Raw genomic sequence first — 72,089 nt, forward strand, 5'->3', positions numbered from 1 at the left:
AGCTCCATAGCACCATAGCTCCATACCTCCAGAGCTCCAGGGCTCCAAAGCTCCATACCTCCAGAGCTCCATACCTCCAGAGCTCCATACCTCCAGAGCTCCATAGCTCCATAGCACCAGAGCTCCATAGCTCCATAGCACCAGAGCTCCATAGCACCAGAGCTCCATAGCACCAGAGCTCCATAGCTCCATAGCACCAGAGCTCCATAGCTCCATAGCTCCAGAGCTCCATAGCTCCATAGCACCAGAGCTCCATACTTCCAGAGCTCCATAGCTCCATAGCTCCATAGCACCAGAGCTCCATAGCTCCATAGCACCAGAGCTCCATAGCTCCATAGCACCAGAGCTCCATACTTCCATAGCTCCAGGGCTCCATAGCTCCAGGGCTCCATACCTCCAGAGCTCCATAGCTCCATACTTCCAGAGCTCCATAGCTCCATACTTCCATAGCTCCATACTTCCATACCTCCATAGCTCCATACTTCCATAGCACCAGAGCTCCATACTTCCATAGCACCAGAGCTCCATACCTCCAGAGCTCCAGAGCTCCAGCCTGGGTGGCTGGTGGCTCCATAGCTCCATACTTCCATAGCTCTAAGTCAGAGAGTTGGCGAAAATTGCACTAAGTGCGAAAGCCCATTTATTTACAACGGCGTGTCCACAAGGCGGCGACATTTCCCCGTTACCGGTGGCTGCGCGGCGGGTGAGTGACAGAGCTTATCCGAGCGGCTGGAACTCTGCGCCGGCGTGGTCGAGCGTGAGGCCTCGGCCCTTTGGCTGCCTGGTACCTAAAACACTTCCATTGATCCAGCCACGGAGGGTGCTGGCTGGTGGCTCCATACCTCCATAGCTCCATAGCACCAGAGCTCCATAGCTCCATAGCACCAGAGCTCCATGGCTTCAGAGCTCCATAGCACCATAGCTCCATACCTCCAGAGCTCCAGGGCTCCATAGCTCCATACCTCCAGAGCTCCATACCTCCAGAGCTCCATACCTCCAGAGCTCCATAGCACCAGAGCTCCATGGCTTCAGAGCTCCATAGCACCATAGCTCCATACCTCCAGAGCTCCAGGGCTCCATAGCTCCATACCTCCAGAGCTCCATACCTCCAGAGCTCCATACCTCCAGAGCTCCAGAGCTCCATAGCACCAGAGCTCCATGGCTTCAGAGCTCCATAGCACCATAGCTCCATACCTCCAGAGCTCCAGGGCTCCATAGCTCCATACCTCCAGAGCTCCATACCTCCAGAGCTCCAGAGCTCCATAGCACCAGAGCTCCATGGCTTCAGAGCTCCATAGCACCATAGCTCCATACCTCCAGAGCTCCAGGGCTCCATAGCTCCATACCTCCATAGCTCCATAGCCCCAGAGCTCCATAGCTCCATAGCACCAGAGCTCCATGGCTTCAGAGCTCCATAGCACCATAGCTCCATACCTCCAGAGCTCCAGGGCTCCAAAGCTCCATACCTCCAGAGCTCCATACCTCCAGAGCTCCATACCTCCAGAGCTCCATAGCTCCATAGCACCAGAGCTCCATAGCTCCATAGCACCAGAGCTCCATAGCACCATAGCTCCATAGCACCAGAGCTCCATAGCTCCATAGCACCAGAGCTCCATAGCTCCATAGCACCAGAGCTCCATAGCTCCATAGCACCAGAGCTCCATACTTCCAGAGCTCCATAGCTCCATAGCTCCATAGCACCAGAGCTCCATAGCTCCATAGCACCAGAGCTCCATAGCTCCATAGCACCAGAGCTCCATACTTCCATAGCTCCATAGCTCCATACCTCCAGAGCTCCATAGCTCCATACCTCCAGAGCTCCATAGCTCCAGAGCTCCATAGCTCCATAGCACCAGAGCTCCATAGCTCCATATCACCAGAGCTCCATACTTCCATAGCTCCAGGGCTCCATAGCTCCAGGGCTCCATAGCTCCATACCTCCAGAGCTCCATAGCTCCATACCTCCAGAGCTCCATAGCTCCATACTTCCAGAGCTCCATAGCTCCATAGCACCAGAGCTCCATAGCTCCATAGCACCAGAGCTCCATAGCTCCATAGCACCAGAGCTCCATAGCTCCATAGCACCAGAGCTCCATAGCTCCATAGCTCCAGGGCTCCATAGCTCCATAGCTCCAGGGCTCCATAGCTCCATAGCTCCAGGGCTCCATAGCTCCAGGGCTCCAGGGCTCCATAGCTCCATACCTCCAGAGCTCCATAGCTCCATACTTCCAGAGCTCCATAGCTCCATAGCTCCATACTTCCATAGCTCCATAGCTCCATACTTCCATAGCACCAGAGCTCCATACCTCCAGAGCTCCATAGCTCCAGCCTGGGTGGCTGGTGGCTCCATAGCTCCATACTTCCATAGCTCCAGTCAGAGAGTTGGCGAAAATTGCACTAAGTGCGAAAGCCCATTCATTTACAACGGCGTGTCCACAAGGCGGCGACATTTCCCCGTTACCGGTGGCTGCGCGGCGGGTGAGTGACAGAGCTTATCCGAGCGGCTGGAACTCTGCGCCGGCGTGGTCGAGCGTGAGGCCTCGGCCCTTTGGCTGCCTGGTACCTAAAACACTTCCATTGATCCAGCCACGGAGGGTGCTGGCTGGTGGCTCCATACCTCCATAGCTCCATAGCACCAGAGCTCCATAGCTCCATAGCACCAGAGCTCCATGGCTTCAGAGCTCCATAGCACCATAGCTCCATACCTCCAGAGCTCCAGGGCTCCATAGCTCCATACCTCCAGAGCTCCATACCTCCAGAGCTCCATACCTCCAGAGCTCCATAGCACCAGAGCTCCATGGCTTCAGAGCTCCATAGCACCATAGCTCCATACCTCCAGAGCTCCAGGGCTCCATAGCTCCATACCTCCAGAGCTCCATACCTCCAGAGCTCCATACCTCCAGAGCTCCATAGCACCAGAGCTCCATACCTCCAGAGCTCCAGAGCTCCATAGCACCAGAGCTCCATGGCTTCAGAGCTCCATAGCACCATAGCTCCATACCTCCAGAGCTCCAGGGCTCCAAAGCTCCATACCTCCAGAGCTCCATACCTCCAGAGCTCCATACCTCCAGAGCTCCATAGCTCCATAGCACCAGAGCTCCATAGCTCCATAGCACCAGAGCTCCATAGCACCAGAGCTCCATAGCACCAGAGCTCCATAGCTCCATAGCACCAGAGCTCCATAGCTCCATAGCTCCAGAGCTCCATAGCTCCATAGCACCAGAGCTCCATACTTCCAGAGCTCCATAGCTCCATAGCTCCATAGCACCAGAGCTCCATAGCTCCATAGCACCAGAGCTCCATAGCTCCATAGCACCAGAGCTCCATACTTCCATAGCTCCATAGCTCCATACCTCCAGAGCTCCATAGCTCCATAGCTCCATACCTCCAGAGCTCCATAGCTCCAGAGCTCCATAGCTCCATAGCACCAGAGCTCCATAGCTCCATAGCACCAGAGCTCCATACTTCCATAGCTCCAGGGCTCCATAGCTCCAGGGCTCCATAGCTCCATACCTCCAGAGCTCCATAGCTCCATACTTCCAGAGCTCCATAGCTCCATAGCACCAGAGCTCCATAGCTCCATAACACCAGAGCTCCATAGCTCCATAGCACCAGAGCTCCATAGCTCCATAGCACCAGAGCTCCATAGCTCCATAGCTCCAGGGCTCCATAGCTCCATAGCTCCAGGGCTCCATAGCTCCATAGCTCCAGGGCTCCATAGCTCCATAGCTCCATACCTCCAGAGCTCCATACCTCCAGAGCTCCATACCTCCATAGCACCAGAGCTCCATAGCTCCAGGGCTCCAGGGCTCCATAGCTCCATACCTCCAGAGCTCCATAGCTCCATACTTCCAGAGCTCCATAGCTCCATAGCTCCATACTTCCATAGCTCCATAGCTCCATACTTCCATAGCACCTGAGCTCCATACCTCCAGAGCTCCATAGCTCCAGCCTGGGTGGCTGGTGGCTCCATAGCTCCATACTTCCATAGCTCTAAGTCAGAGAGTTGGCGAAAATTGCACTAAGTGCGAAAGCCCATTCATTTACAACGGCGTGTCCGCCAGGCGGCGACATTTCCCCGTTACCGGTGGCTGCGCGGCGGGTGAGTGACAGAGCTTATCCGAGCGGCTGGAACTCTGCGCCGGCGTGGTCGAGCGTGAGGCCTCGGCCCTTTGGCTGCCTGGTACCTAAAACACTTCCATTGATCCAGCCACGGAGGGTGCTGGCTGGTGGCTCCATACCTCCATAACTCCATAGCACCAGAGCTCCATAGCTCCATAGCACCAGAGCTCCATACTTCCATAGCTCCATAGCTCCATACCTCCAGAGCTCCATAGCTCCATAGCTCCATACCTCCAGAGCTCCATAGCTCCAGAGCTCCATAGCTCCATAGCTCCATAGCACCAGAGCTCCATAGCTCCATAGCACCAGAGCTCCATACTTCCATAGCTCCAGGGCTCCATAGCTCCAGGGCTCCATACCTCCAGAGCTCCATAGCTCCATACTTCCAGAGCTCCATAGCTCCATACTTCCATAGCTCCATACTTCCATACCTCCATAGCTCCATACTTCCATAGCACCAGAGCTCCATACTTCCATAGCACCAGAGCTCCATACCTCCAGAGCTCCAGAGCTCCAGCCTGGGTGGCTGGTGGCTCCATAGCTCCATACTTCCATAGCTCTAAGTCAGAGAGTTGGCGAAAATTGCACTAAGTGCGAAAGCCCATTCATTTACAACGGCGTGTCCACAAGGCGGCGACATTTCCCCGTTACCGGTGGCTGCGCGGCGGGTGAGTGACAGAGCTTATCCGAGCGGCTGGAACTCTGCGCCGGCGTGGTCGAGCGTGAGGCCTCGGCCCTTTGGCTGCCTGGTACCTAAAACACTTCCATTGATCCAGCCACGGAGGGTGCTGGCTGGTGGCTCCATACCTCCATAGCTCCATAGCACCAGAGCTCCATAGCTCCATAGCACCAGAGCTCCATGGCTTCAGAGCTCCATAGCACCATAGCTCCATACCTCCAGAGCTCCAGGGCTCCAAAGCTCCATACCTCCAGAGCTCCATACCTCCAGAGCTCCATACCTCCAGAGCTCCATAGCTCCATAGCACCAGAGCTCCATAGCTCCATAGCACCAGAGCTCCATAGCACCATAGCTCCATAGCACCAGAGCTCCATAGCTCCATAGCACCAGAGCTCCATAGCTCCATAGCACCAGAGCTCCATAGCACCAGAGCTCCATACTTCCAGAGCTCCATAGCTCCATAGCTCCATAGCACCAGAGCTCCATAGCTCCATAGCACCAGAGCTCCATAGCTCCATAGCACCAGAGCTCCATACTTCCATAGCTCCATAGCTCCATACCTCCAGAGCTCCATAGCTCCATAGCTCCAGGGCTCCATAGCTCCAGGGCTCCAGGGCTCCATAGCTCCATACCTCCAGAGCTCCATAGCTCCATACTTCCAGAGCTCCATAGCTCCATAGCTCCATACTTCCATAGCTCCATAGCTCCATACTTCCATAGCACCAGAGCTCCATACCTCCAGAGCTCCATAGCTCCAGCCTGGGTGGCTGGTGGCTCCATAGCTCCATACTTCCATAGCTCCAGTCAGAGAGTTGGCGAAAATTGCACTAAGTGCGAAAGCCCATTCATTTACAACGGCGTGTCCACAAGGCGGCGACATTTCCCCGTTACCGGTGGCTGCGCGGCGGGTGAGTGACAGAGCTTATCCGAGCGGCTGGAACTCTGCGCCGGCGTGGTCGAGCGTGAGGCCTCGGCCCTTTGGCTGCCTGGTACCTAAAACACTTCCATTGATCCAGCCACGGAGGGTGCTGGCTGGTGGCTCCATACCTCCATAGCTCCATAGCACCAGAGCTCCATAGCTCCATAGCACCAGAGCTCCATGGCTTCAGAGCTCCATAGCACCATAGCTCCATACCTCCAGAGCTCCAGGGCTCCATAGCTCCATACCTCCAGAGCTCCATACCTCCAGAGCTCCATACCTCCAGAGCTCCATAGCACCAGAGCTCCATGGCTTCAGAGCTCCTTAGCACCATAGCTCCATACCTCCAGAGCTCCAGGGCTCCATAGCTCCATACCTCCAGAGCTCCATACCTCCAGAGCTCCATACCTCCAGAGCTCCATAGCACCAGAGCTCCATGGCTTCAGAGCTCCATAGCACCATAGCTCCATACCTCCAGAGCTCCAGGGCTCCATAGCTCCATACCTCCAGAGCTCCATACCTCCAGAGCTCCATACCTCCAGAGCTCCAGAGCTCCATAGCACCAGAGCTCCATGGCTTCAGAGCTCCATAGCACCATAGCTCCATACCTCCAGAGCTCCAGGGCTCCATAGCTCCATACCTCCAGAGCTCCATACCTCCAGAGCTCCAGAGCTCCATAGCACCAGAGCTCCATGGCTTCAGAGCTCCATAGCACCATAGCTCCATACCTCCAGGGCTCCATAGCTCCATACCTCCAGAGCTCCATACCTCCAGAGCTCCATACCTCCAGAGCTCCATAGCTCCATAGCACCAGAGCTCCATAGCTTCATAGCACCAGAGCTCCATAGCACCAGAGCTCCATAGCACCAGAGCTCCATAGCTCCATAGCACCAGAGCTCCATAGCTCCATAGCACCAGAGCTCCATAGCTCCATAGCACCAGAGCTCCATACTTCCAGAGCTCCATAGCTCCATAGCTCCATAGCACCAGAGCTCCATAGCTCCATAGCACCAGAGCTCCATGGCTTCAGAGCTCCATAGCACCATAGCTCCATACCTCCAGAGCTCCAGGGCTCCATAGCTCCATACCTCCAGAGCTCCATACCTCCAGAGCTCCATACCTCCAGAGCTCCATAGCACCAGAGCTCCATAGCTCCATAGCACCAGAGCTCCATAGCACCAGAGCTCCATAGCACCAGAGCTCCATAGCTCCATAGCACCAGAGCTCCATAGCTCCATAGCACCAGAGCTCCATACTTCCAGAGCTCCATAGCTCCATAGCTCCATAGCACCAAAGCTCCATAGCTCCATAGCACCAGAGCTCCATAGCTCCATAGCACCAGAGCTCCATACTTCCATAGCTCCATAGCTCCATACCTCCAGAGCTCCATAGCTCCATAGCTCCATACCTCCAGAGCTCCATAGCTCCAGAGCTCCAGGGCTCCATAGCTCCATACCTCCAGAGCTCCATACCTCCAGAGCTCCATACCTCCAGAGCTCCATAGCTCCATAGCACCAGAGCTCCATAGCTCCATAGCACCAGAGCTCCATAGCACCAGAGCTCCATAGCACCAGAGCTCCATAGCTCCATAGCACCAGAGCTCCATAGCTCCATAGCACCAGAGCTCCATAGCTCCATAGCACCAGAGCTCCATACTTCCAGAGCTCCATAGCTCCATAGCTCCATAGCACCAGAGCTCCATAGCTCCATAGCACCAGAGCTCCATGGCTTCAGAGCTCCATAGCACCATAGCTCCATACCTCCAGAGCTCCAGGGCTCCATAGCTCCATACCTCCAGAGCTCCATACCTCCAGAGCTCCATAGCACCAGAGCTCCATAGCTCCATAGCACCAGAGCTCCATAGCACCAGAGCTCCATAGCACCAGAGCTCCATAGCTCCATAGCACCAGAGCTCCATAGCTCCATAGCACCAGAGCTCCATACTTCCAGAGCTCCATAGCTCCATAGCTCCATAGCACCAGAGCTCCATAGCTCCATAGCACCAGAGCTCCATAGCTCCATAGCACCAGAGCTCCATACTTCCATAGCTCCATAGCTCCATACCTCCAGAGCTCCATAGCTCCATAGCTCCATACCTCCAGAGCTCCATAGCTCCAGAGCTCCATAGCTCCATAGCTCCATAGCACCAGAGCTCCATAGCTCCATAGCACCAGAGCTCCATACTTCCATAGCTCCAGGGCTCCATAGCTCCAGGGCTCCATACCTCCAGAGCTCCATAGCTCCATACTTCCAGAGCTCCATAGCTCCATACTTCCATAGCTCCATACTTCCATACCTCCATAGCTCCATACTTCCATAGCACCAGAGCTCCATACTTCCATAGCACCAGAGCTCCATACCTCCAGAGCTCCAGAGCTCCAGCCTGGGTGGCTGGTGGCTCCATAGCTCCATACTTCCATAGCTCTAAGTCAGAGAGTTGGCGAAAATTGCACTAAGTGCGAAAGCCCATTCATTTACAACGGCGTGTCCACAAGGCGGCGACATTTCCCCGTTACCGGTGGCTGCGCGGCGGGTGAGTGACAGAGCTTATCCGAGCGGCTGGAACTCTGCGCCGGCGTGGTCGAGCGTGAGGCCTCGGCCCTTTGGCTGCCTGGTACCTAAAACACTTCCATTGATCCAGCCACGGAGGGTGCTGGCTGGTGGCTCCATACCTCCATAGCTCCATAGCACCAGAGCTCCATAGCTCCATAGCACCAGAGCTCCATGGCTTCAGAGCTCCATAGCACCATAGCTCCATACCTCCAGAGCTCCAGGGCTCCATAGCTCCATACCTCCAGAGCTCCATACCTCCAGAGCTCCATACCTCCAGAGCTCCATAGCACCAGAGCTCCATGGCTTCAGAGCTCCATAGCACCATAGCTCCATACCTCCAGAGCTCCAGGGCTCCATAGCTCCATACCTCCAGAGCTCCATACCTCCAGAGCTCCATACCTCCAGAGCTCCAGAGCTCCATAGCACCAGAGCTCCATGGCTTCAGAGCTCCATAGCACCATAGCTCCATACCTCCAGAGCTCCAGGGCTCCATAGCTCCATACCTCCAGAGCTCCATACCTCCAGAGCTCCAGAGCTCCATAGCACCAGAGCTCCATGGCTTCAGAGCTCCATAGCACCATAGCTCCATACCTCCAGAGCTCCAGGGCTCCATAGCTCCATACCTCCAGAGCTCCATACCTCCAGAGCTCCAGAGCTCCATAGCACCAGAGCTCCATGGCTTCAGAGCTCCATAGCACCATAGCTCCATACCTCCAGAGCTCCAGGGCTCCAAAGCTCCATACCTCCAGAGCTCCATACCTCCAGAGCTCCATACCTCCAGAGCTCCATAGCTCCATAGCACCAGAGCTCCATAGCTCCATAGCACCAGAGCTCCATAGCACCAGAGCTCCATAGCACCAGAGCTCCATAGCTCCATAGCACCAGAGCTCCATAGCTCCATAGCTCCAGAGCTCCATAGCTCCATAGCACCAGAGCTCCATACTTCCAGAGCTCCATAGCTCCATAGCTCCATAGCACCAGAGCTCCATAGCTCCATAGCACCAGAGCTCCATAGCTCCATAGCACCAGAGCTCCATACTTCCATAGCTCCAGGGCTCCATAGCTCCAGGGCTCCATACCTCCAGAGCTCCATAGCTCCATACTTCCAGAGCTCCATAGCTCCATACTTCCATAGCTCCATACTTCCATACCTCCATAGCTCCATACTTCCATAGCACCAGAGCTCCATACTTCCATAGCACCAGAGCTCCATACCTCCAGAGCTCCAGAGCTCCAGCCTGGGTGGCTGGTGGCTCCATAGCTCCATACTTCCATAGCTCTAAGTCAGAGAGTTGGCGAAAATTGCACTAAGTGCGAAAGCCCATTTATTTACAACGGCGTGTCCACAAGGCGGCGACATTTCCCCGTTACCGGTGGCTGCGCGGCGGGTGAGTGACAGAGCTTATCCGAGCGGCTGGAACTCTGCGCCGGCGTGGTCGAGCGTGAGGCCTCGGCCCTTTGGCTGCCTGGTACCTAAAACACTTCCATTGATCCAGCCACGGAGGGTGCTGGCTGGTGGCTCCATACCTCCATAGCTCCATAGCACCAGAGCTCCATAGCTCCATAGCACCAGAGCTCCATGGCTTCAGAGCTCCATAGCACCATAGCTCCATACCTCCAGAGCTCCAGGGCTCCATAGCTCCATACCTCCAGAGCTCCATACCTCCAGAGCTCCATACCTCCAGAGCTCCATAGCACCAGAGCTCCATGGCTTCAGAGCTCCATAGCACCATAGCTCCATACCTCCAGAGCTCCAGGGCTCCATAGCTCCATACCTCCAGAGCTCCATACCTCCAGAGCTCCATACCTCCAGAGCTCCAGAGCTCCATAGCACCAGAGCTCCATGGCTTCAGAGCTCCATAGCACCATAGCTCCATACCTCCAGAGCTCCAGGGCTCCATAGCTCCATACCTCCAGAGCTCCATACCTCCAGAGCTCCAGAGCTCCATAGCACCAGAGCTCCATGGCTTCAGAGCTCCATAGCACCATAGCTCCATACCTCCAGAGCTCCAGGGCTCCATAGCTCCATACCTCCATAGCTCCATAGCCCCAGAGCTCCATAGCTCCATAGCACCAGAGCTCCATGGCTTCAGAGCTCCATAGCACCATAGCTCCATACCTCCAGAGCTCCAGGGCTCCAAAGCTCCATACCTCCAGAGCTCCATACCTCCAGAGCTCCATACCTCCAGAGCTCCATAGCTCCATAGCACCAGAGCTCCATAGCTCCATAGCACCAGAGCTCCATAGCACCATAGCTCCATAGCACCAGAGCTCCATAGCTCCATAGCACCAGAGCTCCATAGCTCCATAGCACCAGAGCTCCATAGCTCCATAGCACCAGAGCTCCATACTTCCAGAGCTCCATAGCTCCATAGCTCCATAGCACCAGAGCTCCATAGCTCCATAGCACCAGAGCTCCATAGCTCCATAGCACCAGAGCTCCATACTTCCATAGCTCCATAGCTCCATACCTCCAGAGCTCCATAGCTCCATACCTCCAGAGCTCCATAGCTCCAGAGCTCCATAGCTCCATAGCACCAGAGCTCCATAGCTCCATATCACCAGAGCTCCATACTTCCATAGCTCCAGGGCTCCATAGCTCCAGGGCTCCATAGCTCCATACCTCCAGAGCTCCATAGCTCCATACCTCCAGAGCTCCATAGCTCCATACTTCCAGAGCTCCATAGCTCCATAGCACCAGAGCTCCATAGCTCCATAGCACCAGAGCTCCATAGCTCCATAGCACCAGAGCTCCATAGCTCCATAGCACCAGAGCTCCATAGCTCCATAGCTCCAGGGCTCCATAGCTCCATAGCTCCAGGGCTCCATAGCTCCATAGCTCCAGGGCTCCATAGCTCCAGGGCTCCAGGGCTCCATAGCTCCATACCTCCAGAGCTCCATAGCTCCATACTTCCAGAGCTCCATAGCTCCATAGCTCCATACTTCCATAGCTCCATAGCTCCATACTTCCATAGCACCAGAGCTCCATACCTCCAGAGCTCCATAGCTCCAGCCTGGGTGGCTGGTGGCTCCATAGCTCCATACTTCCATAGCTCCAGTCAGAGAGTTGGCGAAAATTGCACTAAGTGCGAAAGCCCATTCATTTACAACGGCGTGTCCACAAGGCGGCGACATTTCCCCGTTACCGGTGGCTGCGCGGCGGGTGAGTGACAGAGCTTATCCGAGCGGCTGGAACTCTGCGCCGGCGTGGTCGAGCGTGAGGCCTCGGCCCTTTGGCTGCCTGGTACCTAAAACACTTCCATTGATCCAGCCACGGAGGGTGCTGGCTGGTGGCTCCATACCTCCATAGCTCCATAGCACCAGAGCTCCATAGCTCCATAGCACCAGAGCTCCATGGCTTCAGAGCTCCATAGCACCATAGCTCCATACCTCCAGAGCTCCAGGGCTCCATAGCTCCATACCTCCAGAGCTCCATACCTCCAGAGCTCCATACCTCCAGAGCTCCATAGCACCAGAGCTCCATGGCTTCAGAGCTCCTTAGCACCATAGCTCCATACCTCCAGAGCTCCAGGGCTCCATAGCTCCATACCTCCAGAGCTCCATACCTCCAGAGCTCCATACCTCCAGAGCTCCATAGCACCAGAGCTCCATGGCTTCAGAGCTCCATAGCACCATAGCTCCATACCTCCAGAGCTCCAGGGCTCCATAGCTCCATACCTCCAGAGCTCCATACCTCCAGAGCTCCATACCTCCAGAGCTCCATAGCACCAGAGCTCCATGGCTTCAGAGCTCCATAGCACCATAGCTCCATACCTCCAGAGCTCCAGGGCTCCATAGCTCCATACCTCCAGAGCTCCATACCTCCAGAGCTCCATACCTCCAGAGCTCCAGAGCTCCATAGCTCCATACCTCCAGAGCTCCATACCTCCAGAGCTCCATACCTCCAGAGCTCCATAGCACCAGAGCTCCATGGCTTCAGAGCTCCATAGCACGATAGCTCCATACCTCCAGAGCTCCAGGGCTCCATAGCTCCATACCTCCAGAGCTCCATACCTCCAGAGCTCCATACCTCCAGAGCTCCAGAGCTCCATAGCACCAGAGCTCCATGGCTTCAGAGCTCCATAGCACCATAGCTCCATACCTCCAGAGCTCCAGGGCTCCATAGCTCCATACCTCCAGAGCTCCATACCTCCAGAGCTCCAGAGCTCCATAGCACCAGAGCTCCATGGCTTCAGAGCTCCATAGCACCATAGCTCCATACCTCCAGGGCTCCATAGCTCCATACCTCCAGAGCTCCATACCTCCAGAGCTCCATACCTCCAGAGCTCCATAGCTCCATAGCACCAGAGCTCCATAGCTCCATAGCACCAGAGCTCCATAGCACCAGAGCTCCATAGCACCAGAGCTCCATAGCTCCATAGCACCAGAGCTCCATAGCTCCATAGCACCAGAGCTCCATAGCTCCATAGCACCAGAGCTCCATACTTCCAGAGCTCCATAGCTCCATAGCTCCATAGCACCAGAGCTCCATAGCTCCATAGCACCAGAGCTCCATGGCTTCAGAGCTCCATAGCACCATAGCTCCATACCTCCAGAGCTCCAGGGCTCCATAGCTCCATACCTCCAGAGCTCCATACCTCCAGAGCTCCATACCTCCAGAGCTCCATAGCACCAGAGCTCCATAGCTCCATAGCACCAGAGCTCCATAGCACCAGAGCTCCATAGCACCAGAGCTCCATAGCTCCATAGCACCAGAGCTCCATAGCTCCATAGCACCAGAGCTCCATACTTCCAGAGCTCCATAGCTCCATAGCTCCATAGCACCAGAGCTCCATAGCTCCATAGCACCAGAGCTCCATAGCTCCATAGCACCAGAGCTCCATACTTCCATAGCTCCATAGCTCCATACCTCCAGAGCTCCATAGCTCCATAGCTCCATACCTCCAGAGCTCCATAGCTCCAGAGCTCCATAGCTCCATAGCTCCATAGCACCAGAGCTCCATAGCTCCATAGCACCAGAGCTCCATACTTCCATAGCTCCAGGGCTCCATAGCTCCAGGGCTCCATACCTCCAGAGCTCCATAGCTCCATACTTCCAGAGCTCCATAGCTCCATACTTCCATAGCTCCATACTTCCATACCTCCATAGCTCCATACTTCCATAGCACCAGAGCTCCATACTTCCATAGCACCAGAGCTCCATACCTCCAGAGCTCCAGAGCTCCAGCCTGGGTGGCTGGTGGCTCCATAGCTCCATACTTCCATAGCTCTAAGTCAGAGAGTTGGCGAAAATTGCACTAAGTGCGAAAGCCCATTCATTTACAACGGCGTGTCCACAAGGCGGCGACATTTCCCCGTTACCGGTGGCTGCGCGGCGGGTGAGTGACAGAGCTTATCCGAGCGGCTGGAACTCTGCGCCGGCGTGGTCGAGCGTGAGGCCTCGGCCCTTTGGCTGCCTGGTACCTAAAACACTTCCATTGATCCAGCCACGGAGGGTGCTGGCTGGTGGCTCCATACCTCCATAGCTCCATAGCACCAGAGCTCCATAGCTCCATAGCACCAGAGCTCCATGGCTTCAGAGCTCCATAGCACCATAGCTCCATACCTCCAGAGCTCCAGGGCTCCATAGCTCCATACCTCCAGAGCTCCATACCTCCAGAGCTCCATACCTCCAGAGCTCCATAGCACCAGAGCTCCATGGCTTCAGAGCTCCATAGCACCATAGCTCCATACCTCCAGAGCTCCAGGGCTCCATAGCTCCATACCTCCAGAGCTCCATACCTCCAGAGCTCCATACCTCCAGAGCTCCATAGCACCAGAGCTCCATGGCTTCAGAGCTCCATAGCACCATAGCTCCATACCTCCAGAGCTCCAGGGCTCCATAGCTCCATACCTCCAGAGCTCCATACCTCCAGAGCTCCATACCTCCAGAGCTCCATAGCACCAGAGCTCCATGGCTTCAGAGCTCCATAGCACCATAGCTCCATACCTCCAGAGCTCCAGGGCTCCATAGCTCCATACCTCCAGAGCTCCATACCTCCAGAGCTCCATACCTCCAGAGCTCCAGAGCTCCATAGCACCAGAGCTCCATGGCTTCAGAGCTCCATAGCTCCATACCTCCAGAGCTCCAGGGCTCCATAGCTCCATACCTCCAGAGCTCCATACCTCCAGAGCTCCAGAGCTCCATAGCACCAGAGCTCCATGGCTTCAGAGCTCCATAGCACCATAGCTCCATACCTCCAGAGCTCCAGGGCTCCATAGCTCCATACCTCCAGAGCTCCATACCTCCAGAGCTCCATACCTCCAGAGCTCCATAGCTCCATAGCACCAGAGCTCCATAGCTCCATAGCACCAGAGCTCCATAGCACCAGAGCTCCATAGCACCAGAGCTCCATAGCTCCATAGCACCAGAGCTCCATAGCTCCATAGCACCAGAGCTCCATACTTCCAGAGCTCCATAGCTCCATAGCTCCATAGCACCAGAGCTCCATAGCTCCATAGCACCAGAGCTCCATAGCTCCATAGCACCAGAGCTCCATACTTCCATAGCTCCATAGCTCCATACCTCCAGAGCTCCATAGCTCCATAGCTCCATACCTCCAGAGCTCCATAGCTCCAGAGCTCCATAGCTCCATAGCTCCATAGCACCAGAGCTCCATAGCTCCATAGCACCAGAGCTCCATACTTCCATAGCTCCAGGGCTCCATAGCTCCAGGGCTCCATACCTCCAGAGCTCCATAGCTCCATACTTCCAGAGCTCCATAGCTCCATACTTCCATAGCTCCATACTTCCATACCTCCATAGCTCCATACTTCCATAGCACCAGAGCTCCATACTTCCATAGCACCAGAGCTCCATACCTCCAGAGCTCCAGAGCTCCAGCCTGGGTGGCTGGTGGCTCCATAGCTCCATACTTCCATAGCTCTAAGTCAGAGAGTTGGCGAAAATTGCACTAAGTGCGAAAGCCCATTCATTTACAACGGCGTGTCCACAAGGCGGCGACATTTCCCCGTTACCGGTGGCTGCGCGGCGGGTGAGTGACAGAGCTTATCCGAGCGGCTGGAACTCTGCGCCGGCGTGGTCGAGCGTGAGGCCTCGGCCCTTTGGCTGCCTGGTACCTAAAACACTTCCATTGATCCAGCCACGGAGGGTGCTGGCTGGTGGCTCCATACCTCCATAGCTCCATAGCACCAGAGCTCCATAGCTCCATAGCTCCATAGCACCAGAGCTCCATGGCTTCAGAGCTCCATAGCACCATAGCTCCATACCTCCAGAGCTCCAGGGCTCCAAAGCTCCATACCTCCAGAGCTCCATACCTCCAGAGCTCCATACCTCCAGAGCTCCATAGCTCCATAGCACCAGAGCTCCATAGCTCCATAGCACCAGAGCTCCATAGCACCATAGCTCCATAGCACCAGAGCTCCATAGCTCCATAGCACCAGAGCTCCATAGCTCCATAGCACCAGAGCTCCATAGCTCCATAGCACCAGAGCTCCATACTTCCAGAGCTCCATAGCTCCATAGCTCCATAGCACCAGAGCTCCATAGCTCCATAGCACCAGAGCTCCATAGCTCCATAGCACCAGAGCTCCATACTTCCATAGCTCCATAGCTCCATACCTCCAGAGCTCCATAGCTCCATACCTCCAGAGCTCCATAGCTCCAGAGCTCCATAGCTCCATAGCACCAGAGCTCCATAGCTCCATAGCACCAGAGCTCCATACTTCCATAGCTCCAGGGCTCCATAGCTCCAGGGCTCCATAGCTCCATACCTCCAGAGCTCCATAGCTCCATACCTCCAGAGCTCCATAGCTCCATACTTCCAGAGCTCCATAGCTCCATAGCACCAGAGCTCCATAGCTCCATAGCACCAGAGCTCCATAGCTCCATAGCACCAGAGCTCCATAGCTCCATAGCACCAGAGCTCCATAGCTCCATAGCTCCAGGGCTCCATAGCTCCATAGCTCCAGGGCTCCATAGCTCCATAGCTCCAGGGCTCCATAGCTCCAGGGCTCCAGGGCTCCATAGCTCCATACCTCCAGAGCTCCATAGCTCCATACTTCCAGAGCTCCATAGCTCCATAGCTCCATACTTCCATAGCTCCATAGCTCCATACTTCCATAGCACCAGAGCTCCATACCTCCAGAGCTCCATAGCTCCAGCCTGGGTGGCTGGTGGCTCCATAGCTCCATACTTCCATAGCTCCAGTCAGAGAGTTGGCGAAAATTGCACTAAGTGCGAAAGCCCATTCATTTACAACGGCGTGTCCACAAGGCGGCGACATTTCCCCGTTACCGGTGGCTGCGCGGCGGGTGAGTGACAGAGCTTATCCGAGCGGCTGGAACTCTGCGCCGGCGTGGTCGAGCGTGAGGCCTCGGCCCTTTGGCTGCCTGGTACCTAAAACACTTCCATTGATCCAGCCACGGAGGGTGCTGGCTGGTGGCTCCATACCTCCATAGCTCCATAGCACCAGAGCTCCATAGCTCCATAGCACCAGAGCTCCATGGCTTCAGAGCTCCATAGCACCATAGCTCCATACCTCCAGAGCTCCAGGGCTCCAAAGCTCCATACCTCCAGAGCTCCATACCTCCAGAGCTCCATACCTCCAGAGCTCCATAGCTCCATAGCACCAGAGCTCCATAGCTCCATAGCACCAGAGCTCCATAGCACCATAGCTCCATAGCACCAGAGCTCCATAGCTCCATAGCACCAGAGCTCCATAGCTCCATAGCACCAGAGCTCCATAGCTCCATAGCACCAGAGCTCCATACTTCCAGAGCTCCATAGCTCCATAGCTCCATAGCACCAGAGCTCCATAGCTCCATAGCACCAGAGCTCCATAGCTCCATAGCACCAGAGCTCCATACTTCCATAGCTCCATAGCTCCATACCTCCAGAGCTCCATAGCTCCATACCTCCAGAGCTCCATAGCTCCAGAGCTCCATAGCTCCATAGCACCAGAGCTCCATAGCTCCATAGCACCAGAGCTCCATACTTCCATAGCTCCAGGGCTCCATAGCTCCAGGGCTCCATAGCTCCATACCTCCAGAGCTCCATAGCTCCATACCTCCAGAGCTCCATAGCTCCATACTTCCAGAGCTCCATAGCTCCATAGCACCAGAGCTCCATAGCTCCATAGCACCAGAGCTCCATAGCTCCATAGCACCAGAGCTCCATAGCTCCATAGCACCAGAGCTCCATAGCTCCATAGCTCCAGGGCTCCATAGCTCCATAGCTCCAGGGCTCCATAGCTCCATAGCTCCAGGGCTCCATAGCTCCAGGGCTCCAGGGCTCCATAGCTCCATACCTCCAGAGCTCCATAGCTCCATACTTCCAGAGCTCCATAGCTCCATAGCTCCATACTTCCATAGCTCCATAGCTCCATACTTCCATAGCACCAGAGCTCCATACCTCCAGAGCTCCATAGCTCCAGCCTGGGTGGCTGGTGGCTCCATAGCTCCATACTTCCATAGCTCCAGTCAGAGAGTTGGCGAAAATTGCACTAAGTGCGAAAGCCCATTCATTTACAACGGCGTGTCCACAAGGCGGCGACATTTCCCCGTTACCGGTGGCTGCGCGGCGGGTGAGTGACAGAGCTTATCCGAGCGGCTGGAACTCTGCGCCGGCGTGGTCGAGCGTGAGGCCTCGGCCCTTTGGCTGCCTGGTACCTAAAACACTTCCATTGATCCAGCCACGGAGGGTGCTGGCTGGTGGCTCCATACCTCCATAGCTCCATAGCACCAGAGCTCCATAGCTCCATAGCACCAGAGCTCCATGGCTTCAGAGCTCCATAGCACCATAGCTCCATACCTCCAGAGCTCCAGGGCTCCATAGCTCCATACCTCCAGAGCTCCATACCTCCAGAGCTCCATACCTCCAGAGCTCCATAGCACCAGAGCTCCATGGCTTCAGAGCTCCATAGCACCATAGCTCCATACCTCCAGAGCTCCAGGGCTCCATAGCTCCATACCTCCAGAGCTCCATACCTCCAGAGCTCCATACCTCCAGAGCTCCATAGCACCAGAGCTCCATGGCTTCAGAGCTCCATAGCACCATAGCTCCATACCTCCAGAGCTCCAGGGCTCCATAGCTCCATACCTCCAGAGCTCCATACCTCCAGAGCTCCATACCTCCAGAGCTCCAGAGCTCCATAGCACCAGAGCTCCATGGCTTCAGAGCTCCATAGCACCATAGCTCCATACCTCCAGAGCTCCAGGGCTCCATAGCTCCATACCTCCAGAGCTCCATACCTCCAGAGCTCCAGAGCTCCATAGCACCAGAGCTCCATGGCTTCAGAGCTCCATAGCACCATAGCTCCATACCTCCAGAGCTCCAGGGCTCCATAGCTCCATACCTCCAGAGCTCCATACCTCCAGAGCTCCATACCTCCAGAGCTCCATAGCTCCATAGCACCAGAGCTCCATAGCTCCATAGCACCAGAGCTCCATAGCACCAGAGCTCCATAGCACCAGAGCTCCATAGCTCCATAGCACCAGAGCTCCATAGCTCCATAGCACCAGAGCTCCATAGCTCCATAGCACCAGAGCTCCATACTTCCAGAGCTCCATAGCTCCATAGCTCCATAGCACCAGAGCTCCATAGCTCCATAGCTCCATAGCACCAGAGCTCCATGGCTTCATAGCTCCATAGCACCATAGCTCCATACCTCCAGAGCTCCAGGGCTCCATAGCTCCATACCTCCAGAGCTCCATACCTCCAGAGCTCCATACCTCCAGAGCTCCATAGCACCAGAGCTCCATAGCTCCATAGCACCAGAGCTCCATAGCACCAGAGCTCCATAGCACCAGAGCTCCATAGCTCCATAGCACCAGAGCTCCATAGCTCCATAGCACCAGAGCTCCATACTTCCAGAGCTCCATAGCTCCATAGCTCCATAGCACCAGAGCTCCATAGCTCCATAGCACCAGAGCTCCATAGCTCCATAGCACCAGAGCTCCATACTTCCATAGCTCCATAGCTCCATACCTCCAGAGCTCCATAGCTCCATAGCTCCATACCTCCAGAGCTCCATAGCTCCAGAGCTCCATAGCTCCATAGCTCCATAGCACCAGAGCTCCATAGCTCCATAGCACCAGAGCTCCATACTTCCATACCTCCAGGGCTCCATAGCTCCAGGGCTCCATACCTCCAGAACTCCATAGCTCCATACTTCCAGAGCTCCATAGCTCCATACTTCCATAGCTCCATACTTCCATACCTCCATAGCTCCATACTTCCATAGCACCAGAGCTCCATACTTCCATAGCACCAGAGCTCCATACCTCCAGAGCTCCAGAGCTCCAGCCTGGGTGGCTGGTGGCTCCATAGCTCCATACTTCCATAGCTCTAAGTCAGAGAGTTGGCGAAAATTGCACTAAGTGCGAAAGCCCATTTATTTACAACGGCGTGTCCACAAGGCGGCGACATTTCCCCGTTACCGGTGGCTGCGCGGCGGGTGAGTGACAGAGCTTATCCGAGCGGCTGGAACTCTGCGCCGGCGTGGTCGAGCGTGAGGCCTCGGCCCTTTGGCTGCCTGGTACCTAAAACACTTCCATTGATCCAGCCACGGAGGGTGCTGGCTGGTGGCTCCATACCTCCATAGCTCCATAGCACCAGAGCTCCATAGCTCCATAGCACCAGAGCTCCATGGCTTCAGAGCTCCATAGCACCATAGCTCCATACCTCCAGAGCTCCAGGGCTCCATAGCTCCATACCTCCAGAGCTCCATACCTCCAGAGCTCCATACCTCCAGAGCTCCATAGCACCAGAGCTCCATGGCTTCAGAGCTCCATAGCACCATAGCTCCATACCTCCAGAGCTCCAGGGCTCCATAGCTCCATACCTCCAGAGCTCCATACCTCCAGAGCTCCATACCTCCAGAGCTCCAGAGCTCCATAGCACCAGAGCTCCATGGCTTCAGAGCTCCATAGCACCATAGCTCCATACCTCCAGAGCTCCAGGGCTCCATAGCTCCATACCTCCAGAGCTCCATACCTCCAGAGCTCCAGAGCTCCATAGCACCAGAGCTCCATGGCTTCAGAGCTCCATAGCACCATAGCTCCATACCTCCAGAGCTCCAGGGCTCCATAGCTCCATACCTCCATAGCTCCATAGCCCCAGAGCTCCATAGCTCCATAGCACCAGAGCTCCATGGCTTCAGAGCTCCATAGCACCATAGCTCCATACCTCCAGAGCTCCAGGGCTCCAAAGCTCCATACCTCCAGAGCTCCATACCTCCAGAGCTCCATACCTCCAGAGCTCCATAGCTCCATAGCACCAGAGCTCCATAGCTCCATAGCACCAGAGCTCCATAGCACCATAGCTCCATAGCACCAGAGCTCCATAGCTCCATAGCACCAGAGCTCCATAGCTCCATAGCTCCATAGCACCAGAGCTCCATAGCTCCATAGCACCAGAGCTCCATACTTCCAGAGCTCCATAGCTCCATAGCTCCATAGCACCAGAGCTCCATAGCTCCATAGCACCAGAGCTCCATAGCTCCATAGCACCAGAGCTCCATACTTCCATAGCTCCATAGCTCCATACCTCCAGAGCTCCATAGCTCCATACCTCCAGAGCTCCATAGCTCCAGAGCTCCATAGCTCCATAGCACCAGAGCTCCATAGCTCCATAGCACCAGAGCTCCATACTTCCATAGCTCCAGGGCTCCATAGCTCCAGGGCTCCATAGCTCCATACCTCCAGAGCTCCATAGCTCCATACCTCCAGAGCTCCATAGCTCCATACTTCCAGAGCTCCATAGCTCCATAGCACCAGAGCTCCATAGCTCCATAGCACCAGAGCTCCATAGCTCCATAGCTCCATAGCACCAGAGCTCCATAGCTCCATAGCACCAGAGCTCCATAGCTCCATAGCTCCAGGGCTCCATAGCTCCATAGCTCCAGGGCTCCATAGCTCCATAGCTCCAGGGCTCCATAGCTCCAGGGCTCCAGGGCTCCATAGCTCCATACCTCCAGAGCTCCATAGCTCCATACTTCCAGAGCTCCATAGCTCCATAGCTCCATACTTCCATAGCTCCATAGCTCCATACTTCCATAGCACCAGAGCTCCATACCTCCAGAGCTCCATAGCTCCAGCCTGGGTGGCTGGTGGCTCCATAGCTCCATACTTCCATAGCTCCAGTCAGAGAGTTGGCGAAAATTGCACTAAGTGCGAAAGCCCATTCATTTACAACGGCGTGTCCACAAGGCGGCGACATTTCCCCGTTACCGGTGGCTGCGCGGCGGGTGAGTGACAGAGCTTATCCGAGCGGCTGGAACTCTGCGCCGGCGTGGTCGAGCGTGAGGCCTCGGCCCTTTGGCTGCCTGGTACCTAAAACACTTCCATTGATCCAGCCACGGAGGGTGCTGGCTGGTGGCTCCATACCTCCATAGCTCCATAGCACCAGAGCTCCATAGCTCCATAGCACCAGAGCTCCATGGCTTCAGAGCTCCATAGCACCATAGCTCCATACCTCCAGAGCTCCAGGGCTCCATAGCTCCATACCTCCAGAGCTCCATACCTCCAGAGCTCCATACCTCCAGAGCTCCATAGCACCAGAGCTCCATGGCTTCAGAGCTCCTTAGCACCATAGCTCCATACCTCCAGAGCTCCAGGGCTCCATAGCTCCATACCTCCAGAGCTCCATACCTCCAGAGCTCCATACCTCCAGAGCTCCATAGCACCAGAGCTCCATGGCTTCAGAGCTCCATAGCACCATAGCTCCATACCTCCAGAGCTCCAGGGCTCCATAGCTCCATACCTCCAGAGCTCCATACCTCCAGAGCTCCATACCTCCAGAGCTCCAGAGCTCCATAGCACCAGAGCTCCATGGCTTCAGAGCTCCATAGCACCATAGCTCCATACCTCCAGAGCTCCAGGGCTCCATAGCTCCATACCTCCAGAGCTCCATACCTCCAGAGCTCCAGAGCTCCATAGCACCAGAGCTCCATGGCTTCAGAGCTCCATAGCACCATAGCTCCATACCTCCAGAGCTCCAGGGCTCCATAGCTCCATACCTCCAGAGCTTCATACCTCCAGAGCTCCATACCTCCAGAGCTCCATAGCTCCATAGCACCAGAGCTCCATAGCTCCATAGCACCAGAGCTCCATAGCACCAGAGCTCCATAGCACCAGAGCTCCATAGCTCCATAGCACCAGAGCTCCATAGCTCCATAGCACCAGAGCTCCATAGCTCCATAGCACCAGAGCTCCATACTTCCAGAGCTCCATAGCTCCATAGCTCCATAGCACCAGAGCTCCATAGCTCCATAGCACCAGAGCTCCATGGCTTCAGAGCTCCATAGCACCATAGCTCCATACCTCCAGAGCTCCATACCTCCAGAGCTCCATACCTCCAGAGCTCCATAGCACCAGAGCTCCATAGCTCCATAGCACCAGAGCTCCATAGCACCAGAGCTCCATAGCACCAGAGCTCCATAGCTCCATAGCACCAGAGCTCCATAGCTCCATAGCACCAGAGCTCCATACTTCCAGAGCTCCATAGCTCCATAGCTCCATAGCACCAGAGCTCCATAGCTCCATAGCACCAGAGCTCCATAGCTCCATAGCACCAGAGCTCCATACTTCCATAGCTCCATAGCTCCATACCTCCAGAGCTCCATAGCTCCATAGCTCCATACCTCCAGAGCTCCATAGCTCCAGAGCTCCAGGGCTCCATAGCTCCATACCTCCAGAGCTCCATACCTCCAGAGCTCCATACCTCCAGAGCTCCATAGCTCCATAGCACCAGAGCTCCATAGCTCCATAGCACCAGAGCTCCATAGCACCAGAGCTCCATAGCACCAGAGCTCCATAGCTCCATAGCACCAGAGCTCCATAGCTCCATAGCACCAGAGCTCCATAGCTCCATAGCACCAGAGCTCCATACTTCCAGAGCTCCATAGCTCCATAGCTCCATAGCACCAGAGCTCCATAGCTCCATAGCACCAGAGCTCCATGGCTTCAGAGCTCCATAGCACCATAGCTCCATACCTCCAGAGCTCCAGGGCTCCATAGCTCCATACCTCCAGAGCTCCATACCTCCAGAGCTCCATACCTCCAGAGCTTCATAGCACCAGAGCTCCATGGCTTCAGAGCTCCATAGCACCATAGCTCCATACCTCCAGAGCTCCAGGGCTCCATAGCTCCATACCTCCAGAGCTCCATACCTCCAGAGCTCCATACCTCCAGAGCTCCAGAGCTCCATAGCACCAGAGCTCCATGGCTTCAGAGCTCCATAGCACCATAGCTCCATACCTCCAGAGCTCCAGGGCTCCATAGCTCCATACCTCCAGAGCTCCATACCTCCAGAGCTCCAGAGCTCCATAGCACCAGAGCTCCATGGCTTCAGAGCTCCATAGCACCATAGCTCCATACCTCCAGAGCTCCAGGGCTCCATAGCTCCATACCTCCAGAGCTCCATACCTCCAGAGCTCCAGAGCTCCATAGCACCAGAGCTCCATGGCTTCAGAGCTCCATAGCACCATAGCTCCATACCTCCAGAGCTCCAGGGCTCCAAAGCTCCATACCTCCAGAGCTCCATACCTCCAGAGCTCCATACCTCCAGAGCTCCATAGCTCCATAGCACCAGAGCTCCATAGCTCCATAGCACCAGAGCTCCATAGCACCAGAGCTCCATAGCACCAGAGCTCCATAGCTCCATAGCACCAGAGCTCCATAGCTCCATAGCTCCAGAGCTCCATAGCTCCATAGCACCAGAGCTCCATACTTCCAGAGCTCCATAGCTCCATAGCTCCATAGCACCAGAGCTCCATAGCTCCATAGCACCAGAGCTCCATAGCTCCATAGCACCAGAGCTCCATACTTCCATAGCTCCATAGCTCCATACCTCCAGAGCTCCATAGCTCCATAGCTCCATACCTCCAGAGCTCCATAGCTCCAGAGCTCCATAGCTCCATAGCACCAGAGCTCCATAGCTCCATAGCACCAGAGCTCCATACTTCCATAGCTCCAGGGCTCCATAGCTCCAGGGCTCCATAGCTCCATACCTCCAGAGCTCCATAGCTCCATACTTCCAGAGCTCCATAGCTCCATAGCACCAGAGCTCCATAGCTCCATAGCACCAGAGCTCCATAGCTCCATAGCACCAGAGCTCCATAGCTCCATAGCACCAGAGCTCCATAGCTCCATAGCTCCAGGGCTCCATAGCTCCATAGCTCCAGGGCTCCATAGCTCCATAGCTCCAGGGCTCCATAGCTCCATAGCTCCATACCTCCAGAGCTCCATACCTCCAGAGCTCCATACCTCCATAGCACCAGAGCTCCATAGCTCCAGGGCTCCAGGGCTCCATAGCTCCATACCTCCAGAGCTCCATAGCTCCATACTTCCAGAGCTCCATAGCTCCATAGCTCCATACTTCCATAGCTCCATAGCTCCATACTTCCATAGCACCTGAGCTCCATACCTCCAGAGCTCCATAGCTCCAGCCTGGGTGGCTGGTGGCTCCATAGCTCCATACTTCCATAGCTCTAAGTCAGAGAGTTGGCGAAAATTGCACTAAGTGCGAAAGCCCATTCATTTACAACGGCGTGTCCGCCAGGCGGCGACATTTCCCCGTTACCGGTGGCTGCGCGGCGGGTGAGTGACAGAGCTTATCCGAGCGGCTGGAACTCTGCGCCGGCGTGGTCGAGCGTGAGGCCTCGGCCCTTTGGCTGCCTGGTACCTAAAACACTTCCATTGATCCAGCCACGGAGGGTGCTGGCTGGTGGCTCCATACCTCCATAGCTCCATAGCACCAGAGCTCCATAGCTCCATAGCACCAGAGCTCCATACTTCCATAGCTCCATAGCTCCATACCTCCAGAGCTCCATAGCTCCATAGCTCCATACCTCCAGAGCTCCATAGCTCCAGAGCTCCATAGCTCCATAGCTCCATAGCACCAGAGCTCCATAGCTCCATAGCACCAGAGCTCCATACTTCCATAGCTCCTTAGCACCATAGCTCCATACCTCCAGAGCTCCAGGGCTCCATAGCTCCATACCTCCAGAGCTCCATACCTCCAGAGCTCCATACCTCCAGAGCTCCATAGCACCAGAGCTCCATGGCTTCAGAGCTCCATAGCACCATAGCTCCATACCTCCAGAGCTCCAGGGCTCCATAGCTCCATACCTCCAGAGCTCCATACCTCCAGAGCTCCATACCTCCAGAGCTCCAGAGCTCCATAGCACCAGAGCTCCATGGCTTCAGAGCTCCATAGCACCATAGCTCCATACCTCCAGAGCTCCAGGGCTCCATAGCTCCATACCTCCAGAGCTCCATACCTCCAGAGCTCCAGAGCTCCATAGCACCAGAGCTCCATGGCTTCAGAGCTCCATAGCACCATAGCTCCATACCTCCAGAGCTCCAGGGCTCCATAGCTCCATACCTCCAGAGCTTCATACCTCCAGAGCTCCATACCTCCAGAGCTCCATAGCTCCATAGCACCAGAGCTCCATAGCTCCATAGCACCAGAGCTCCATAGCACCAGAGCTCCATAGCACCAGAGCTCCATAGCTCCATAGCACCAGAGCTCCATAGCTCCATAGCACCAGAGCTCCATAGCTCCATAGCACCAGAGCTCCATACTTCCAGAGCTCCATAGCTCCATAGCTCCATAGCACCAGAGCTCCATAGCTCCATAGCACCAGAGCTCCATGGCTTCAGAGCTCCATAGCACCATAGCTCCATACCTCCAGAGCTCCATACCTCCAGAGCTCCATACCTCCAGAGCTCCATAGCACCAGAGCTCCATAGCTCCATAGCACCAGAGCTCCATAGCACCAGAGCTCCATAGCACCAGAGCTCCATAGCTCCATAGCACCAGAGCTCCATAGCTCCATAGCACCAGAGCTCCATACTTCCAGAGCTCCATAGCTCCATAGCTCCATAGCACCAGAGCTCCATAGCTCCATAGCACCAGAGCTCCATAGCTCCATAGCACCAGAGCTCCATACTTCCATAGCTCCATAGCTCCATACCTCCAGAGCTCCATAGCTCCATAGCTCCATACCTCCAGAGCTCCATAGCTCCAGAGCTCCAGGGCTCCATAGCTCCATACCTCCAGAGCTCCATACCTCCAGAGCTCCATACCTCCAGAGCTCCATAGCTCCATAGCACCAGAGCTCCATAGCTCCATAGCACCAGAGCTCCATAGCACCAGAGCTCCATAGCACCAGAGCTCCATAGCTCCATAGCACCAGAGCTCCATAGCTCCATAGCACCAGAGCTCCATAGCTCCATAGCACCAGAGCTCCATACTTCCAGAGCTCCATAGCTCCATAGCTCCATAGCACCAGAGCTCCATAGCTCCATAGCACCAGAGCTCCATGGCTTCAGAGCTCCATAGCACCATAGCTCCATACCTCCAGAGCTCCAGGGCTCCATAGCTCCATACCTCCAGAGCTCCATACCTCCAGAGCTCCATACCTCCAGAGCTCCATAGCACCAGAGCTCCATGGCTTCAGAGCTCCATAGCACCATAGCTCCATACCTCCAGAGCTCCAGGGCTCCATAGCTCCATACCTCCAGAGCTCCATACCTCCAGAGCTCCATACCTCCAGAGCTCCAGAGCTCCATAGCACCAGAGCTCCATGGCTTCAGAGCTCCATAGCACCATAGCTCCATACCTCCAGAGCTCCAGGGCTCCATAGCTCCATACCTCCAGAGCTCCATACCTCCAGAGCTCCAGAGCTCCATAGCACCAGAGCTCCATGGCTTCAGAGCTCCATAGCACCATAGCTCCATACCTCCAGAGCTCCAGGGCTCCATAGCTCCATACCTCCAGAGCTCCATACCTCCAGAGCTCCAGAGCTCCATAGCACCAGAGCTCCATGGCTTCAGAGCTCCATAGCACCATAGCTCCATACCTCCAGAGCTCCAGGGCTCCAAAGCTCCATACCTCCAGAGCTCCATACCTCCAGAGCTCCATACCTCCAGAGCTCCATAGCTCCATAGCACCAGAGCTCCATAGCTCCATAGCACCAGAGCTCCATAGCACCAGAGCTCCATAGCACCAGAGCTCCATAGCTCCATAGCACCAGAGCTCCATAGCTCCATAGCTCCAGAGCTCCATAGCTCCATAGCACCAGAGCTCCATACTTCCAGAGCTCCATAGCTCCATAGCTCCATAGCACCAGAGCTCCATAGCTCCATAGCACCAGAGCTCCATAGCTCCATAGCACCAGAGCTCCATACTTCCATAGCTCCATACCTCCAGAGCTCCATAGCTCCATAGCTCCATACCTCCAGAGCTCCATAGCTCCAGAGCTCCATAGCTCCATAGCACCAGAGCTCCATAGCTCCATAGCACCAGAGCTCCATACTTCCATAGCTCCAGGGCTCCATAGCTCCAGGGCTCCATAGCTCCATACCTCCAGAGCTCCATAGCTCCATACTTCCAGAGCTCCATAGCTCCATAGCACCAGAGCTCCATAGCTCCATAGCACCAGAGCTCCATAGCTCCATAGCACCAGAGCTCCATAGCTCCATAGCTCCAGGGCTCCATAGCTCCATAGCTCCAGGGCTCCATAGCTCCATAGCTCCAGGGCTCCATAGCTCCATAGCTCCATACCTCCAGAGCTCCATACCTCCAGAGCTCCATACCTCCATAGCACCAGAGCTCCATAGCTCCAGGGCTCCAGGGCTCCATAGCTCCATACCTCCAGAGCTCCATAGCTCCATACTTCCAGAGCTCCATAGCTCCATAGCTCCATACTTCCATAGCTCCATAGCTCCATACTTCCATAGCACCTGAGCTCCATACCTCCAGAGCTCCATAGCTCCAGCCTGGGTGGCTGGTGGCTCCATAGCTCCATACTTCCATAGCTCTAAGTCAGAGAGTTGGCGAAAATTGCACTAAGTGCGAAAGCCCATTCATTTACAACGGCGTGTCCGCCAGGCGGCGACATTTCCCCGTTACCGGTGGCTGCGCGGCGGGTGAGTGACAGAGCTTATCCGAGCGGCTGGAACTCTGCGCCGGCGTGGTCGAGCGTGAGGCCTCGGCCCTTTGGCTGCCTGGTACCTAAAACACTTCCATTGATCCAGCCACGGAGGGTGCTGGCTGGTGGCTCCATACCTCCATAGCTCCATAGCACCAGAGCTCCATAGCTCCATAGCACCAGAGCTCCATACTTCCATAGCTCCATAGCTCCATACCTCCAGAGCTCCATAGCTCCATAGCTCCATACCTCCAGAGCTCCATAGCTCCAGAGCTCCATAGCTCCATAGCTCCATAGCACCAGAGCTCCATAGCTCCATAGCACCAGAGCTCCATACTTCCATAGCTCCAGGGCTCCATAGCTCCAGGGCTCCATACCTCCAGAGCTCCATAGCTCCATACTTCCAGAGCTCCATAGCTCCATACTTCCATAGCTCCATACTTCCATACCTCCATAGCTCCATACTTCCATAGCACCAGAGCTCCATACTTCCATAGCACCAGAGCTCCATACCTCCAGAGCTCCAGAGCTCCAGCCTGGGTGGCTGGTGGCTCCATAGCTCCATACTTCCATAGCTCTAAGTCAGAGAGTTGGCGAAAATTGCACTAAGTGCGAAAGCCCATTCATTTACAACGGCGTGTCCACAAGGCGGCGACATTTCCCCGTTACCGGTGGCTGCGCGGCGGGTGAGTGACAGAGCTTATCCGAGCGGCTGGAACTCTGCGCCGGCGTGGTCGAGCGTGAGGCCTCGGCCCTTTGGCTGCCTGGTACCTAAAACACTTCCATTGATCCAGCCACGGAGGGTGCTGGCTGGTGGCTCCATACCTCCATAGCTCCATAGCACCAGAGCTCCATAGCTCCATAGCACCAGAGCTCCATGGCTTCAGAGCTCCATAGCACCATAGCTCCATACCTCCAGAGCTCCAGGGCTCCAAAGCTCCATACCTCCAGAGCTCCATACCTCCAGAGCTCCATACCTCCAGAGCTCCATAGCTCCATAGCACCAGAGCTCCATAGCTCCATAGCACCAGAGCTCCATAGCACCATAGCTCCATAGCACCAGAGCTCCATAGCTCCATAGCACCAGAGCTCCATAGCTCCATAGCACCAGAGCTCCATAGCTCCATAGCACCAGAGCTCCATACTTCCAGAGCTCCATAGCTCCATAGCTCCATAGCACCAGAGCTCCATAGCTCCATAGCACCAGAGCTCCATAGCTCCATAGCACCAGAGCTCCATACTTCCATAGCTCCATAGCTCCATACCTCCAGAGCTCCATAGCTCCATACCTCCAGAGCTCCATAGCTCCAGAGCTCCATAGCTCCATAGCACCAGAGCTCCATAGCTCCATAGCACCAGAGCTCCATACTTCCATAGCTCCAGGGCTCCATAGCTCCAGGGCTCCATAGCTCCATACCTCCAGAGCTCCATAGCTCCATACCTCCAGAGCTCCATAGCTCCATACTTCCAGAGCTCCATAGCTCCATAGCACCAGAGCTCCATAGCTCCATAGCACCAGAGCTCCATAGCTCCATAGCACCAGAGCTCCATAGCTCCATAGCACCAGAGCTCCATAGCTCCATAGCTCCAGGGCTCCATAGCTCCATAGCTCCAGGGCTCCATAGCTCCATAGCTCCAGGGCTCCATAGCTCCAGGGCTCCAGGGCTCCATAGCTCCATACCTCCAGAGCTCCATAGCTCCATACTTCCAGAGCTCCATAGCTCCATAGCTCCATACTTCCATAGCTCCATAGCTCCATACTTCCATAGCACCAGAGCTCCATACCTCCAGAGCTCCATAGCTCCAGCCTGGGTGGCTGGTGGCTCCATAGCTCCATACTTCCATAGCTCCAGTCAGAGAGTTGGCGAAAATTGCACTAAGTGCGAAAGCCCATTCATTTACAACGGCGTGTCCACAAGGCGGCGACATTTCCCCGTTACCGGTGGCTGCGCGGCGGGTGAGTGACAGAGCTTATCCGAGCGGCTGGAACTCTGCGCCGGCGTGGTCGAGCGTGAGGCCTCGGCCCTTTGGCTGCCTGGTACCTAAAACACTTCCATTGATCCAGCCACGGAGGGTGCTGGCTGGTGGCTCCATACCTCCATAGCTCCATAGCACCAGAGCTCCATAGCTCCATAGCACCAGAGCTCCATGGCTTCAGAGCTCCATAGCACCATAGCTCCATACCTCCAGAGCTCCAGGGCTCCATAGCTCCATACCTCCAGAGCTCCATACCTCCAGAGCTCCATACCTCCAGAGCTCCATAGCACCAGAGCTCCATGGCTTCAGAGCTCCATAGCACCATAGCTCCATACCTCCAGAGCTCCAGGGCTCCATAGCTCCATACCTCCAGAGCTCCATACCTCCAGAGCTCCATACCTCCAGAGCTCCATAGCACCAGAGCTCCATGGCTTCAGAGCTCCATAGCACCATAGCTCCATACCTCCAGAGCTCCAGGGCTCCATAGCTCCATACCTCCAGAGCTCCATACCTCCAGAGCTCCATACCTCCAGAGCTCCAGAGCTCCATAGCACCAGAGCTCCATGGCTTCAGAGCTCCATAGCACCATAGCTCCATACCTCCAGAGCTCCAGGGCTCCATAGCTCCATACCTCCAGAGCTCCATACCTCCAGAGCTCCAGAGCTCCATAGCACCAGAGCTCCATGGCTTCAGAGCTCCATAGCACCATAGCTCCATACCTCCAGAGCTCCAGGGCTCCATAGCTCCATACCTCCAGAGCTCCATACCTCCAGAGCTCCATACCTCCAGAGCTCCATAGCTCCATAGCACCAGAGCTCCATAGCTCCATAGCACCAGAGCTCCATAGCACCAGAGCTCCATAGCACCAGAGCTCCATAGCTCCATAGCACCAGAGCTCCATAGCTCCATAGCACCAGAGCTCCATAGCTCCATAGCACCAGAGCTCCATACTTCCAGAGCTCCATAGCTCCATAGCACCAGAGCTCCATAGCTCCATAGCACCAGAGCTCCATGGCTTCAGAGCTCCATAGCACCATAGCTCCATACCTCCAGAGCTCCAGGGCTCCATAGCTCCATACCTCCAGAGCTCCATACCTCCAGAGCTCCATACCTCCAGAGCTCCATAGCACCAGAGCTCCATAGCTCCATAGCACCAGAGCTCCATAGCACCAGAGCTCCATAGCACCAGAGCTCCATAGCTCCATAGCACCAGAGCTCCATAGCTCCATAGCACCAGAGCTCCATACTTCCAGAGCTCCATAGCTCCATAGCTCCATAGCACCAGAGCTCCATAGCTCCATAGCACCAGAGCTCCATAGCTCCATAGCACCAGAGCTCCATACTTCCATAGCTCCATAGCTCCATACCTCCAGAGCTCCATAGCTCCATAGCTCCATACCTCCAGAGCTCCATAGCTCCAGAGCTCCATAGCTCCATAGCTCCATAGCACCAGAGCTCCATAGCTCCATAGCACCAGAGCTCCATACTTCCATAGCTCCAGGGCTCCATAGCTCCAGGGCTCCATACCTCCAGAGCTCCATAGCTCCATACTTCCAGAGCTCCATAGCTCCATACTTCCATAGCTCCATACTTCCATACCTCCATAGCTCCATACTTCCATAGCACCAGAGCTCCATACTTCCATAGCACCAGAGCTCCATACCTCCAGAGCTCCAGAGCTCCAGCCTGGGTGGCTGGTGGCTCCATAGCTCCATACTTCCATAGCTCTAAGTCAGAGAGTTGGCGAAAATTGCACTAAGTGCGAAAGCCCATTCATTTACAACGGCGTGTCCACAAGGCGGCGACATTTCCCCGTTACCGGTGGCTGCGCGGCGGGTGAGTGACAGAGCTTATCCGAGCGGCTGGAACTCTGCGCCGGCGTGGTCGAGCGTGAGGCCTCGGCCCTTTGGCTGCCTGGTACCTAAAACACTTCCATTGATCCAGCCACGGAGGGTGCTGGCTGGTGGCTCCATACCTCCATAGCTCCATAGCACCAGAGCTCCATAGCTCCATAGCACCAGAGCTCCATGGCTTCAGAGCTCCATAGCACCATAGCTCCATACCTCCAGAGCTCCAGGGCTCCATAGCTCCATACCTCCAGAGCTCCATACCTCCAGAGCTCCATACCTCCAGAGCTCCATAGCACCAGAGCTCCATGGCTTCAGAGCTCCATAGCACCATAGCTCCATACCTCCAGAGCTCCAGGGCTCCATAGCTCCATACCTCCAGAGCTCCATACCTCCAGAGCTCCATACCTCCAGAGCTCCAGAGCTCCATAGCACCAGAGCTCCATGGCTTCAGAGCTCCATAGCACCATAGCTCCATACCTCCAGAGCTCCAGGGCTCCATAGCTCCATACCTCCAGAGCTCCATACCTCCAGAGCTCCAGAGCTCCATAGCACCAGAGCTCCATGGCTTCAGAGCTCCATAGCACCATAGCTCCATACCTCCAGAGCTCCAGGGCTCCATAGCTCCATACGTCCAGAGCTCCATACCTCCAGAGCTCCAGAGCTCCATAGCACCAGAGCTCCATGGCTTCAGAGCTCCATAGCACCATAGCTCCATACCTCCAGAGCTCCAGGGCTCCAAAGCTCCATACCTCCAGAGCTCCATACCTCCAGAGCTCCATACCTCCAGAGCTCCATAGCTCCATAGCACCAGAGCTCCATAGCTCCATAGCACCAGAGCTCCATAGCACCAGAGCTCCATAGCACCAGAGCTCCATAGCTCCATAGCACCAGAGCTCCATAGCTCCATAGCACCAGAGCTCCATAGCTCCATAGCACCAGAGCTCCATACTTCCAGAGCTCCATAGCTCCATAGCTCCATAGCACCAGAGCTCCATAGCTCCATAGCACCAGAGCTCCATAGCTCCATAGCACCAGAGCTCCATACTTCCATAGCTCCATAGCTCCATACCTCCAGAGCTCCATAGCTCCATAGCTCCATAGCTCCAGAGCTCCATAGCTCCAGAGCTCCATAGCTCCATAGCACCAGAGCTCCATAGCTCCATAGCACCAGAGCTCCATACTTCCATAGCTCCAGGGCTCCATAGCTCCAGGGCTCCATAGCTCCATACCTCCAGAGCTCCATAGCTCCATACTTCCAGAGCTCCATAGCTCCATAGCACCAGAGCTCCATAGCTCCATAGCACCAGAGCTCCATAGCTCCATAGCACCAGAGCTCCATAGCTCCATAGCACCAGAGCTCCATAGCTCCATAGCTCCATAGCTCCATAGCTCCAGGGCTCCATAGCTCCATAGCTCCAGGGCTCCATAGCTCCATAGCTCCATACCTCCAGAGCTCCATACCTCCAGAGCTCCATACCTCCATAGCACCAGAGCTCCATAGCTCCAGGGCTCCAGGGCTCCATAGCTCCATACCTCCAGAGCTCCATAGCTCCATACTTCCAGAGCTCCATAGCTCCATAGCTCCATACTTCCATAGCTCCATAGCTCCATACTTCCATAGCACCTGAGCTCCATACCTCCAGAGCTCCATAGCTCCAGCCTGGGTGGCTGGTGGCTCCATAGCTCCATACTTCCATAGCTCTAAGTCAGAGAGTTGGCGAAAATTGCACTAAGTGCGAAAGCCCATTCATTTACAACGGCGTGTCCGCCAGGCGGCGACATTTCCCCGTTACCGGTGGCTGCGCGGCGGGTGAGTGACAGAGCTTATCCGAGCGGCTGGAACTCTGCGCCGGCGTGGTCGAGCGTGAGGCCTCGGCCCTTTGGCTGCCTGGTACCTAAAACACTTCCATTGATCCAGCCACGGAGGGTGCTGGCTGGTGGCTCCATACCTCCATAGCTCCATAGCACCAGAGCTCCATAGCTCCATAGCACCAGAGCTCCATGGCTTCAGAGCTCCATAGCACCATAGCTCCATACCTCCAGAGCTCCAGGGCTCCATAGCTCCATACCTCCAGAGCTCCATACCTCCAGAGCTCCATACCTCCAGAGCTCCATAGCACCAGAGCTCCATGGCTTCAGAGCTCCATAGCACCATAGCTCCATACCTCCAGAGCTCCAGGGCTCCATAGCTCCATACCTCCAGAGCTCCATACCTCCAGAGCTCCATACCTCCAGAGCTCCATAGCACCAGAGCTCCATGGCTTCAGAGCTCCATAGCACCATAGCTCCATACCTCCAGAGCTCCAGGGCTCCATAGCTCCATACCTCCAGAGCTCCATACCTCCAGAGCTCCATACCTCCAGAGCTCCATAGCACCAGAGCTCCATGGCTTCAGAGCTCCATAGCACCATAGCTCCATACCTCCAGAGCTCCAGGGCTCCATAGCTCCATACCTCCAGAGCTCTAAGTCAGAGAGTTGGCGAAAATTGCACTAAGTGCGAAAGCCCATTCATTTACAACGGCGTGTCCACAAGGCGGCGACATTTCCCCGTTACCGGTGGCTGCGCGGCGGGTGAGTGACAGAGCTTATCCGAGCGGCTGGAACTCTGCGCCGGCGTGGTCGAGCGTGAGGCCTCGGCCCTTTGGCTGCCTGGTACCTAAAACACTTCCATTGATCCAGCCACGGAGGGTGCTGGCTGGTGGCTCCATACCTCCATAGCTCCATAGCACCAGAGCTCCATAGCTCCATAGCACCAGAGCTCCATGGCTTCAGAGCTCCATAGCACCATAGCTCCATACCTCCAGAGCTCCAGGGCTCCATAGCTCCATACCTCCAGAGCTCCATACCTCCAGAGCTCCATAGCACCAGAGCTCCATGGCTTCAGAGCTCCATAGCACCATAGCTCCATACCTCCAGAGCTCCAGGGCTCCATAGCTCCATACCTCCAGAGCTCCATACCTCCAGAGCTCCATACCTCCAGAGCTCCAGAGCTCCATAGCACCAGAGCTCCATGGCTTCAGAGCTCCATAGCACCATAGCTCCATACCTCCAGAGCTCCAGGGCTCCATAGCTCCATACCTCCAGAGCTCCATACCTCCAGAGCTCCAGAGCTCCATAGCACCAGAGCTCCATGGCTTCAGAGCTCCATAGCACCATAGCTCCATACCTCCAGAGCTCCAGGGCTCCATAGCTCCATACCTCCAGAGCTCCATACCTCCAGAGCTCCAGAGCTCCATAGCACCAGAGCTCCATGGCTTCAGAGCTCCATAGCACCATAGCTCCATACCTCCAGAGCTCCAGGGCTCCATAGCTCCATACCTCCAGAGCTCCATACCTCCAGAGCTCCATACCTCCAGAGCTCCATAGCTCCATAGCACCAGAGCTCCATAGCTCCATAGCACCAGAGCTCCATAGCACCAGAGCTCCATAGCACCAGAGCTCCATAGCTCCATAGCACCAGAGCTCCATAGCTCCATAGCACCAGAGCTCCATAGCTCCATAGCACCAGAGCTCCATACTTCCAGAGCTCCATAGCTCCATAGCTCCATAGCACCAGAGCTCCATAGCTCCATAGCACCAGAGCTCCATAGCTCCATAGCACCAGAGCTCCATACTTCCATAGCTCCATAGCTCCATACTTCCAGAGCTCCATACCTCCAGAGCTCCAGAGCTCCATAGCACCAGAGCTCCATGGCTTCAGAGCTCCATAGCACCATAGCTCCATACCTCCAGAGCTCCAGGGCTCCATAGCTCCATACCTCCAGAGCTCCATACCTCCAGAGCTCCAGAGCTCCATAGCACCAGAGCTCCATGGCTTCAGAGCTCCATAGCACCATAGCTCCATACCTCCAGAGCTCCAGGGCTCCAAAGCTCCATACCTCCAGAGCTCCATACCTCCAGAGCTCCATAGCTCCATAGCACCAGAGCTCCATAGCTCCATAGCACCAGAGCTCCATAGCACCAGAGCTCCATAGCACCAGAGCTCCATAGCTCCATAGCACCAGAGCTCCATAGCTCCATAGCACCAGAGCTCCATAGCTCCATAGCACCAGAGCTCCATACTTCCAGAGCTCCATAGCTCCATAGCTCCATAGCACCAGAGCTCCATAGCTCCATAGCACCAGAGCTCCATAGCTCCATAGCACCAGAGCTCCATACTTCCATAGCTCCATAGCTCCATACCTCCAGAGCTCCATAGCTCCATAGCTCCATACCTCCAGAGCTCCATAGCTCCAGAGCTCCATAGCTCCATAGCACCAGAGCTCCATAGCTCCATAGCACCAGAGCTCCATACTTCCATAGCTCCAGGGCTCCATAGCTCCAGGGCTCCATAGCTCCATACCTCCAGAGCTCCATAGCTCCATACTTCCAGAGCTCCATAGCTCCATAGCACCAGAGCTCCATAGCTCCATAGCACCAGAGCTCCATAGCTCCATAGCACCAGAGCTCCATAGCTCCATAGCACCAGAGCTCCATAGCTCCATAGCTCCAGGGCTCCATAGCTCCATAGCTCCAGGGCTCCATAGCTCCATAGCTCCAGGGCTATAGCTCCATAGCTCCATACCTCCAGAGCTCCATACCTCCAGAGCTCCATACCTCCATAGCACCAGAGCTCCATAGCTCCAGGGCTCCAGGGCTCCATACCTCCAGAGCTCCATAGCTCCATACTTCCAGAGCTCCATAGCTCCATAGCTCCATACTTCCATAGCTCCATAGCTCCATACTTCCATAGCACCTGAGCTCCATACCTCCAGAGCTCCATAGCTCCAGCCTGGGTGGCTGGTGGCTCCATAGCTCCATACTTCCATAGCTCTAAGTCAGAGAGTTGGCGAAAATTGCACTAAGTGCGAAAGCCCATTCATTTACAACGGCGTGTCCGCCAGGCGGCGACATTTCCCCGTTACCGGTGGCTGCGCGGCGGGTGAGTGACAGAGCTTATCCGAGCGGCTGGAACTCTGCGCCGGCGTGGTCGAGCGTGAGGCCTCGGCCCTTTGGCTGCCTGGTACCTAAAACACTTCCATTGATCCAGCCACGGAGGGTGCTGGCTGGTGGCTCCATACCTCCATAGCTCCATAGCACCAGAGCTCCATAGCTCCATAGCACCAGAGCTCCATGGCTTCAGAGCTCCATAGCACCATAGCTCCATACCTCCAGAGCTCCAGGGCTCCATAGCTCCATACCTCCAGAGCTCCATACCTCCAGAGCTCCATACCTCCAGAGCTCCATAGCACCAGAGCTCCATGGCTTCAGAGCTCCATAGCACCATAGCTCCATACCTCCAGAGCTCCAGGGCTCCATAGCTCCATACCTCCAGAGCTCCATACCTCCAGAGCTCCATACCTCCAGAGCTCCATAGCACCAGAGCTCCATGGCTTCAGAGCTCCATAGCACCATAGCTCCATACCTCCAGAGCTCCAGGGCTCCATAGCTCCATACCTCCAGAGCTCCATACCTCCAGAGCTCCAGAGCTCCATAGCACCAGAGCTCCATGGCTTCAGAGCTCCATAGCTCCATACCTCCAGAGCTCCAGGGCTCCATAGCTCCATACCTCCAGAGCTCCATACCTCCAGAGCTCCAGAGCTCCATAGCACCAGAGCTCCATGGCTTCAGAGCTCCATAGCACCATAGCTCCATACCTCCAGAGCTCCAGGGCTCCATAGCTCCATACCTCCAGAGCTCCATACCTCCAGAGCTCCATACCTCCAGAGCTCCATAGCTCCATAGCACCAGAGCTCCATAGCTCCATAGCACCAGAGCTCCATAGCACCAGAGCTCCATAGCACCAGAGCTCCATAGCTCCATAGCACCAGAGCTCCATAGCTCCATAGCACCAGAGCTCCATACTTCCAGAGCTCCATAGCTCCATAGCTCCATAGCACCAGAGCTCCATAGCTCCATAGCACCAGAGCTCCATAGCTCCATAGCACCAGAGCTCCATACTTCCATAGCTCCATAGCTCCATACCTCCAGAGCTCCATAGCTCCATAGCTCCATACCTCCAGAGCTCCATAGCTCCAGAGCTCCATAGCTCCATAGCTCCATAGCACCAGAGCTCCATAGCTCCATAGCACCAGAGCTCCATACTTCCATAGCTCCAGGGCTCCATAGCTCCAGGGCTCCATACCTCCAGAGCTCCATAGCTCCATACTTCCAGAGCTCCATAGCTCCATACTTCCATAGCTCCATACTTCCATACCTCCATAGCTCCATACTTCCATAGCACCAGAGCTCCATACTTCCATAGCACCAGAGCTCCATACCTCCAGAGCACCAGAGCTCCAGCCTGGGTGGCTGGTGGCTCCATAGCTCCATACTTCCATAGCTCTAAGTCAGAGAGTTGGCGAAAATTGCACTAAGTGCGAAAGCCCATTCATTTACAACGGCGTGTCCACAAGGCGGCGACATTTCCCCGTTACCGGTGGCTGCGCGGCGGGTGAGTGACAGAGCTTATCCGAGCGGCTGGAACTCTGCGCCGGCGTGGTCGAGCGTGAGGCCTCGGCCCTTTGGCTGCCTGGTACCTAAAACACTTCCATTGATCCAGCCACGGAGGGTGCTGGCTGGTGGCTCCATACCTCCATAGCTCCATAGCACCAGAGCTCCATAGCTCCATAGCTCCATAGCACCAGAGCTCCATGGCTTCAGAGCTCCATAGCACCATAGCTCCATACCTCCAGAGCTCCAGGGCTCCAAAGCTCCATACCTCCAGAGCTCCATACCTCCAGAGCTCCATACCTCCAGAGCTCCATAGCTCCATAGCACCAGAGCTCCATAGCTCCATAGCACCAGAGCTCCATAGCACCATAGCTCCATAGCACCAGAGCTCCATAGCTCCATAGCACCAGAGCTCCATAGCTCCATAGCACCAGAGCTCCATAGCTCCATAGCACCAGAGCTCCATACTTCCAGAGCTCCATAGCTCCATAGCTCCATAGCACCAGAGCTCCATAGCTCCATAGCACCAGAGCTCCATAGCTCCATAGCACCAGAGCTCCATACTTCCATAGCTCCATAGCTCCATACCTCCAGAGCTCCATAGCTCCATACCTCCAGAGCTCCATAGCTCCAGAGCTCCATAGCTCCATAGCACCAGAGCTCCATAGCTCCATAGCACCAGAGCTCCATACTTCCATAGCTCCAGGGCTCCATAGCTCCAGGGCTCCATAGCTCCATACCTCCAGAGCTCCATAGCTCCATACCTCCAGAGCTCCATAGCTCCATACTTCCAGAGCTCCATAGCTCCATAGCACCAGAGCTCCATAGCTCCATAGCACCAGAGCTCCATAGCTCCATAGCACCAGAGCTCCATAGCTCCATAGCACCAGAGCTCCATAGCTCCATAGCTCCAGGGCTCCATAGCTCCATAGCTCCAGGGCTCCATAGCTCCATAGCTCCAGGGCTCCATAGCTCCAGGGCTCCAGGGCTCCATAGCTCCATACCTCCAGAGCTCCATAGCTCCATACTTCCAGAGCTCCATAGCTCCATAGCTCCATACTTCCATAGCTCCATAGCTCCATACTTCCATAGCACCAGAGCTCCATACCTCCAGAGCTCCATAGCTCCAGCCTGGGTGGCTGGTGGCTCCATAGCTCCATACTTCCATAGCTCCAGTCAGAGAGTTGGCGAAAATTGCACTAAGTGCGAAAGCCCATTCATTTACAACGGCGTGTCCACAAGGCGGCGACATTTCCCCGTTACCGGTGGCTGCGCGGCGGGTGAGTGACAGAGCTTATCCGAGCGGCTGGAACTCTGCGCCGGCGTGGTCGAGCGTGAGGCCTCGGCCCTTTGGCTGCCTGGTACCTAAAACACTTCCATTGATCCAGCCACGGAGGGTGCTGGCTGGTGGCTCCATACCTCCATAGCTCCATAGCACCAGAGCTCCATAGCTCCATAGCACCAGAGCTCCATGGCTTCAGAGCTCCATAGCACCATAGCTCCATACCTCCAGAGCTCCAGGGCTCCAAAGCTCCATACCTCCAGAGCTCCATACCTCCAGAGCTCCATACCTCCAGAGCTCCATAGCTCCATAGCACCAGAGCTCCATAGCTCCATAGCACCAGAGCTCCATAGCACCATAGCTCCATAGCACCAGAGCTCCATAGCTCCATAGCACCAGAGCTCCATAGCACCAGAGCTCCATAGCTCCATAGCACCAGAGCTCCATAGCTCCATAGCACCAGAGCTCCATACTTCCATAGCTCCATAGCTCCATACCTCCAGAGCTCCATAGCTCCATACCTCCAGAGCTCCATAGCTCCAGAGCTCCATAGCTCCATAGCACCAGAGCTCCATAGCTCCATAGCACCAGAGCTCCATACTTCCATAGCTCCAGGGCTCCATAGCTCCAGGGCTCCATAGCTCCATACCTCCAGAGCTCCATAGCTCCATACCTCCAGAGCTCCATAGCTCCATACTTCCAGAGCTCCATAGCTCCATAGCACCAGAGCTCCATAGCTCCATAGCACCAGAGCTCCATAGCTCCATAGCACCAGAGCTCCATAGCTCCATAGCTCCAGGGCTCCATAGCTCCATAGCTCCAGGGCTCCATAGCTCCATAGCTCCAGGGCTCCATAGCTCCAGGGCTCCAGGGCTCCATAGCTCCATACCTCCAGAGCTCCATAGCTCCATACTTCCAGAGCTCCATAGCTCCATAGCTCCATACTTCCATAGCTCCATAGCTCCATACTTCCATAGCACCAGAGCTCCATACCTCCAGAGCTCCATAGCTCCAGCCTGGGTGGCTGGTGGCTCCATAGCTCCATACTTCCATAGCTCCAGTCAGAGAGTTGGCGAAAATTGCACTAAGTGCGAAAGCCCATTCATTTACAACGGCGTGTCCACAAGGCGGCGACATTTCCCCGTTACCGGTGGCTGCGCGGCGGGTGAGTGACAGAGCTTATCCGAGCGGCTGGAACTCTGCGCCGGCGTGGTCGAGCGTGAGGCCTCGGCCCTTTGGCTGCCTGGTACCTAAAACACTTCCATTGATCCAGCCACGGAGGGTGCTGGCTGGTGGCTCCATACCTCCATAGCTCCATAGCACCAGAGCTCCATAGCTCCATAGCACCAGAGCTCCATGGCTTCAGAGCTCCATAGCACCATAGCTCCATACCTCCAGAGCTCCAGGGCTCCATAGCTCCATACCTCCAGAGCTCCATACCTCCAGAGCTCCATACCTCCAGAGCTCCATAGCACCAGAGCTCCATGGCTTCAGAGCTCCTTAGCACCATAGCTCCATACCTCCAGAGCTCCAGGGCTCCATAGCTCCATACCTCCAGAGCTCCATACCTCCAGAGCTCCATACCTCCAGAGCTCCATAGCACCAGAGCTCCATGGCTTCAGAGCTCCATAGCACCATAGCTCCATACCTCCAGAGCTCCAGGGCTCCATAGCTCCATACCTCCAGAGCTCCATACCTCCAGAGCTCCATACCTCCAGAGCTCCAGAGCTCCATAGCACCAGAGCTCCATGGCTTCAGAGCTCCATAGCACCATAGCTCCATACCTCCAGAGCTCCAGGGCTCCATAGCTCCATACCTCCAGAGCTCCATACCTCCAGAGCTCCAGAGCTCCATAGCACCAGAGCTCCATGGCTTCAGAGCTCCATAGCACCATAGCTCCATACCTCCAGAGCTCCAGGGCTCCATAGCTCCATACCTCCAGAGCTCCATACCTCCAGAGCTCCATACCTCCAGAGCTCCATAGCTCCATAGCACCAGAGCTCCATAGCTCCATAGCACCAGAGCTCCATAGCACCAGAGCTCCATAGCACCAGAGCTCCATAGCTCCATAGCACCAGAGCTCCATAGCTCCATAGCACCAGAGCTCCATAGCTCCATAGCACCAGAGCTCCATACTTCCAGAGCTCCATAGCTCCATAGCTCCATAGCACCAGAGCTCCATAGCTCCATAGCACCAGAGCTCCATGGCTTCAGAGCTCCATAGCACCATAGCTCCATACCTCCAGAGCTCCAGGGCTCCATAGCTCCATACCTCCAGAGCTCCATACCTCCAGAGCTCCATACCTCCAGAGCTCCATAGCACCAGAGCTCCATAGCTCCATAGCACCAGAGCTCCATAGCACCAGAGCTCCATAGCACCAGAGCTCCATAGCTCCATAGCACCAGAGCTCCATAGCTCCATAGCACCAGAGCTCCAAACTTCCAGAGCTCCATAGCTCCATAGCTCCATAGCACCAGAGCTCCATAGCTCCATAGCACCAGAGCTCCATAGCTCCATAGCACCAGAGCTCCATACTTCCATAGCTCCATAGCTCCATACCTCCAGAGCTCCATAGCTCCATAGCTCCATACCTCCAGAGCTCCATAGCTCCAGAGCTCCAGGGCTCCATAGCTCCATACCTCCAGAGCTCCATACCTCCAGAGCTCCATACCTCCAGAGCTCCATAGCTCCATAGCACCAGAGCTCCATAGCTCCATAGCACCAGAGCTCCATAGCACCAGAGCTCCATAGCACCAGAGCTCCATAGCTCCATAGCACCAGAGCTCCATAGCTCCATAGCACCAGAGCTCCATAGCTCCATAGCACCAGAGCTCCATACTTCCAGAGCTCCATAGCTCCATAGCTCCATAGCACCAGAGCTCCATAGCTCCATAGCACCAGAGCTCCATGGCTTCAGAGCTCCATAGCACCATAGCTCCATACCTCCAGAGCTCCAGGGCTCCATAGCTCCATACCTCCAGAGCTCCATACCTCCAGAGCTCCATACCTCCAGAGCTCCATAGCACCAGAGCTCCATAGCTCCATAGCACCAGAGCTCCATAGCACCAGAGCTCCATAGCTCCATAGCACCAGAGCTCCATAGCTCCATAGCACCAGAGCTCCATACTTCCAGAGCTCCATAGCTCCATAGCTCCATAGCACCAGAGCTCCATAGCTCCATAGCACCAGAGCTCCATAGCTCCATAGCACCAGAGCTCCATACTTCCATAGCTCCATAGCTCCATACCTCCAGAGCTCCATAGCTCCATAGCTCCATACCTCCAGAGCTCCATAGCTCCATAGCTCCATAGCTCCATACCTCCAGAGCTCCATACCTCCAGAGCTCCATACCTCCATAGCACCAGAGCTCCATAGCTCCAGGGCTCCAGGGCTCCATAGCTCCATACCTCCAGAGCTCCATAGCTCCATACTTCCAGAGCTCCATAGCTCCATAGCTCCATACTTCCATAGCTCCATAGCTCCATACTTCCATAGCACCTGAGCTCCATACCTCCAGAGCTCCATAGCTCCAGCCTGGGTGGCTGGTGGCTCCATAGCTCCATACTTCCATAGCTCTAAGTCAGAGAGTTGGCGAAAATTGCACTAAGTGCGAAAGCCCATTCATTTACAACGGCGTGTCCGCCAGGCGGCGACATTTCCCCGTTACCGGTGGCTGCGCGGCGGGTGAGTGACAGAGCTTATCCGAGCGGCTGGAACTCTGCGCCGGCGTGGTCGAGCGTGAGGCCTCGGCCCTTTGGCTGCCTGGTACCTAAAACACTTCCATTGATCCAGCCACGGAGGGTGCTGGCTGGTGGCTCCATACCTCCATAACTCCATAGCACCAGAGCTCCATAGCTCCATAGCACCAGAGCTCCATACTTCCATAGCTCCATAGCTCCATACCTCCAGAGCTCCATAGCTCCATAGCTCCATACCTCCAGAGCTCCATAGCTCCAGAGCTCCATAGCTCCATAGCTCCATAGCACCAGAGCTCCATAGCTCCATAGCACCAGAGCTCCATACTTCCATAGCTCCAGGGCTCCATAGCTCCAGGGCTCCATACCTCCAGAGCTCCATAGCTCCATACTTCCAGAGCTCCATAGCTCCATACTTCCATAGCTCCATACTTCCATACCTCCATAGCTCCATACTTCCATAGCACCAGAGCTCCATACTTCCATAGCACCAGAGCTCCATACCTCCAGAGCTCCAGAGCTCCAGCCTGGGTGGCTGGTGGCTCCATAGCTCCATACTTCCATAGCTCTAAGTCAGAGAGTTGGCGAAAATTGCACTAAGTGCGAAAGCCCATTCATTTACAACGGCGTGTCCACAAGGCGGCGACATTTCCCCGTTACCGGTGGCTGCGCGGCGGGTGAGTGACAGAGCTTATCCGAGCGGCTGGAACTCTGCGCCGGCGTGGTCGAGCGTGAGGCCTCGGCCCTTTGGCTGCCTGGTACCTAAAACACTTCCATTGATCCAGCCACGGAGGGTGCTGGCTGGTGGCTCCATACCTCCATAGCTCCATAGCACCAGAGCTCCATAGCTCCATAGCACCAGAGCTCCATGGCTTCAGAGCTCCATAGCACCATAGCTCCATACCTCCAGAGCTCCAGGGCTCCAAAGCTCCATACCTCCAGAGCTCCATACCTCCAGAGCTCCATACCTCCAGAGCTCCATAGCTCCATAGCACCAGAGCTCCATAGCTCCATAGCACCAGAGCTCCATAGCACCATAGCTCCATAGCACCAGAGCTCCATAGCTCCATAGCACCAGAGCTCCATAGCTCCATAGCACCAGAGCTCCATAGCTCCATAGCACCAGAGCTCCATACTTCCAGAGCTCCATAGCTCCATAGCTCCATAGCACCAGAGCTCCATAGCTCCATAGCACCAGAGCTCCATAGCTCCATAGCACCAGAGCTCCATACTTCCATAGCTCCATAGCTCCATACCTCCAGAGCTCCATAGCTCCATAGCTCCAGGGCTCCATAGCTCCAGGGCTCCAGGGCTCCATAGCTCCATACCTCCAGAGCTCCATAGCTCCATACTTCCAGAGCTCCATAGCTCCATAGCTCCATACTTCCATAGCTCCATAGCTCCATACTTCCATAGCACCAGAGCTCCATACCTCCAGAGCTCCATAGCTCCAGCCTGGGTGGCTGGTGGCTCCATAGCTCCATACTTCCATAGCTCCAGTCAGAGAGTTGGCGAAAATTGCACTAAGTGCGAAAGCCCATTCATTTACAACGGCGTGTCCACAAGGCGGCGACATTTCCCCGTTACCGGTGGCTGCGCGGCGGGTGAGTGACAGAGCTTATCCGAGCGGCTGGAACTCTGCGCCGGCGTGGTCGAGCGTGAGGCCTCGGCCCTTTGGCTGCCTGGTACCTAAAACACTTCCATTGATCCAGCCACGGAGGGTGCTGGCTGGTGGCTCCATACCTCCATAGCTCCATAGCACCAGAGCTCCATAGCTCCATAGCACCAGAGCTCCATGGCTTCAGAGCTCCATAGCACCATAGCTCCATACCTCCAGAGCTCCAGGGCTCCATAGCTCCATACCTCCAGAGCTCCATACCTCCAGAGCTCCATACCTCCAGAGCTCCATAGCACCAGAGCTCCATGGCTTCAGAGCTCCTTAGCACCATAGCTCCATACCTCCAGAGCTCCAGGGCTCCATAGCTCCATACCTCCAGAGCTCCATACCTCCAGAGCTCCATACCTCCAGAGCTCCATAGCACCAGAGCTCCATGGCTTCAGAGCTCCATAGCACCATAGCTCCATACCTCCAGAGCTCCAGGGCTCCATAGCTCCATACCTCCAGAGCTCCATACCTCCAGAGCTCCATACCTCCAGAGCTCCAGAGCTCCATAGCACCAGAGCTCCATGGCTTCAGAGCTCCATAGCACCATAGCTCCATACCTCCAGAGCTCCAGGGCTCCATAGCTCCATACCTCCAGAGCTCCATACCTCCAGAGCTCCAGAGCTCCATAGCACCAGAGCTCCATGGCTTCAGAGCTCCATAGCACCATAGCTCCATACCTCCAGGGCTCCATAGCTCCATACCTCCAGAGCTCCATACCTCCAGAGCTCCATACCTCCAGAGCTCCATAGCTCCATAGCACCAGAGCTCCATAGCTTCATAGCACCAGAGCTCCATAGCACCAGAGCTCCATAGCACCAGAGCTCCATAGCTCCATAGCACCAGAGCTCCATAGCTCCATAGCACCAGAGCTCCATAGCTCCATAGCACCAGAGCTCCATACTTCCAGAGCTCCATAGCTCCATAGCTCCATAGCACCAGAGCTCCATAGCTCCATAGCACCAGAGCTCCATGGCTTCAGAGCTCCATAGCACCATAGCTCCATACCTCCAGAGCTCCAGGGCTCCATAGCTCCATACCTCCAGAGCTCCATACCTCCAGAGCTCCATACCTCCAGAGCTCCATAGCACCAGAGCTCCATAGCTCCATAGCACCAGAGCTCCATAGCACCAGAGCTCCATAGCACCAGAGCTCCATAGCTCCATAGCACCAGAGCTCCATAGCTCCATAGCACCAGAGCTCCATACTTCCAGAGCTCCATAGCTCCATAGCTCCATAGCACCAAAGCTCCATAGCTCCATAGCACCAGAGCTCCATAGCTCCATAGCACCAGAGCTCCATACTTCCATAGCTCCATAGCTCCATACCTCCAGAGCTCCATAGCTCCATAGCTCCATACCTCCAGAGCTCCATAGCTCCAGAGCTCCAGGGCTCCATAGCTCCATACCTCCAGAGCTCCATACCTCCAGAGCTCCATACCTCCAGAGCTCCATAGCTCCATAGCACCAGAGCTCCATAGCTCCATAGCACCAGAGCTCCATAGCACCAGAGCTCCATAGCACCAGAGCTCCATAGCTCCATAGCACCAGAGCTCCATAGCTCCATAGCACCAGAGCTCCATAGCTCCATAGCACCAGAGCTCCATACTTCCAGAGCTCCATAGCTCCATAGCTCCATAGCACCAGAGCTCCATAGCTCCATAGCACCAGAGCTCCATGGCTTCAGAGCTCCATAGCACCATAGCTCCATACCTCCAGAGCTCCAGGGCTCCATAGCTCCATACCTCCAGAGCTCCATACCTCCAGAGCTCCATAGCACCAGAGCTCCATAGCTCCATAGCACCAGAGCTCCATAGCACCAGAGCTCCATAGCACCAGAGCTCCATAGCTCCATAGCACCAGAGCTCCATAGCTCCATAGCACCAGAGCTCCATACTTCCAGAGCTCCATAGCTCCATAGCTCCATAGCTCCATAGCACCAGAGCTCCATAGCTCCATAGCACCAGAGCTCCATAGCTCCATAGCACCAGAGCTCCATACTTCCATAGCTCCATAGCTCCATACCTCCAGAGCTCCATAGCTCCATAGCTCCATACCTCCAGAGCTCCATAGCTCCAGAGCTCCATAGCTCCATAGCTCCATAGCACCAGAGCTCCATAGCTCCATAGCACCAGAGCTCCATACTTCCATAGCTCCAGGGCTCCATAGCTCCAGGGCTCCATACCTCCAGAGCTCCATAGCTCCATACTTCCAGAGCTCCATAGCTCCATACTTCCATAGCTCCATACTTCCATACCTCCATAGCTCCATACTTCCATAGCACCAGAGCTCCATACTTCCATAGCACCAGAGCTCCATACCTCCAGAGCTCCAGAGCTCCAGCCTGGGTGGCTGGTGGCTCCATAGCTCCATACTTCCATAGCTCTAAGTCAGAGAGTTGGCGAAAATTGCACTAAGTGCGAAAGCCCATTCATTTACAACGGCGTGTCCACAAGGCGGCGACATTTCCCCGTTACCGGTGGCTGCGCGGCGGGTGAGTGACAGAGCTTATCCGAGCGGCTGGAACTCTGCGCCGGCGTGGTCGAGCGTGAGGCCTCGGCCCTTTGGCTGCCTGGTACCTAAAACACTTCCATTGATCCAGCCACGGAGGGTGCTGGCTGGTGGCTCCATACCTCCATAGCTCCATAGCACCAGAGCTCCATAGCTCCATAGCACCAGAGCTCCATGGCTTCAGAGCTCCATAGCACCATAGCTCCATACCTCCAGAGCTCCAGGGCTCCATAGCTCCATACCTCCAGAGCTCCATACCTCCAGAGCTCCATACCTCCAGAGCTCCATAGCACCAGAGCTCCATGGCTTCAGAGCTCCATAGCACCATAGCTCCATACCTCCAGAGCTCCAGGGCTCCATAGCTCCATACCTCCAGAGCTCCATACCTCCAGAGCTCCATACCTCCAGAGCTCCAGAGCTCCATAGCACCAGAGCTCCATGGCTTCAGAGCTCCATAGCACCATAGCTCCATACCTCCAGAGCTCCAGGGCTCCATAGCTCCATACCTCCAGAGCTCCATACCTCCAGAGCTCCAGAGCTCCATAGCACCAGAGCTCCATGGCTTCAGAGCTCCATAGCACCATAGCTCCATACCTCCAGAGCTCCAGGGCTCCATAGCTCCATACCTCCAGAGCTCCATACCTCCAGAGCTCCAGAGCTCCATAGCACCAGAGCTCCATGGCTTCAGAGCTCCATAGCACCATAGCTCCATACCTCCAGAGCTCCAGGGCTCCAAAGCTCCATACCTCCAGAGCTCCATACCTCCAGAGCTCCATACCTCCAGAGCTCCATAGCTCCATAGCACCAGAGCTCCATAGCTCCATAGCACCAGAGCTCCATAGCACCAGAGCTCCATAGCACCAGAGCTCCATAGCTCCATAGCACCAGAGCTCCATAGCTCCATAGCTCCAGAGCTCCATAGCTCCATAGCACCAGAGCTCCATACTTCCAGAGCTCCATAGCTCCATAGCTCCATAGCACCAGAGCTCCATAGCTCCATAGCACCAGAGCTCCATAGCTCCATAGCACCAGAGCTCCATACTTCCATAGCTCCAGGGCTCCATAGCTCCAGGGCTCCATACCTCCAGAGCTCCATAGCTCCATACTTCCAGAGCTCCATAGCTCCATACTTCCATAGCTCCATACTTCCATACCTCCATAGCTCCATACTTCCATAGCACCAGAGCTCCATACTTCCATAGCACCAGAGCTCCATACCTCCAGAGCTCCAGAGCTCCAGCCTGGGTGGCTGGTGGCTCCATAGCTCCATACTTCCATAGCTCTAAGTCAGAGAGTTGGCGAAAATTGCACTAAGTGCGAAAGCCCATTTATTTACAACGGCGTGTCCACAAGGCGGCGACATTTCCCCGTTACCGGTGGCTGCGCGGCGGGTGAGTGACAGAGCTTATCCGAGCGGCTGGAACTCTGCGCCGGCGTGGTCGAGCGTGAGGCCTCGGCCCTTTGGCTGCCTGGTACCTAAAACACTTCCATTGATCCAGCCACGGAGGGTGCTGGCTGGTGGCTCCATACCTCCATAGCTCCATAGCACCAGAGCTCCATAGCTCCATAGCACCAGAGCTCCATGGCTTCAGAGCTCCATAGCACCATAGCTCCATACCTCCAGAGCTCCAGGGCTCCATAGCTCCATACCTCCAGAGCTCCATACCTCCAGAGCTCCATACCTCCAGAGCTCCATAGCACCAGAGCTCCATGGCTTCAGAGCTCCATAGCACCATAGCTCCATACCTCCAGAGCTCCAGGGCTCCATAGCTCCATACCTCCAGAGCTCCATACCTCCAGAGCTCCATACCTCCAGAGCTCCAGAGCTCCATAGCACCAGAGCTCCATGGCTTCAGAGCTCCATAGCACCATAGCTCCATACCTCCAGAGCTCCAGGGCTCCATAGCTCCATACCTCCAGAGCTCCATACCTCCAGAGCTCCAGAGCTCCATAGCACCAGAGCTCCATGGCTTCAGAGCTCCATAGCACCATAGCTCCATACCTCCAGAGCTCCAGGGCTCCATAGCTCCATACCTCCATAGCTCCATAGCCCCAGAGCTCCATAGCTCCATAGCACCAGAGCTCCATGGCTTCAGAGCTCCATAGCACCATAGCTCCATACCTCCAGAGCTCCAGGGCTCCAAAGCTCCATACCTCCAGAGCTCCATACCTCCAGAGCTCCATACCTCCAGAGCTCCATAGCTCCATAGCACCAGAGCTCCATAGCTCCATAGCACCAGAGCTCCATAGCACCATAGCTCCATAGCACCAGAGCTCCATAGCTCCATAGCACCAGAGCTCCATAGCTCCATAGCACCAGAGCTCCATAGCTCCATAGCACCAGAGCTCCATACTTCCAGAGCTCCATAGCTCCATAGCTCCATAGCACCAGAGCTCCATAGCTCCATAGCACCAGAGCTCCATAGCTCCATAGCACCAGAGCTCCATACTTCCATAGCTCCATAGCTCCATACCTCCAGAGCTCCATAGCTCCATACCTCCAGAGCTCCATAGCTCCAGAGCTCCATAGCTCCATAGCACCAGAGCTCCATAGCTCCATATCACCAGAGCTCCATACTTCCATAGCTCCAGGGCTCCATAGCTCCAGGGCTCCATAGCTCCATACCTCCAGAGCTCCATAGCTCCATACCTCCAGAGCTCCATAGCTCCATACTTCCAGAGCTCCATAGCTCCATAGCACCAGAGCTCCATAGCTCCATAGCACCAGAGCTCCATAGCTCCATAGCACCAGAGCTCCATAGCTCCATAGCACCAGAGCTCCATAGCTCCATAGCTCCAGGGCTCCATAGCTCCATAGCTCCAGGGCTCCATAGCTCCATAGCTCCAGGGCTCCATAGCTCCAGGGCTCCAGGGCTCCATAGCTCCATACCTCCAGAGCTCCATAGCTCCATACTTCCAGAGCTCCATAGCTCCATAGCTCCATACTTCCATAGCTCCATAGCTCCATACTTCCATAGCACCAGAGCTCCATACCTCCAGAGCTCCATAGCTCCAGCCTGGGTGGCTGGTGGCTCCATAGCTCCATACTTCCATAGCTCCAGTCAGAGAGTTGGCGAAAATTGCACTAAGTGCGAAAGCCCATTCATTTACAACGGCGTGTCCACAAGGCGGCGACATTTCCCCGTTACCGGTGGCTGCGCGGCGGGTGAGTGACAGAGCTTATCCGAGCGGCTGGAACTCTGCGCCGGCGTGGTCGAGCGTGAGGCCTCGGCCCTTTGGCTGCCTGGTACCTAAAACACTTCCATTGATCCAGCCACGGAGGGTGCTGGCTGGTGGCTCCATACCTCCATAGCTCCATAGCACCAGAGCTCCATAGCTCCATAGCACCAGAGCTCCATGGCTTCAGAGCTCCATAGCACCATAGCTCCATACCTCCAGAGCTCCAGGGCTCCATAGCTCCATACCTCCAGAGCTCCATACCTCCAGAGCTCCATACCTCCAGAGCTCCATAGCACCAGAGCTCCATGGCTTCAGAGCTCCTTAGCACCATAGCTCCATACCTCCAGAGCTCCAGGGCTCCATAGCTCCATACCTCCAGAGCTCCATACCTCCAGAGCTCCATACCTCCAGAGCTCCATAGCACCAGAGCTCCATGGCTTCAGAGCTCCATAGCACCATAGCTCCATACCTCCAGAGCTCCAGGGCTCCATAGCTCCATACCTCCAGAGCTCCATACCTCCAGAGCTCCATACCTCCAGAGCTCCATAGCACCAGAGCTCCATGGCTTCAGAGCTCCATAGCACCATAGCTCCATACCTCCAGAGCTCCAGGGCTCCATAGCTCCATACCTCCAGAGCTCCATACCTCCAGAGCTCCATACCTCCAGAGCTCCAGAGCTCCATAGCTCCATACCTCCAGAGCTCCATACCTCCAGAGCTCCATACCTCCAGAGCTCCATAGCACCAGAGCTCCATGGCTTCAGAGCTCCATAGCACGATAGCTCCATACCTCCAGAGCTCCAGGGCTCCATAGCTCCATACCTCCAGAGCTCCATACCTCCAGAGCTCCATACCTCCAGAGCTCCAGAGCTCCATAGCACCAGAGCTCCATGGCTTCAGAGCTCCATAGCACCATAGCTCCATACCTCCAGAGCTCCAGGGCTCCATAGCTCCATACCTCCAGAGCTCCATACCTCCAGAGCTCCAGAGCTCCATAGCACCAGAGCTCCATGGCTTCAGAGCTCCATAGCACCATAGCTCCATACCTCCAGGGCTCCATAGCTCCATACCTCCAGAGCTCCATACCTCCAGAGCTCCATACCTCCAGAGCTCCATAGCTCCATAGCACCAGAGCTCCATAGCTCCATAGCACCAGAGCTCCATAGCACCAGAGCTCCATAGCACCAGAGCTCCATAGCTCCATAGCACCAGAGCTCCATAGCTCCATAGCACCAGAGCTCCATAGCTCCATAGCACCAGAGCTCCATACTTCCAGAGCTCCATAGCTCCATAGCTCCATAGCACCAGAGCTCCATAGCTCCATAGCACCAGAGCTCCATGGCTTCAGAGCTCCATAGCACCATAGCTCCATACCTCCAGAGCTCCAGGGCTCCATAGCTCCATACCTCCAGAGCTCCATACCTCCAGAGCTCCATACCTCCAGAGCTCCATAGCACCAGAGCTCCATAGCTCCATAGCACCAGAGCTCCATAGCACCAGAGCTCCATAGCACCAGAGCTCCATAGCTCCATAGCACCAGAGCTCCATAGCTCCATAGCACCAGAGCTCCAGAGCTCCAGGGCTCCATAGCTCCATACCTCCAGAGCTCCATACCTCCAGAGCTCCATACCTCCAGAGCTCCATAGCACCAGAGCTCCATGGCTTCAGAGCTCCATAGCACCATAGCTCCATACCTCCAGAGCTCCAGGGCTCCATAGCTCCATACCTCCAGAGCTCCATACCTCCAGAGCTCCATACCTCCAGAGCTCCAGAGCTCCATAGCACCAGAGCTCCATGGCTTCAGAGCTCCATAGCACCATAGCTCCATACCTCCAGAGCTCCAGGGCTCCATAGCTCCATACCTCCAGAGCTCCATACCTCCAGAGCTCCAGAGCTCCATAGCACCATAGCACCAGAGCTCCATAGCTCCATAGCACCAGAGCTCCATAGCTCCATAGCACCAGAGCTCCATACTTCCAGAGCTCCATAGCTCCATAGCTCCATAGCACCAGAGCTCCATAGCTCCATAGCACCAGAGCTCCATGGCTTCAGAGCTCCATAGCACCATAGCTCCATACCTCCAGAGCTCCAGGGCTCCATAGCTCCATACCTCCAGAGCTCCATACCTCCAGAGCTCCATACCTCCAGAGCTCCATAGCACCAGAGCTCCATAGCTCCATAGCACCAGAGCTCCATAGCACCAGAGCTCCATAGCACCAGAGCTCCATAGCTCCATAGCACCAGAGCTCCATAGCTCCATAGCACCAGAGCTCCATACTTCCAGAGCTCCATAGCTCCATAGCTCCATAGCACCAGAGCTCCATAGCTCCATAGCACCAGAGCTCCATAGCTCCATAGCACCAGAGCTCCATACTTCCATAGCTCCATAGCTCCATACCTCCAGAGCTCCATAGCTCCATAGCTCCATACCTCCAGAGCTCCATAGCTCCAGAGCTCCATAGCTCCATAGCTCCATAGCACCAGAGCTCCATAGCTCCATAGCACCAGAGCTCCATACTTCCATAGCTCCAGGGCTCCATAGCTCCAGGGCTCCATACCTCCAGAGCTCCATAGCTCCATACTTCCAGAGCTCCATAGCTCCATACTTCCATAGCTCCATACTTCCATACCTCCATAGCTCCATACTTCCATAGCACCAGAGCTCCATACTTCCATAGCACCAGAGCTCCATACCTCCAGAGCTCCAGAGCTCCAGCCTGGGTGGCTGGTGGCTCCATAGCTCCATACTTCCATAGCTCTAAGTCAGAGAGTTGGCGAAAATTGCACTAAGTGCGAAAGCCCATTCATTTACAACGGCGTGTCCACAAGGCGGCGACATTTCCCCGTTACCGGTGGCTGCGCGGCGGGTGAGTGACAGAGCTTATCCGAGCGGCTGGAACTCTGCGCCGGCGTGGTCGAGCGTGAGGCCTCGGCCCTTTGGCTGCCTGGTACCTAAAACACTTCCATTGATCCAGCCACGGAGGGTGCTGGCTGGTGGCTCCATACCTCCATAGCTCCATAGCACCAGAGCTCCATAGCTCCATAGCACCAGAGCTCCATGGCTTCAGAGCTCCATAGCACCATAGCTCCATACCTCCAGAGCTCCAGGGCTCCATAGCTCCATACCTCCAGAGCTCCATACCTCCAGAGCTCCATACCTCCAGAGCTCCATAGCACCAGAGCTCCATGGCTTCAGAGCTCCATAGCACCATAGCTCCATACCTCCAGAGCTCCAGGGCTCCATAGCTCCATACCTCCAGAGCTCCATACCTCCAGAGCTCCATACCTCCAGAGCTCCAGAGCTCCATAGCACCAGAGCTCCATGGCTTCAGAGCTCCATAGCACCATAGCTCCATACCTCCAGAGCTCCAGGGCTCCATAGCTCCATACCTCCAGAGCTCCATACCTCCAGAGCTCCAGAGCTCCATAGCACCAGAGCTCCATGGCTTCAGAGCTCCATAGCACCATAGCTCCATACCTCCAGAGCTCCAGGGCTCCATAGCTCCATACCTCCAGAGCTCCATACCTCCAGAGCTCCAGAGCTCCATAGCACCAGAGCTCCATGGCTTCAGAGCTCCATAGCACCATAGCTCCATACCTCCAGAGCTCCAGGGCTCCAAAGCTCCATACCTCCAGAGCTCCATACCTCCAGAGCTCCATACCTCCAGAGCTCCATAGCTCCATAGCACCAGAGCTCCATAGCTCCATAGCACCAGAGCTCCATAGCACCAGAGCTCCATAGCACCAGAGCTCCATAGCTCCATAGCACCAGAGCTCCATAGCTCCATAGCACCAGAGCTCCATAGCTCCATAGCACCAGAGCTCCATACTTCCAGAGCTCCATAGCTCCATAGCTCCATAGCACCAGAGCTCCATAGCTCCATAGCACCAGAGCTCCATAGCTCCATAGCACCAGAGCTCCATACTTCCATAGCTCCATAGCTCCATACCTCCAGAGCTCCATAGCTCCATAGCTCCATACCTCCAGAGCTCCATAGCTCCAGAGCTCTATAGCTCCATAGCACCAGAGCTCCATAGCTCCATAGCACCAGAGCTCCATACTTCCATAGCTCCAGGGCTCCATAGCTCCAGGGCTCCATAGCTCCATACCTCCAGAGCTCCATAGCTCCATACTTCCAGAGCTCCATAGCTCCATAGCACCAGAGCTCCATAGCTCCATAGCACCAGAGCTCCATAGCTCCATAGCTCCAGGGCTCCATAGCTCCATAGCTCCAGGGCTCCATAGCTCCATAGCTCCAGGGCTCCATAGCTCCATAGCTCCATACCTCCAGAGCTCCATACCTCCAGAGCTCCATACCTCCATAGCACCAGAGCTCCATAGCTCCAGGGCTCCAGGGCTCCATAGCTCCATACCTCCAGAGCTCCATAGCTCCATACTTCCAGAGCTCCATAGCTCCATAGCTCCATACTTCCATAGCTCCATAGCTCCATACTTCCATAGCACCTGAGCTCCATACCTCCAGAGCTCCATAGCTCCAGCCTGGGTGGCTGGTGGCTCCATAGCTCCATACTTCCATAGCTCTAAGTCAGAGAGTTGGCGAAAATTGCACTAAGTGCGAAAGCCCATTCATTTACAACGGCGTGTCCGCCAGGCGGCGACATTTCCCCGTTACCGGTGGCTGCGCGGCGGGTGAGTGACAGAGCTTATCCGAGCGGCTGGAACTCTGCGCCGGCGTGGTCGAGCGTGAGGCCTCGGCCCTTTGGCTGCCTGGTACCTAAAACACTTCCATTGATCCAGCCACGGAGGGTGCTGGCTGGTGGCTCCATACCTCCATAGCTCCATAGCACCAGAGCTCCATAGCTCCATAGCACCAGAGCTCCATGGCTTCAGAGCTCCATAGCACCATAGCTCCATACCTCCAGAGCTCCAGGGCTCCATAGCTCCATACCTCCAGAGCTCCATACCTCCAGAGCTCCATACCTCCAGAGCTCCATAGCACCAGAGCTCCATGGCTTCAGAGCTCCATAGCACCATAGCTCCATACCTCCAGAGCTCCAGGGCTCCATAGCTCCATACCTCCAGAGCTCCATACCTCCAGAGCTCCATACCTCCAGAGCTCCATAGCACCAGAGCTCCATGGCTTCAGAGCTCCATAGCACCATAGCTCCATACCTCCAGAGCTCCAGGGCTCCATAGCTCCATACCTCCATACCTCCAGAGCTCCAGAGCTCCATAGCACCAGAGCTCCATGGCTTCAGAGCTCCATAGCACCATAGCTCCATACCTCCAGAGCTCCAGGGCTCCATAGCTCCATACCTCCAGAGCTCCATACCTCCAGAGCTCCAGAGCTCCATAGCACCAGAGCTCCATGGCTTCAGAGCTCCATAGCACCATAGCTCCATACCTCCAGAGCTCCAGGGCTCCATAGCTCCATACCTCCAGAGCTCCATACCTCCAGAGCTCCATACCTCCAGAGCTCCATAGCTCCATAGCACCAGAGCTCCATAGCTCCATAGCACCAGAGCTCCATAGCACCAGAGCTCCATAGCACCAGAGCTCCATAGCTCCATAGCACCAGAGCTCCATAGCTCCATAGCACCAGAGCTCCATAGCTCCATAGCACCAGAGCTCCATACTTCCAGAGCTCCATAGCTCCATAGCTCCATAGCACCAGAGCTCCATAGCTCCATAGCACCAGAGCTCCATGGCTTCAGAGCTCCATAGCACCATAGCTCCATACCTCCAGAGCTCCAGGGCTCCATAGCTCCATACCTCCAGAGCTCCATACCTCCAGAGCTCCATACCTCCAGAGCTCCATAGCACCAGAGCTCCATAGCTCCATAGCACCAGAGCTCCATAGCACCAGAGCTCCATAGCACCAGAGCTCCATAGCTCCATAGCACCAGAGCTCCATAGCTCCATAGCACCAGAGCTCCATACTTCCAGAGCTCCATAGCTCCATAGCTCCATAGCACCAGAGCTCCATAGCTCCATAGCACCAGAGCTCCATAGCTCCATAGCACCAGAGCTCCATACTTCCATAGCTCCATAGCTCCATACCTCCAGAGCTCCATAGCTCCATAGCTCCATACCTCCAGAGCTCCATAGCTCCAGAGCTCCATAGCTCCATAGCTCCATAGCACCAGAGCTCCATAGCTCCATAGCACCAGAGCTCCATACTTCCATAGCTCCAGGGCTCCATAGCTCCAGGGCTCCATACCTCCAGAGCTCCATAGCTCCATACTTCCAGAGCTCCATAGCTCCATACTTCCATAGCTCCATACTTCCATACCTCCATAGCTCCATACTTCCATAGCACCAGAGCTCCATACTTCCATAGCACCAGAGCTCCATACCTCCAGAGCTCCAGAGCTCCAGCCTGGGTGGCTGGTGGCTCCATAGCTCCATACTTCCATAGCTCTAAGTCAGAGAGTTGGCGAAAATTGCACTAAGTGCGAAAGCCCATTCATTTACAACGGCGTGTCCACAAGGCGGCGACATTTCCCCGTTACCGGTGGCTGCGCGGCGGGTGAGTGACAGAGCTTATCCGAGCGGCTGGAACTCTGCGCCGGCGTGGTCGAGCGTGAGGCCTCGGCCCTTTGGCTGCCTGGTACCTAAAACACTTCCATTGATCCAGCCACGGAGGGTGCTGGCTGGTGGCTCCATACCTCCATAGCTCCATAGCACCAGAGCTCCATAGCTCCATAGCTCCATAGCACCAGAGCTCCATGGCTTCAGAGCTCCATAGCACCATAGCTCCATACCTCCAGAGCTCCAGGGCTCCAAAGCTCCATACCTCCAGAGCTCCATACCTCCAGAGCTCCATACCTCCAGAGCTCCATAGCTCCATAGCACCAGAGCTCCATAGCTCCATAGCACCAGAGCTCCATAGCACCATAGCTCCATAGCACCAGAGCTCCATAGCTCCATAGCACCAGAGCTCCATAGCTCCATAGCACCAGAGCTCCATAGCTCCATAGCACCAGAGCTCCATACTTCCAGAGCTCCATAGCTCCATAGCTCCATAGCACCAGAGCTCCATAGCTCCATAGCACCAGAGCTCCATAGCTCCATAGCACCAGAGCTCCATACTTCCATAGCTCCATAGCTCCATACCTCCAGAGCTCCATAGCTCCATACCTCCAGAGCTCCATAGCTCCAGAGCTCCATAGCTCCATAGCACCAGAGCTCCATAGCTCCATAGCACCAGAGCTCCATACTTCCATAGCTCCAGGGCTCCATAGCTCCAGGGCTCCATAGCTCCATACCTCCAGAGCTCCATAGCTCCATACCTCCAGAGCTCCATAGCTCCATACTTCCAGAGCTCCATAGCTCCATAGCACCAGAGCTCCATAGCTCCATAGCACCAGAGCTCCATAGCTCCATAGCACCAGAGCTCCATAGCTCCATAGCACCAGAGCTCCATAGCTCCATAGCTCCAGGGCTCCATAGCTCCATAGCTCCAGGGCTCCATAGCTCCATAGCTCCAGGGCTCCATAGCTCCAGGGCTCCAGGGCTCCATAGCTCCATACCTCCAGAGCTCCATAGCTCCATACTTCCAGAGCTCCATAGCTCCATAGCTCCATACTTCCATAGCTCCATAGCTCCATACTTCCATAGCACCAGAGCTCCATACCTCCAGAGCTCCATAGCTCCAGCCTGGGTGGCTGGTGGCTCCATAGCTCCATACTTCCATAGCTCCAGTCAGAGAGTTGGCGAAAATTGCACTAAGTGCGAAAGCCCATTCATTTACAACGGCGTGTCCACAAGGCGGCGACATTTCCCCGTTACCGGTGGCTGCGCGGCGGGTGAGTGACAGAGCTTATCCGAGCGGCTGGAACTCTGCGCCGGCGTGGTCGAGCGTGAGGCCTCGGCCCTTTGGCTGCCTGGTACCTAAAACACTTCCATTGATCCAGCCACGGAGGGTGCTGGCTGGTGGCTCCATACCTCCATAGCTCCATAGCACCAGAGCTCCATAGCTCCATAGCACCAGAGCTCCATGGCTTCAGAGCTCCATAGCACCATAGCTCCATACCTCCAGAGCTCCAGGGCTCCAAAGCTCCATACCTCCAGAGCTCCATACCTCCAGAGCTCCATACCTCCAGAGCTCCATAGCTCCATAGCACCAGAGCTCCATAGCTCCATAGCACCAGAGCTCCATAGCACCATAGCTCCATAGCACCAGAGCTCCATAGCTCCATAGCACCAGAGCTCCATAGCTCCATAGCACCAGAGCTCCATAGCTCCATAGCACCAGAGCTCCATACTTCCAGAGCTCCATAGCTCCATAGCTCCATAGCACCAGAGCTCCATAGCTCCATAGCACCAGAGCTCCATAGCTCCATAGCACCAGAGCTCCATACTTCCATAGCTCCATAGCTCCATACCTCCAGAGCTCCATAGCTCCATACCTCCAGAGCTCCATAGCTCCAGAGCTCCATAGCTCCATAGCACCAGAGCTCCATAGCTCCATAGCACCAGAGCTCCATACTTCCATAGCTCCAGGGCTCCATAGCTCCAGGGCTCCATAGCTCCATACCTCCAGAGCTCCATAGCTCCATACCTCCAGAGCTCCATAGCTCCATACTTCCAGAGCTCCATAGCTCCATAGCACCAGAGCTCCATAGCTCCATAGCACCAGAGCTCCATAGCTCCATAGCACCAGAGCTCCATAGCTCCATAGCACCAGAGCTCCATAGCTCCATAGCTCCAGGGCTCCATAGCTCCATAGCTCCAGGGCTCCATAGCTCCATAGCTCCAGGGCTCCATAGCTCCAGGGCTCCAGGGCTCCATAGCTCCATACCTCCAGAGCTCCATAGCTCCATACTTCCAGAGCTCCATAGCTCCATAGCTCCATACTTCCATAGCTCCATAGCTCCATACTTCCATAGCACCAGAGCTCCATACCTCCAGAGCTCCATAGCTCCAGCCTGGGTGGCTGGTGGCTCCATAGCTCCATACTTCCATAGCTCCAGTCAGAGAGTTGGCGAAAATTGCACTAAGTGCGAAAGCCCATTCATTTACAACGGCGTGTCCACAAGGCGGCGACATTTCCCCGTTACCGGTGGCTGCGCGGCGGGTGAGTGACAGAGCTTATCCGAGCGGCTGGAACTCTGCGCCGGCGTGGTCGAGCGTGAGGCCTCGGCCCTTTGGCTGCCTGGTACCTAAAACACTTCCATTGATCCAGCCACGGAGGGTGCTGGCTGGTGGCTCCATACCTCCATAGCTCCATAGCACCAGAGCTCCATAGCTCCATAGCACCAGAGCTCCATGGCTTCAGAGCTCCATAGCACCATAGCTCCATACCTCCAGAGCTCCAGGGCTCCAAAGCTCCATACCTCCAGAGCTCCATACCTCCAGAGCTCCATACCTCCAGAGCTCCATAGCTCCATAGCACCAGAGCTCCATAGCTCCATAGCACCAGAGCTCCATAGCACCATAGCTCCATAGCACCAGAGCTCCATAGCTCCATAGCACCAGAGCTCCATAGCTCCATAGCACCAGAGCTCCATAGCTCCATAGCACCAGAGCTCCATACTTCCAGAGCTCCATAGCTCCATAGCTCCATAGCACCAGAGCTCCATAGCTCCATAGCACCAGAGCTCCATAGCTCCATAGCACCAGAGCTCCATACTTCCATAGCTCCATAGCTCCATACCTCCAGAGCTCCATAGCTCCATACCTCCAGAGCTCCATAGCTCCAGAGCTCCATAGCTCCATAGCACCAGAGCTCCATAGCTCCATAGCACCAGAGCTCCATACTTCCATAGCTCCAGGGCTCCATAGCTCCAGGGTTCCATAGCTCCATACCTCCAGAGCTCCATAGCTCCATACCTCCAGAGCTCCATAGCTCCATACTTCCAGAGCTCCATAGCTCCATAGCACCAGAGCTCCATAGCTCCATAGCACCAGAGCTCCATAGCTCCATAGCACCAGAGCTCCATAGCTCCATAGCACCAGAGCTCCATAGCTCCATAGCTCCAGGGCTCCATAGCTCCATAGCTCCAGGGCTCCATAGCTCCATAGCTCCAGGGCTCCATAGCTCCAGGGCTCCAGGGCTCCATAGCTCCATACCTCCAGAGCTCCATAGCTCCATACTTCCAGAGCTCCATAGCTCCATAGCTCCATACTTCCATAGCTCCATAGCTCCATACTTCCATAGCACCAGAGCTCCATACCTCCAGAGCTCCATAGCTCCAGCCTGGGTGGCTGGTGGCTCCATAGCTCCATACTTCCATAGCTCCAGTCAGAGAGTTGGCGAAAATTGCACTAAGTGCGAAAGCCCATTCATTTACAACGGCGTGTCCACAAGGCGGCGACATTTCCCCGTTACCGGTGGCTGCGCGGCGGGTGAGTGACAGAGCTTATCCGAGCGGCTGGAACTCTGCGCCGGCGTGGTCGAGCGTGAGGCCTCGGCCCTTTGGCTGCCTGGTACCTAAAACACTTCCATTGATCCAGCCACGGAGGGTGCTGGCTGGTGGCTCCATACCTCCATAGCTCCATAGCACCAGAGCTCCATAGCTCCATAGCACCAGAGCTCCATGGCTTCAGAGCTCCATAGCACCATAGCTCCATACCTCCAGAGCTCCAGGGCTCCATAGCTCCATACCTCCAGAGCTCCATACCTCCAGAGCTCCATACCTCCAGAGCTCCATAGCACCAGAGCTCCATGGCTTCAGAGCTCCTTAGCACCATAGCTCCATACCTCCAGAGCTCCAGGGCTCCATAGCTCCATACCTCCAGAGCTCCATACCTCCAGAGCTCCATACCTCCAGAGCTCCATAGCACCAGAGCTCCATGGCTTCAGAGCTCCATAGCACCATAGCTCCATACCTCCAGAGCTCCAGGGCTCCATAGCTCCATACCTCCAGAGCTCCATACCTCCAGAGCTCCATACCTCCAGAGCTCCATAGCACCAGAGCTCCATGGCTTCAGAGCTCCATAGCACCATAGCTCCATACCTCCAGAGCTCCAGGGCTCCATAGCTCCATACCTCCAGAGCTCCATACCTCCAGAGCTCCATACCTCCAGAGCTCCAGAGCTCCATAGCACCAGAGCTCCATGGCTTCAGAGCTCCATAGCACCATAGCTCCATACCTCCAGAGCTCCAGGGCTCCATAGCTCCATACCTCCAGAGCTCCATACCTCCAGAGCTCCAGAGCTCCATAGCACCAGAGCTCCATGGCTTCAGAGCTCCATAGCACCATAGCTCCATACCTCCAGGGCTCCATAGCTCCATACCTCCAGAGCTCCATACCTCCAGAGCTCCATACCTCCAGAGCTCCATAGCTCCATAGCACCAGAGCTCCATAGCTCCATAGCACCAGAGCTCCATAGCACCAGAGCTCCATAGCACCAGAGCTCCATAGCTCCATAGCACCAGAGCTCCATAGCTCCATAGCACCAGAGCTCCATAGCTCCATAGCACCAGAGCTCCATACTTCCAGAGCTCCATAGCTCCATAGCTCCATAGCACCAGAGCTCCATAGCTCCATAGCACCAGAGCTCCATGGCTTCAGAGCTCCATAGCACCATAGCTCCATACCTCCAGAGCTCCAGGGCTCCATAGCTCCATACCTCCAGAGCTCCATACCTCCAGAGCTCCATACCTCCAGAGCTCCATAGCACCAGAGCTCCATAGCTCCATAGCACCAGAGCTCCATAGCACCAGAGCTCCATAGCACCAGAGCTCCATAGCTCCATAGCACCAGAGCTCCATAGCTCCATAGCACCAGAGCTCCATACTTCCAGAGCTCCATAGCTCCATAGCTCCATAGCACCAGAGCTCCATAGCTCCATAGCACCAGAGCTCCATAGCTCCATAGCACCAGAGCTCCATACTTCCATAGCTCCATAGCTCCATACCTCCAGAGCTCCATAGCTCCATAGCTCCATACCTCCAGAGCTCCATAGCTCCAGAGCTCCAGGGCTCCATAGCTCCATACCTCCAGAGCTCCATACCTCCAGAGCTCCATACCTCCAGAGCTCCATAGCTCCATAGCACCAGAGCTCCATAGCTCCATAGCACCAGAGCTCCATAGCACCAGAGCTCCATAGCACCAGAGCTCCATAGCTCCATAGCACCAGAGCTCCATAGCTCCATAGCACCAGAGCTCCATAGCTCCATAGCACCAGAGCTCCATACTTCCAGAGCTCCATAGCTCCATAGCTCCATAGCACCAGAGCTCCATAGCTCCATAGCACCAGAGTTCCATGGCTTCAGAGCTCCATAGCACCATAGCTCCATACCTCCAGAGCTCCAGGGCTCCATAGCTCCATACCTCCAGAGCTCCATACCTCCAGAGCTCCATACCTCCAGAGCTCCATAGCACCAGAGCTCCATAGCTCCATAGCACCAGAGCTCCATAGCACCAGAGCTCCATAGCACCAGAGCTCCATAGCTCCATAGCACCAGAGCTCCATAGCTCCATAGCACCAGAGCTCCATACTTCCAGAGCTCCATAGCTCCATAGCTCCATAGCACCAGAGCTCCATAGCTCCATAGCACCAGAGCTCCATAGCTCCATAGCACCAGAGCTCCATACTTCCATAGCTCCATAGCTCCATACCTCCAGAGCTCCATAGCTCCATAGCTCCATACCTCCAGAGCTCCATAGCTCCAGAGCTCCATTGCTCCATAGCTCCATAGCACCAGAGCTCCATAGCTCCATAGCACCAGAGCTCCATACTTCCATAGCTCCAGGGCTCCATAGCTCCAGGGCTCCATACCTCCAGAGCTCCATAGCTCCATACTTCCAGAGCTCCATAGCTCCATACTTCCATAGCTCCATACTTCCATACCTCCATAGCTCCATACTTCCATAGCACCAGAGCTCCATACTTCCATAGCACCAGAGCTCCATACCTCCAGAGCTCCAGAGCTCCAGCCTGGGTGGCTGGTGGCTCCATAGCTCCATACTTCCATAGCTCTAAGTCAGAGAGTTGGCGAAAATTGCACTAAGTGCGAAAGCCCATTCATTTACAACGGCGTGTCCACAAGGCGGCGACATTTCCCCGTTACCGGTGGCTGCGCGGCGGGTGAGTGACAGAGCTTATCCGAGCGGCTGGAACTCTGCGCCGGCGTGGTCGAGCGTGAGGCCTCGGCCCTTTGGCTGCCTGGTACCTAAAACACTTCCATTGATCCAGCCACGGAGGGTGCTGGCTGGTGGCTCCATACCTCCATAGCTCCATAGCACCAGAGCTCCATAGCTCCATAGCACCAGAGCTCCATGGCTTCAGAGCTCCATAGCACCATAGCTCCATACCTCCAGAGCTCCAGGGCTCCATAGCTCCATACCTCCAGAGCTCCATACCTCCAGAGCTCCATACCTCCAGAGCTCCATAGCACCAGAGCTCCATGGCTTCAGAGCTCCATAGCACCATAGCTCCATACCTCCAGAGCTCCAGGGCTCCATAGCTCCATACCTCCAGAGCTCCATACCTCCAGAGCTCCATACCTCCAGAGCTCCAGAGCTCCATAGCACCAGAGCTCCATGGCTTCAGAGCTCCATAGCACCATAGCTCCATACCTCCAGAGCTCCAGGGCTCCATAGCTCCATACCTCCAGAGCTCCATACCTCCAGAGCTCCAGAGCTCCATAGCACCAGAGCTCCATGGCTTCAGAGCTCCATAGCACCATAGCTCCATACCTCCAGAGCTCCAGGGCTCCATAGCTCCATACCTCCAGAGCTCCATACCTCCAGAGCTCCAGAGCTCCATAGCACCAGAGCTCCATGGCTTCAGAGCTCCATAGCACCATAGCTCCATACCTCCAGAGCTCCAGGGCTCCAAAGCTCCATACCTCCAGAGCTCCATACCTCCAGAGCTCCATACCTCCAGAGCTCCATAGCTCCATAGCACCAGAGCTCCATAGCTCCATAGCACCAGAGCTCCATAGCACCAGAGCTCCATAGCACCAGAGCTCCATAGCTCCATAGCACCAGAGCTCCATAGCTCCATAGCTCCAGAGCTCCATAGCTCCATAGCACCAGAGCTCCATACTTCCAGAGCTCCATAGCTCCATAGCTCCATAGCACCAGAGCTCCATAGCTCCATAGCACCAGAGCTCCATAGCTCCATAGCACCAGAGCTCCATACTTCCATAGCTCCATAGCTCCATACCTCCAGAGCTCCATAGCTCCATAGCTCCATACCTCCAGAGCTCCATAGCTCCAGAGCTCCATAGCTCCATAGCACCAGAGCTCCATAGCTCCATAGCACCAGAGCTCCATACTTCCATAGCTCCAGGGCTCCATAGCTCCAGGGCTCCATAGCTCCATACCTCCAGAGCTCCATAGCTCCATACTTCCAGAGCTCCATAGCTCCATAGCACCAGAGCTCCATAGCTCCATAGCACCAGAGCTCCATAGCTCCATAGCACCAGAGCTCCATAGCTCCATAGCACCAGAGCTCCATAGCTCCATAGCTCCAGGGCTCCATAGCTCCATAGCTCCAGGGCTCCATAGCTCCATAGCTCCAGGGCTCCATAGCTCCATAGCTCCATACCTCCAGAGCTCCATACCTCCAGAGCTCCATACCTCCATAGCACCAGAGCTCCATAGCTCCAGGGCTCCAGGGCTCCATAGCTCCATACCTCCAGAGCTCCATAGCTCCATACTTCCAGAGCTCCATAGCTCCATAGCTCCATACTTCCATAGCTCCATAGCTCCATACTTCCATAGCACCTGAGCTCCATACCTCCAGAGCTCCATAGCTCCAGCCTGGGTGGCTGGTGGCTCCATAGCTCCATACTTCCATAGCTCTAAGTCAGAGAGTTGGCGAAAATTGCACTAAGTGCGAAAGCCCATTCATTTACAACGGCGTGTCCGCCAGGCGGCGACATTTCCCCGTTACCGGTGGCTGCGCGGCGGGTGAGTGACAGAGCTTATCCGAGCGGCTGGAACTCTGCGCCGGCGTGGTCGAGCGTGAGGCCTCGGCCCTTTGGCTGCCTGGTACCTAAAACACTTCCATTGATCCAGCCACGGAGGGTGCTGGCTGGTGGCTCCATACCTCCATAACTCCATAGCACCAGAGCTCCATAGCTCCATAGCACCAGAGCTCCATACTTCCATAGCTCCATAGCTCCATACCTCCAGAGCTCCATAGCTCCATAGCTCCATACCTCCAGAGCTCCATAGCTCCAGAGCTCCATAGCTCCATAGCTCCATAGCACCAGAGCTCCATAGCTCCATAGCACCAGAGCTCCATACTTCCATAGCTCCAGGGCTCCATAGCTCCAGGGCTCCATACCTCCAGAGCTCCATAGCTCCATAGCTCCATACTTCCAGAGCTCCATAGCTCCATACTTCCATAGCTCCATACTTCCATACCTCCATAGCTCCATACTTCCATAGCACCAGAGCTCCATACTTCCATAGCACCAGAGCTCCATACCTCCAGAGCTCCAGAGCTCCAGCCTGGGTGGCTGGTGGCTCCATAGCTCCATACTTCCATAGCTCTAAGTCAGAGAGTTGGCGAAAATTGCACTAAGTGCGAAAGCCCATTCATTTACAACGGCGTGTCCACAAGGCGGCGACATTTCCCCGTTACCGGTGGCTGCGCGGCGGGTGAGTGACAGAGCTTATCCGAGCGGCTGGAACTCTGCGCCGGCGTGGTCGAGCGTGAGGCCTCGGCCCTTTGGCTGCCTGGTACCTAAAACACTTCCATTGATCCAGCCACGGAGGGTGCTGGCTGGTGGCTCCATACCTCCATAGCTCCATAGCACCAGAGCTCCATAGCTCCATAGCACCAGAGCTCCATGGCTTCAGAGCTCCATAGCACCATAGCTCCATACCTCCAGAGCTCCAGGGCTCCATAGCTCCATACCTCCAGAGCTCCATACCTCCAGAGCTCCATACCTCCAGAGCTCCAGAGCTCCATAGCACCAGAGCTCCATGGCTTCAGAGCTCCATAGCTCCATACCTCCAGAGCTCCAGGGCTCCATAGCTCCATACCTCCAGAGCTCCATACCTCCAGAGCTCCAGAGCTCCATAGCACCAGAGCTCCATGGCTTCAGAGCTCCATAGCACCATAGCTCCATACCTCCAGAGCTCCAGGGCTCCATAGCTCCATACCTCCAGAGCTCCATACCTCCAGAGCTCCATACCTCCAGAGCTCCATAGCTCCATAGCACCAGAGCTCCATAGCTCCATAGCACCAGAGCTCCATAGCACCAGAGCTCCATAGCACCAGAGCTCCATAGCTCCATAGCACCAGAGCTCCATAGCTCCATAGCACCAGAGCTCCATACTTCCAGAGCTCCATAGCTCCATAGCTCCATAGCACCAGAGCTCCATAGCTCCATAGCTCCATAGCTCCATAGCACCAGAGCTCCATAGCTCCATAGCACCAGAGCTCCATACTTCCATAGCTCCATAGCTCCATACCTCCAGAGCTCCATAGCTCCATAGCTCCATACCTCCAGAGCTCCATAGCTCCAGAGCTCCATAGCTCCATAGCTCCATAGCACCAGAGCTCCATAGCTCCATAGCACCAGAGCTCCATACTTCCATAGCTCCAGGGCTCCATAGCTCCAGGGCTCCATACCTCCAGAGCTCCATAGCTCCATACTTCCAGAGCTCCATAGCTCCATACTTCCATAGCTCCATACTTCCATACCTCCATAGCTCCATACTTCCATAGCACCAGAGCTCCATACTTCCATAGCACCAGAGCTCCATACCTCCAGAGCTCCAGAGCTCCAGCCTGGGTGGCTGGTGGCTCCATAGCTCCATACTTCCATAGCTCTAAGTCAGAGAGTTGGCGAAAATTGCACTAAGTGCGAAAGCCCATTCATTTACAACGGCGTGTCCACAAGGCGGCGACATTTCCCCGTTACCGGTGGCTGCGCGGCGGGTGAGTGACAGAGCTTATCCGAGCGGCTGGAACTCTGCGCCGGCGTGGTCGAGCGTGAGGCCTCGGCCCTTTGGCTGCCTGGTACCTAAAACACTTCCATTGATCCAGCCACGGAGGGTGCTGGCTGGTGGCTCCATACCTCCATAGCTCCATAGCACCAGAGCTCCATAGCTCCATAGCACCAGAGCTCCATGGCTTCAGAGCTCCATAGCACCATAGCTCCATACCTCCAGAGCTCCAGGGCTCCATAGCTCCATACCTCCAGAGCTCCATACCTCCAGAGCTCCATACCTCCAGAGCTCCAGAGCTCCATAGCACCAGAGCTCCATGGCTTCAGAGCTCCATAGCACCATAGCTCCATACCTCCAGAGCTCCAGGGCTCCATAGCTCCATACCTCCAGAGCTCCATACCTCCAGAGCTCCAGAGCTCCATAGCACCAGAGCTCCATGGCTTCAGAGCTCCATAGCACCATAGCTCCATACCTCCAGAGCTCCAGGGCTCCATAGCTCCATACCTCCAGAGCTCCATACCTCCAGAGCTCCAGAGCTCCATAGCACCAGAGCTCCATGGCTTCAGAGCTCCATAGCACCATAGCTCCATACCTCCAGAGCTCCAGGGCTCCAAAGCTCCATACCTCCAGAGCTCCATACCTCCAGAGCTCCATACCTCCAGAGCTCCATAGCTCCATAGCACCAGAGCTCCATAGCTCCATAGCACCAGAGCTCCATAGCACCAGAGCTCCATAGCACCAGAGCTCCATAGCTCCATAGCACCAGAGCTCCATAGCTCCATAGCACCAGAGCTCCATAGCTCCATAGCACCAGAGCTCCATACTTCCAGAGCTCCATAGCTCCATAGCTCCATAGCACCAGAGCTCCATAGCTCCATAGCACCAGAGCTCCATAGCTCCATAGCACCAGAGCTCCATACTTCCATAGCTCCATAGCTCCATACCTCCAGAGCTCCATAGCTCCATACCTCCAGAGCTCCATAGCTCCAGAGCTCCATAGCTCCATAGCACCAGAGCTCCATAGCTCCATAGCACCAGAGCTCCATACTTCCATAGCTCCAGGGCTCCATAGCTCCAGGGCTCCATAGCTCCATACCTCCAGAGCTCCATAGCTCCATACTTCCAGAGCTCCATAGCTCCATAGCACCAGAGCTCCATAGCTCCATAGCACCAGAGCTCCATAGCTCCATAGCTCCAGGGCTCCATAGCTCCATAGCTCCAGGGCTCCATAGCTCCATAGCTCCAGGGCTCCATAGCTCCATAGCTCCATACCTCCAGAGCTCCATACCTCCAGAGCTCCATACCTCCATAGCACCAGAGCTCCATAGCTCCAGGGCTCCAGGGCTCCATAGCTCCATACCTCCAGAGCTCCATAGCTCCATACTTCCAGAGCTCCATAGCTCCATAGCTCCATACTTCCATAGCTCCATAGCTCCATACTTCCATAGCACCTGAGCTCCATACCTCCAGAGCTCCATAGCTCCAGCCTGGGTGGCTGGTGGCTCCATAGCTCCATACTTCCATAGCTCTAAGTCAGAGAGTTGGCGAAAATTGCACTAAGTGCGAAAGCCCATTCATTTACAACGGCGTGTCCGCCAGGCGGCGACATTTCCCCGTTACCGGTGGCTGCGCGGCGGGTGAGTGACAGAGCTTATCCGAGCGGCTGGAACTCTGCGCCGGCGTGGTCGAGCGTGAGGCCTCGGCCCTTTGGCTGCCTGGTACCTAAAACACTTCCATTGATCCAGCCACGGAGGGTGCTGGCTGGTGGCTCCATACCTCCATAGCTCCATAGCACCAGAGCTCCATAGCTCCATAGCACCAGAGCTCCATGGCTTCAGAGCTCCATAGCACCATAGCTCCATACCTCCAGAGCTCCAGGGCTCCATAGCTCCATACCTCCAGAGCTCCATACCTCCAGAGCTCCATACCTCCAGAGCTCCATAGCACCAGAGCTCCATGGCTTCAGAGCTCCATAGCACCATAGCTCCATACCTCCAGAGCTCCAGGGCTCCATAGCTCCATACCTCCAGAGCTCCATACCTCCAGAGCTCCATACCTCCAGAGCTCCATAGCACCAGAGCTCCATGGCTTCAGAGCTCCATAGCACCATAGCTCCATACCTCCAGAGCTCCAGGGCTCCATAGCTCCATACCTCCAGAGCTCCATACCTCCATACCTCCAGAGCTCCAGAGCTCCATAGCACCAGAGCTCCATGGCTTCAGAGCTCCATAGCTCCATACCTCCAGAGCTCCAGGGCTCCATAGCTCCATACCTCCAGAGCTCCATACCTCCAGAGCTCCAGAGCTCCATAGCACCAGAGCTCCATGGCTTCAGAGCTCCATAGCACCATAGCTCCATACCTCCAGAGCTCCAGGGCTCCATAGCTCCATACCTCCAGAGCTCCATACCTCCAGAGCTCCATACCTCCAGAGCTCCATAGCTCCATAGCACCAGAGCTCCATAGCTCCATAGCACCAGAGCTCCATAGCACCAGAGCTCCATAGCACCAGAGCTCCATAGCTCCATAGCACCAGAGCTCCATAGCTCCATAGCACCAGAGCTCCATAGCTCCATAGCACCAGAGCTCCATACTTCCAGAGCTCCATAGCTCCATAGCTCCATAGCACCAGAGCTCCATAGCTCCATAGCACCAGAGCTCCATAGCTCCATAGCACCAGAGCTCCATACTTCCATAGCTCCATAGCTCCATACCTCCAGAGCTTTATAGCTCCATAGCTCCATACCTCCAGAGCTCCATAGCTCCAGAGCTCCATAGCTCCATAGCTCCATAGCACCAGAGCTCCATAGCTCCATAGCACCAGAGCTCCATACTTCCATAGCTCCAGGGCTCCATAGCTCCAGGGCTCCATAGCTCCATACCTCCAGAGCTCCATAGCTCCATACTTCCAGAGCTCCATAGCTCCATAGCACCAGAGCTCCATAGCTCCATAGCACCAGAGCTCCATAGCTCCATAGCACCAGAGCTCCATAGCTCCATAGCACCAGAGCTCCATAGCTCCATAGCTCCAGGGCTCCATAGCTCCATAGCTCCAGGGCTCCATAGCTCCATAGCTCCAGGGCTCCATAGCTCCATAGCTCCATACCTCCAGAGCTCCATACCTCCAGAGCTCCATACCTCCATAGCACCAGAGCTCCATAGCTCCAGGGCTCCAGGGCTCCATAGCTCCATACCTCCAGAGCTCCATAGCTCCATACTTCCAGAGCTCCATAGCTCCATAGCTCCATACTTCCATAGCTCCATAGCTCCATACTTCCATAGCACCTGAGCTCCATACCTCCAGAGCTCCATAGCTCCAGCCTGGGTGGCTGGTGGCTCCATAGCTCCATACTTCCATAGCTCTAAGTCAGAGAGTTGGCGAAAATTGCACTAAGTGCGAAAGCCCATTCATTTACAACGGCGTGTCCGCCAGGCGGCGACATTTCCCCGTTACCGGTGGCTGCGCGGCGGGTGAGTGACAGAGCTTATCCGAGCGGCTGGAACTCTGCGCCGGCGTGGTCGAGCGTGAGGCCTCGGCCCTTTGGCTGCCTGGTACCTAAAACACTTCCATTGATCCAGCCACGGAGGGTGCTGGCTGGTGGCTCCATACCTCCATAGCTCCATAGCACCAGAGCTCCATAGCTCCATAGCACCAGAGCTCCATGGCTTCAGAGCTCCATAGCACCATAGCTCCATACCTCCAGAGCTCCAGGGCTCCATAGCTCCATACCTCCAGAGCTCCATACCTCCAGAGCTCCATACCTCCAGAGCTCCATAGCACCAGAGCTCCATGGCTTCAGAGCTCCATAGCACCATAGCTCCATACCTCCAGAGCTCCAGGGCTCCATAGCTCCATACCTCCAGAGCTCCATACCTCCAGAGCTCCATACCTCCAGAGCTCCAGAGCTCCATAGCACCAGAGCTCCATGGCTTCAGAGCTCCATAGCACCATAGCTCCATACCTCCAGAGCTCCAGGGCTCCATAGCTCCATACCTCCAGAGCTCCATACCTCCAGAGCTCCAGAGCTCCATAGCACCAGAGCTCCATGGCTTCAGAGCTCCATAGCACCATAGCTCCATACCTCCAGAGCTCCAGGGCTCCATAGCTCCATACCTCCAGAGCTCCATACCTCCAGAGCTCCAGAGCTCCATAGCACCAGAGCTCCATGGCTTCAGAGCTCCATAGCACCATAGCTCCATACCTCCAGAGCTCCAGGGCTCCAAAGCTCCATACCTCCAGAGCTCCATACCTCCAGAGCTCCATACCTCCAGAGCTCCATAGCTCCATAGCACCAGAGCTCCATAGCTCCATAGCACCAGAGCTCCATAGCACCAGAGCTCCATAGCACCAGAGCTCCATAGCTCCATAGCACCAGAGCTCCATAGCTCCATAGCTCCAGAGCTCCATAGCTCCATAGCACCAGAGCTCCATACTTCCAGAGCTCCATAGCTCCATAGCTCCATAGCACCAGAGCTCCATAGCTCCATAGCACCAGAGCTCCA

Source organism: Syngnathus leptorhynchus, unplaced genomic scaffold (genome assembly GCF_054491065.1).
Source record: "Syngnathus leptorhynchus isolate UIUO unplaced genomic scaffold, UIUO_Slep HiC_scaffold_76, whole genome shotgun sequence".
Lineage (NCBI taxonomy): Eukaryota > Metazoa > Chordata > Actinopteri > Syngnathiformes > Syngnathidae > Syngnathus > Syngnathus leptorhynchus.